The sequence below is a fragment of the Salmo salar genome, chromosome 10, assembly GCF_965601325.2.
Source record: "Salmo salar chromosome 10, fSalSal1, whole genome shotgun sequence".
NCBI lineage: Eukaryota > Metazoa > Chordata > Actinopteri > Salmoniformes > Salmonidae > Salmo > Salmo salar.
In genome coordinates, this window is record NC_138300.1 from 113,235,844 (window position 1) to 113,307,932 (window position 72,089).

Sequence of the window (72,089 nt, forward strand, 5' to 3'; positions counted from 1 at the left end):
TATACAGAAACCCTGCCTAAAACCCCAATCAGCAAGCAATGCTGATGTAGAAGCACGGTGGCTAGGAAAAACTCCCTAGAAAAGCAGGAACCTAGGAAGAAACATAGAGAGGAACCAGGCTCTGAACCAGGCTATGAACCAGGCTCTGAGAGGTGGCCAGTCCCTTCTGGCTGTACATGGCCATTAAGGCCAGATTGTTCTTCAAGATGTTCAAATGTTCATAGTTGACCAGCAGGGTCAAATAATAATCACAATGGTTTTTGAGTGGGCCACAGGTCAGTACCTTAGGAGTAAATGTCAGTTGGCTTTTCATAGCCAACCATTCAGAGGTCGAGACAGCAGGTGTGGTAGAGAGAGAGAGAAAGAGTCGAAACAGCAGGTCCGGGACAAGTAAGCACGTCTGGGTTTACAGGTCAGGGTTCCATAGCTGCAGGCAGAACAGTTGCAACTGGAGCAGCAGCATGACCTGGTGGACTGGGGACAGCCAGGAGTCATCAGGCCAGGTAGTCCTGAGTCATGGTCCGATAGCCCCAGACAGGGCCAACCAGGCAGGACCAGGCAGTATAAAACCCCACCCACTTTGCCAAAGCAAAGGGATATCAACAGACCACCAACTTACTACCCTGAGACAAGGCTGAGTATAGCCCACAAAGATCTCCTCCACCGCACAAGCCTGAGGGGATGCAAAACCGGACAGGAAGACCATGTCAGTGACTCATACCACTCAAGTGACGCACCCCTCCTAGGGACGTTATGGAAGAGCACTAGTAAGCCAGTGACTCAGCCCCCGTAATAGGGTCAGAGGCAGAGAATCCCAGTAGAGAGAGGGGAGCCGGCCAGGCAGAGACAGTAGCCTATGTACTTTATTACTGAATGTTAGCAAAGTACTACTATAGTTTACATATTAATACACAGAGTAAAATTGTGTATTATCTAGTGTCAAATGTTTTAATTCCCCCAGTTGGCTTTGAGCGTGAGAAATCCTTTCTAATGTCTTTGATGTGTTTCAAACCTCCATGAAACTATTATGTTAGAGTGATTTCCCAACCATAATTATTGCATAATCAAAACAAGCTTCAACCCTGATTACGGGTAGAGCAAGTATGTGTTTCTGTCTATTAAAATGCCAAGGAGAGGGATTCATGCATTGCAGACCGTTTTTATTTAAAAACTTCAGACGGAAAAGTCTTGTGCTGAAACCACTGTGGTTTGTAATAAGCTTTGTAGCCTACTTTCACTTCATGACCAGCAACAGTTGTTCTCTATGCAATCAGGTTTCTTAGAGCCCCTTACAAACACAGGCTACACAGCAATGTCAACACTGGCACCACACCGGTGCAACGTCAAACACTTGGCATCAACTTTTACTAATAAAATCAAATCAATATGCTGTGCGGTAACACATTGTGCAATACACAAGGCCAACAAGCATGTCACATGAATACCATGGATGTCTTAACCTGGGGTTTTAGTGATAAAATTGACAAAGACATCTTACTATAGTAGTGACTCATTTACTTTTGCCATAAGCATCAGAAGTTGAGGCGTGACACTCTCTTCCTTATAAACAATATATTAATTACTGTAAATCCAAAGTTAAAAACATTGTGTGACGTTAAGCAGACAACAACAATTATACTTTATTCGATGATAAATGTTGTACTAAATGTATTTTTAATACTCTCCATCAATCAATGCGATATATAAAGTTACATGTCCCTCAGTGCCCAAGGCTCACTACTTTGCCATTATGGAGAATGACAATCTATCAACGATAATGTCAAATGGGTGGTTTGGTGAATCACGCTTGTGTGATGACTAATAGTGCCTAAGACCTGAAGACTTGCGGTAGTTCTCAGAGCTAATGCCAAGGCTAATGCCTTAGTGCCTCAGCTGCAAGACTGCAACGTAATGTTTTCCATAACCTGCAACATAATGTTTTCCAGAAACTGCAACATAATGTTTTCCAGAATCTGCAACACAATGTTTTCAAGAGCTGTCCCTCTATGAGGAAGGGAGTCTATACAGCCCTCAGATGTATCAATGTATTTTCTGTCTCCTATATAACTGAGTCGTACACTCTGCAATACTCAATCTCCTCCACTTGATGGGGTGGATTTCATTAGAAAAGAGGCAATATGCAGTTGCTACAATCATTGTTTTACTTATAAATGAATGATATATACTAATTCATTCTTGAAGAATATAACTTAGAAATGTCTCATGAGCTTAGTTCAACTGTCAAACCCCATCAAAACCCAAAACATTTGCTTGTTTTACTCCAGTGTTTGTAAATATTGTAAATATAAACAAACATTGTAGAGCCTCAAAATATGCTTAAAATTACAATTGTTATATATTGGATGGTCAGTCCTTGCATCTATAGCTGTCTATGAATTTGAGAGTGGTTACATTTCTCCAGGCCCATCCCTCAGTTTTTTACCAAAACATTTACATGTTAGTCATTTAGTAGACACTTCTATCCAGAGTGACTTACAGTTATGTCTTAAGATAGCTAGGTGGGACAGTCACATATCTCAGTCATTGTAAGTATATTTTTCCTCAGTAAAGTAGCTATCAGCCAAGTCAGTGCCAGTAGTGGGGGGAAAGTCAAGTGCGAGTTTATTTGGATAGTCCATCTGTAGATGCTCTACAGACTATGGGATTGTTTAAGATACTCTTTGAAGAGGTAGGGTTTCAGATGTTTTCGGGAGATTACATTACATTTTAGTCATTTAGCAGACGCTCTTATCCAGAGCGCCTTACAGTAGTGAATGCATACATTTCATACATTTTTTTTCTGTGCTGGCCCCCCGTGGGAATCGAACCCACAACCCTGGCGTTGCAAACACCATGCTCTACCAACTGAGCTACAGGGAGATGGTAAAGGAATTTGCTGGCCTAGCTTCAGGGGGAAGCTGGTTCCACTATTGGGGTGCCAGGACAGAGAAGAGCTTTGACTTGGCTGACCAGGAGCTGCCGTAGGCCAAGATACCAGAGGTGTGCCGAACGGAGTACTCTGGTTTGGTTGTAGAGTTTGAGCGTAGCCTGAAGGTAGGGAGGGGCAGTTCCTATATCTGCTCCGTAGGCAAGTACCATGGTCTTGTAGTGGATGCGAGCTTTGACTGGAAACCAGTGGAGTGTGCAGAGGAGTGGGGTGACATAGCTGAACTTGGAAAGATTGAACACCAGGCGAGCTGCGGGGGTTTGATGGCACAAGCAGGGAGCCCAGCCAACAGCGAGTTGCAGTAGTCCAGACGGGCAATGACAAGTGCCTGGATTAGGAGCTGTGCAACTTGCTGTGTGAGGTAGGGTTGTACTTTGTGGATGTTGTAGAGCATAAACCTGCAGGGACAAGTCAGTGCTTTGATGTTTGCAGAGAATGACAGGGTGTTGTCCAGGGTCACGCCAAGGATCTTTGCACTCTGGGAGTTATCAATCTAGATGGAAAGGTCTTGGAGCAGGCAGGACGTCCCCGGTAGGAAGAGCAGCTCTGTCTTGTCGAGGTTGAACGTGTTGTGGTGGCCGACATCCAAGCTGAGATATCTGCCAGGCATGCAGATATGCGTGTCGCCCCCTGGGTGTCAGAAGAGGGGAAGGATAAAAGTAGTTGAGTGTCATCCGCATAGCAATGATAGGAGAGACCATGTGAGGATATGACGGAGCCGAGTGACTTGGTGTATAGAGAGAAGCGGAGAGAGCCTAGAACCGAGCCCTGGGGGACAGTGAGAGTATGTGGTGCAGACACAGATCCTCTCCACGTCACCTGGTAGGAGTGGCCTGCCAGATAGGATGCAATCCAAGAGTGTGCAGAGCCTGAGACGCCCAGCCCTGAGAGTGTGGAGAGGAGGATTTGATGGTTCAAGGTGTTCGAAGGCAGCGGATAGATCTAGGAGGATGAGAACAGAGGAGAGAGAGTCAGCTTTGGCAGTGCAAAGCGCCTCCATGACACAGAGAAGAGCAGTCTCGGTTGAGTGACCCATCTTGAAGCCTGACTGGTTATGGACAAGAAGATAGTTCTGAGAGAGATAGCGAGAGAGTTGGTCAGAGAAAGCACGCTCAATTGTTTTGGAAAGAGAAGAAAAAGGGATACCGGACTGTAGTTTTTGACATCAGAGGGGTCAGGTGTTAGTTTCTTGAGGAGGGGAGTGACTCTGGCCATTTGGAAGTAAGAGATAACACTGCCAGTGGTCAGGGATGAGTTGATGAGGGAAGTGAGGAATGGGAGGAGGTCTCTAGAGACGGTCTGGAGAAGGGAGGAGGAGATAGGGTCAAGTGGGCAGGTTGTCGAGCGGCTGGACATCCCTAGTGGCAAGATTTAATCTGGAGAGATAAGCGAGAAAGAGGTCAAGACGTAGGGCATGTCTGTGGGAGTGGGACCATTGTACTCAATAGGCTGAGTGAATGAGAAGAGGATGAAGTCAACCTTATTTTCAAAGTGGTTGACAAAGTCATCCACAGAGAGGGAGGAGGGAGGGGGTGGAAGATTAAGGAGGCAGGAGAAGGTGACAGAAGGGTGATAGAAAGTGGCTTTAGCAGTGCGTACAGAGGCAGAAAAAAGGTAGAGATGAGGGAGTAAAAGGATGATAGGTCCTCCTGAAGTTTTCCTCCAGAAAAGGAAACAAAGTAGTGATCAGAGACCTGAAGGAAGGTTGCAGTGAGATTAGTAGGTGAACAGTCTCTAGTAAAGATGAGGTCAAGCGTATTGCCTGCCTTGTAAGTAGGAGGTGACTGGGAAAGGGTGAGGTCAAAAGAGGAAAGGAGTGGAAAGAAAGAAAGAGGTGGAAGACAACAATGTTAAGCTTGAGTGGACAAGTGACAGTAACAGTATGGAATTCAAATGAAGAGGTGGACAAGTGATTGAGGGAGAAAAGAGAAAATCTCCAGTTAGGAGAAATTAGTATCCCTGTGCCACCAATGCGACGACCAGATTCTCCCGGACTATGAGAAAACACATAGTCAGATGAAGAGAGAGCAGCTGGAGTATCAGTGTTCTTTGGGATTATCCATGTCTCGGTCAGCACCAGAACAAAGGCACGGTGCCGTTTTGTTGTGGTTTCAACTAAGGATTACCACTTTAACTCATCATTAAATTTGATGTGAATCAGGTGTGTAGCGCTTAGGCGAAAACAAAAATGTGCACCCCTTTGTTTCTTAATTGCAATTCAGGATTAACAAACACTGCTCCATGCAATTACCTTACATTCTGCAGTTCTTTGGCACCTCTATAAACTGGTGTTCTATGCATCTGGTCTACATTCTCATCCAATGAAAGACCCCTAGCAACAATTAACATCAGTTGGGAGTATTTAAATTGGCAGCTAAATTGCAGACATTTGGTTGTATGGAACTAGTCGGAGCGAACGCTAAGCGCTGCTTAGTGGAAACCAGTCATCTGTTCTATATCTATGGCGGCAATCCCATTTCTGACACTAGTGCAGAAAATTTGGGTGGTATAGCCCGACCAGGACTCAGACTTGGGTTGCTGTGACTACCAGTCCAACAGCTTAGCCATTGCTCCAAGTGATCTGAACCTCTCAGAGGTCACAAGGTGTAGTAAAGTCGCTACAATATTGACAAAGCTTTCAAAGGATATTGTTGCAATAAAACAGTTATGATTAAATGAATCTTATGGTGGCAATAAGTGAAGTGTGCTAGGAGTCACATATAACCTACTGAAGTTTTGTAAGAAATGTGCATTGTTTTTCAAATTAACATTTTCTAAACTGAATGATTTTTCAAATGAGGCTCATGTGAGCCATAATATTTTCCAAATGAGGCTCATGTGAGCCATAAGATTACTTTGCCAAGGTGGGTAATATGAGAAAAAAATATATATATTATATAACTCTTGATATGGTCATACCTATAAATTGTGATGGGTCAGAACCCCCTTCTCACCGGCTATATGACCATAACTTGCTCAATCACTGCATTTCCTATTGACTTTTATTATACATTTGGACTTTGACTTTACGACTTTAACTCCTCTACAATAAATCGATATGCTTCCATGCCTGACATTCAAAGTGAAAACCCTTATGTGCCAGCATCTCGAATGTCGGTCTGTCAAGTTCTAACGATAAATTACATAGCGATGTGCCAACGGGCAGTCTAACATGAGGCGTGGACAGGTATTTTCAGACAAATGGAAGTTATCATAATAAGGCTACTGTAGGCATATATGTATATGTTACATATAGTAATATTGGTTTCATTCACAACGTAAAGCGAAGTTTATCTCAATATTTTCATCGGGGCCGTCGAGGAGGACTGTATGATGGACGTTGGAGCTCAGCAGACTGACCGGAACGGTTCTTGTGGGCGGTACTTGAAGCAACTATAAAAATGGGTTTCCCTGTAAAAAAAAGCCACCAACTCACTATGATCTCGCAGGACCCATTAATGCGCTCCCTGTGATGTGTATATTTGGATACCATATCTATCCTCAACAGAGCTCATTGTAGAAGTTTTATAAGGTTTAAGATTATTTTCCCTGCTTGGATACTAGGCTACTGACTAGGGCATTGGATATGTGCACACGGGATGATGAAAACCCCTTTCCTCCCCGCAGAAGTAAGATAAAATAGGGTTTCGCTTACATTGGATTTACTCCTCTCATTCCATATGAAGAAGCCAAAAGTAAGTTATCATCGGAATTGCATATTTTCTTACTCACTTTCTTGTTATAGGCTGTCTTTTATTTGCATGTCTTTCTTGGATAAACGCCTAATACGCCTGGCGTGGTGTGCGTATTCCAGTGGCAAGTCAGAAGAAAACGAATGGTGTGAATCTGCTTATTTCTGTCCGCAGATTTTTTGAAAAGTATGCATACATTAGGAAAGTCATTCACTACTTACATTCCCCCTCTTTTAATGCCAAACACCATGATGGATGTCCGACCGTAGGGTACATTACATTCAATATCATTCACATGATGCCGAAGCAATATCCTTTACCGCTCAGCTTCTTTAGAAACGCTTGTCAAGTTACGCACCTTCCTCACCATTTTCCAATACGGCCAAACAGAATATGCCAACCAACGGGAATTGTGTGTGGGTGTCATCCTGTGTTTTCTGACATACTGTATCAGAATTATTAAGACACGATGGACATTTTGTGGCTGTTGTATTTGCCCGTGTTGACTTTAATGACAGTACGTCCCAATTATGTCCAATAATACAAAATCTTCTCGCGCCTAATCGTTTTCTTTTCGTCATGAAAAGTGCTTTGACATGGTTAATTAAATCATAAACAGTGATAAACATAGGATGATGTTAGTACATGCATTTTGATGTGTATGCCTATTGGTATACGGGGTATTGGATACTGAAAAATGAAAGGGGAAATAGGTTTTGGAAGCAAATTATGGGGAAAATCTTAAAGCTTCAGTAGTACACAGCCTCTTAAGATGTCATTTTGAATAGCATGTTCAGTTCGTTTATTTGTGTAGGCTAGGCCTATGTATAACGTGTAATGTGCAAGTTATGTATTATACTGAGTGTGCAATGTACATGTGTACATTTTGTATATAGCAGTACTGTGTGTCTAAGACACTTTTCCCCTTGGGGACATTAAAGTTGATCCTATCCCATCATATCTTATCCCATCCTATCTTATCCCATCTTATATTATCCCATCTTATATTATCTTATCCCATCCTATCTTATCCTGTCTTATATTATCCCATCTTATATTATCTTATCCTATCCTATCTTATCTTATCCTATCCTATTTTCTTTTTATTCAGACTTCAGAAATAAGCCTAACTGAAATCAGGTGTTTCTCACTTTTTTTTATTATTATTATTTTTATTTAACCTTTATTTAACTCGGCAAGTCAGTTATGAACAAATTCGGTCTATGGGACTCCCAATCACGGCCGGATGTGATACAACCATGGATTTGAACCAGGGACTGTAGTGGCACCTATTGTGCCGTAAACCACTGCGCAACTCGGGAGCCCCATAGCCTACACCAGTGGAGGCTCCTCAGAAAAGGAAGGGGAGGACCATCCTCCTCAGTTAATTTCCTTTCTTTTTTTATTGTGAAACATTAAAAAAGTTATAATATTTAGATAAAACAATACTAAATATATTCAAGTCACCAGATAATTGATTAAAGACACTGTTTTGCAATGAAGATCTACAGTAGCCTCAACAGCACTCTGTAAGGTAGCACCATGGTGTAGCCGGAGGACAGCTAGTTTCTGTCCTCCTCTGAGTACATTGACTTCAAAACCTAGGAGGCTCATGGTTCTTACCCCCTTCAATAGACGTACACCGTTATTATGACAACTTCCAGAGGTCGTCCTCCTACCTTTAGAGCTCTTGCAGCATGAACTGACATGTTGTCCACCCAATCAAAGGATCAGAGAATTAATCATGTACTGAAAGCATAAACTACAGCTAGCTAGCACTGCAGTGCATACAATGTGGTGGGTAGTTGACTCAAAGAGAGAGAAAGACAATAGTTGAACAGTTTCGCACAAATTAATTTCTAAGAAAATGAAGGAGAACCAAGAGAGAGATAGAGTGCTGGCTATATTTTGTTGTGTTTTTTTCACTTTCACTTACTTAGCTAGTGAAGGCAGCTAGCTAGTTTAGCCTACTCAAACACCCGGCTCAAACAGAAAGGGATGCTATGTTAGCTAGCTGGCTATGGCTATCCAACACTGGAACTCTTCCATGTCAAGGTAAGCTTTTGGTTTTATTAATTTATTGCCACCAGGGCCCACCGGTGTAACTGCTAAACTACTTGCTCTAACTGTACACTGTACTGGATGATTGTAGTTGGTTTACTAACCCGTTAGTTCTAGTAGCTATGTTGACTATGACGTTATTATGGTGACAACGATGTAGGCTGTGTGAAGCGGTTAACGGTTATGATATGAAGGTTTGGCTTGGAACCTTTTTTTTTCCTGGTCACAGACAGCTGATGTGTTGTGTACTGAAGTCCACAAGCACAGGGAAAAGATGAGAGGAGGAGAGTGCTTAGATGCGAGAAGGAATTATACAATGATCAAAGGGATCATGCTGTTTGTACATGGCTGCTATGAAAGTGAAGTGTGTTTGTGAGGGGTGTATTCATTCCTCCAATTCTGTTGAACAACGTTTCTTAAACGGATGCAAACGGAACGAAATGGGGATAAGCATACCTGAATTTGTCCAATAGAAACTCTTGTTTGGAACTGTTGAACTAATGATTACACCCTAGGTTAGCTAGATGCAGGCAAGAGTCTGCAAGGCGAAATTGAATGTGTCAATATCTGTCACCTGGAAGGCCAGGACTAAAAACAAACAAAATAGAACTATTGTAAAATAGATTGTGTCCGTAAAATGTAAATAGTATGTATAAGCTGGAAGTAGAAGCCCAAGAGTTGTTGTCCATTAGTTTACTCCAATTAGGGGAAGGGTGGTAGGGTTTGCGAGAAATAATAAAGGAAAATATATTTTTAAAAGATATGTATGTATGTATGAATATATATATATATATATATATATATATATATATATCTTTTTTTCGTAATTACCTCGCCACTATGGACTATTTTATTGCCTTACCTCCCTTATCTTACCTCATTTGCACACACTGTATATAGTCTTTTTCTACTGTATTATTGACTGTATGTTTGTTTTACTCCATGTGTAACTCTGTGTTGTCGTATGTGTCGAACTGCTTTGCTTTATCTTGGCCAGGTCGCAGTTGTAAATGAGAACTTGTTCTCAACTGGCCTACCTGGTTAAATAAAGGTGAAATAAAATAAAAATAAATATATGTACAGACGCCTCACAAGTCCTCAACTGGCAGCTTCATTAAATAGTTCCTGCAAAACACCAGTCTCAACGTCAACAGTGAAGAGGCGACTCCGAGATGCTGGCCTTCTAAGCAGAGTTGCAAAGAAAAAGCCATATCTCAGACTGGCCAATAGAAAGAAAAGATCAAGATGGGAAAAAGAACACAGACACTGGACAGAGGAACTCTGCCTAGAAGGCCAGCATCCCGGAGTCGCCTCTTCACTGTTGACGTTGAGACTGATGTTTTGCGGGTAATATTTAATGAAGCTGCCAGTTGAGGACTGTGAGGAATCTGTTTCTCAAACTAGACACTCGAATGTACTTGTCCTCTTGCTCAGTTATGCACCTGGGGCCTCCCACTCCTCTTTCTATTCTGGTTAGATCCAGTTTGCGCTGTTCTGTGAAGGGAGTAGAACACAGCATTGTATGAGATCTTCAGTTTCTGGGCAATTTCTCACTTGGAATAGCCTTCATTTCTCAGAACAAGAATAGACTGATGAGTTTCAGGAGAAAGTTCTTTGTTTTGAGCCTGTAATCAAACCCACAAATACTGATGCTCCAGATACTCAACTAGTCTAAAGAAGACCAGTTTTATTGCTTCTTTAATCAGGACAACAGTCTTCAGCTGTGCTAACATAATTGCATAAGGGTTTTCTAATGATCAACTAGCCTATTAAAATGATAAACTTGGATTAGCTAACGCAACGTGCCATTGGAACACAAGAGTGATGGTTGCTGATAATGGGCCTCTGTACGCCTATGTAGATATTCCATAAATAATCGGCAGTTTCTAGCTACAATAGTCATTTACAACATTAACAATGTTTACACTGTATTTCTGATCAATTTGATGTTATTTTAATGGACAAAAACATGTGCTTTTCTTTCAAAAACAAGGCCATTTCTAAGTGACCCCAAACTTTTGAACATTAGCTTATGTGTATATGTATGCATGTTTATATGTATATGTGTATGTATGTATATATATATATATATATATATATATATATATATATATATATATATATATATATATATATATATTTATATATATTTATATATATTTATCCCAAAAATATATGGGTGATTGGAAATGACGCAGATAATTACATTGATGGAAACTACGATCTGTCTGCAATATTAAAGCTGATCTACCCCCTGTCACCTTGATTACTCAAATTTCTCTCGACTTGTGCACGTTGTAAACTTTCATTCATAGAAAGCAACCTCATGATTGGTATAGGAAAATTTGAGTATCATGTAGTGGCCTAAACCTATTGATGTTACATTGAACTGGGTGAATGGAATATGAATGACTGTCACCCAATATGATTTAAAAGAAATAAGGCCATGCTCATAAAATAAATAATTGTCCTCCCTCATCTTAAACGGCACCAATCACCACTGGCCTACAATGTGGACTTAGTGTGGACTTAACTATAGCCTAATCTTTCTTTGAGCCAGTACAACTTTTCCCTAACCCAGTTAGTATAATTGAACTTCTTACATCTAGACTGGCCTACCTGTTTCTGCACACAGAAACTTCTGCTCAGCAACTGACAAATACATTGTGCATACTATCTGTGAAAATGTGCACCCTTTGGTATGCCTGTGATATACAGCCTACAGTATCCAGTGTTTCTCAATAACTTGCATGGTTAAATTAAATAATTAAACAAATCCTGGTAATATATTGTAACAAAGCTTTATTGACTCCAATCAGTCACTCATAGTTTTGGCAGATGTATGGTACCTGACAGAAAACAGGAACCATTCCACTCTTTCATTTCCTTCTTCCTTGTTTTTTATCACGTCAACTAATAATCACTTGTTTAAAAAAAATCATATTGCGCAATAGTCTGCAGCTGCTGCAATAGAAACATTAAACATAGCTATAAAAGGATAATAAGATGCAGGATCTGTGCAATGTGCATATTATTCTGTTTGGCTGTCAAGAAAAGAATGTGGTGTGAGGTAAGGTGCGTAATTTTGAGCGTTTCCCAAGATAAAAAGCACCATTGACATTCGACAGATACTGTATAGGCTACACATACATCCTAGGTTGTTTTTACGTGTGCTATGAAACCTCTTCAAAGGTCCCCAATGCCTCAGCAGTCAAGGTTTCCCAGACCACAAAAAGGCTGGGTATATCAGTTTACTTTCTTTCGTGCTCCTAACCCCCAGATCCATACCCATTCTCCCAGCTTACACGCTTCCTTAGAAGTTGTTGCCCTGGGGGCCTGTGGAGACACTGGGGCTGCATAGAGAGGTCACATGCTGACAGTCCGTTCACATCTCTGCTTTACGATGCGCCCCCTGAAGGGAGCCGGGTGGGCACATTCAGGAAGAGTTAGTAGTCCAGCGAGAGAGTTAACGAGGCAATGAATTGAGTGAGATATGTCAAAAGTAGTGCACTATTAAAGGGAGCAGGGTGCCATTTCGGACGCAATCAACGTCTCCTGAGCTCTAGACTCCACATGCCTGAGAATGCTAGTCAAATAGGTTAGATTGGATGATCTGTAAGCAGCTCAGGTATGCTAATTCAACCTGTGGCCCTGCTGAGACTAATAGCATTATTGTCATGACTTTTGACCATACTTTAAACCTATATAGACTGGTGTTAGAGAGGCTTATTGTGCTAAAGTAACTCTTGGACCAGACTTGAAGTACGTATGAAGCACTGGCACTAAGTTAAATATTAGTTGTTTCTTAAGGCAAAACAAAAACTTGACTGACCAAGCAGCACGTTTGTAGGAGCCTGTAGTGCTCTGCCAAAACCAGGGGGATAGCCTCTAAGAATCTCCTATTGTGTTAGTGCTACATCAGAGGAGGCTGGTGGGAGGAGCTATAGAAGGACAGGCTCATTGTAAATACTGGAATGGAATTAATGGAACGGTATGGAACAGATGAAACATATGGAAACCACGTTTGACTCACATGTTCCATTTATTATATTCCAGCCATTACAATGAGCCCGTCCGCCTATAGCTACTCTCACCACCCCCCTCAGTGCTATACATAGGTCCTACCTGTGTAGAATACAGTAGGTTTGCTTGGTTTAGTTATTTCCTACATCCTCTCACCAGTAGCGCTCTGATCACCGTGAACTTATTTTGGCGTTGTTTATAGCACTAAGTCCATACTCAGACAACCTCGTTGGCTGTTGGCAGTAAATGCAGTAGCTCAGACTAAAGGCTAAAGCGCTTATCAGAGTCCAAAATTGGTACGCGTCCACACAGCAGTGTTCTAGAATATTGGACCATTGGCTTTCATACTTTAAGAATTTGCAGCACAACTCAAGCAATTTCTCCAACTGTCACCACATTCAAATGAATGGAGCGGCGTTGGGGTGTACGGTGGTCTCAGAGCTGTGTATCGCGGCTCCGCGGCTTTGGACTCTGAATTATGCGTAATATTGTACCATGAGAGGACTAGACCCTATGGTTATCAAAGTTTTTATAAGCTTCTTGATAGTAGTTTGTTTATTGCTGCAGCTACAGATATCTTACGCAAGGGTTACTTAAGAGCAATAGAGTAGTGCTCTGCCTCATTGAGTTTTGAGTTTGTCCAATATATTTCAGATCCATATCTCTTACAATGTCTTAGCTCTGGGTTGGGCTGTCTCTGTTTTCTGGAAGGGAAAACAACATTGTCAGTCACAGCGAAAGTCTCGTTATGAGGAACGCAACAGGGGAAGACGATTACCGTCACACCATTTTAGAACCAGACTGATAGTTCAAACAACACAAATTTAACACCATAGTCCCCTTCAAACTCGTCATAAAGCTCGAGACCCTGGGCCTCGACCCCGCCCTGTGTAACTGGGGTCCTGGACTTTCTGACGTGACGCCCCCAGGTGGTGAGGGTAGGAAACAACATCTCCACCCCGCTGATCCTCAACACTGGGGACCCACAAGGGTGCGTTCTCAGCCCTCTCCTGTACTCCCTGTTCACCCATGACTGTTTGGCCATGCACGCCTCCAACTCAATCATCAAGTTTGCAGACGACACTACAGTGGTAAGCTTGATTACCAACAACGACGAGACGGCCTACAGGGAGGAGGTGAGGGCCCTCGGAGTGTGGTGTCAGGAAAATAACCTCACACTCAACGTCAACAAAACAAAGGAGCTGATCGTGGACTTCAGGAAACAGCAGAGTGAGCACCCCCCTATCCACATCGACGGGACAGTAGTGGAGAAGGTGGACAGTTTTAAGTTCCTCGGCATACACATCACGGACAAGCTGAAATGGTCCACCCACACAGACAGCGTGGTGAAGAAGGTGCAACAGCGCCTCTTCAACCTCAGGAGGCTGAAGAAATTTGGCTTGTCGCCAAAAACACTCACAAAATTTTACAGATGCACAATCGAGAGCATCCTATCGGGCTGTATCACCACCTAGTACGACAACTGCTCCGTCCTCAACCGCAAGGCTCTCCAGAGGGTAGTGAGTTCTGCACAACGCATCACCGGGAGCAAACTACCTGCCCTCCAGGACACCTACACCACCCGATGTCACAGAGAGGCCAAAAAGATCATCAAGGACAACATCCACCCGAGCCACTACCTGTTCACCCCACTATCATCCAGAAGGCGAGGTCAGTACAGGTGCATCAAAGCTGGGACCGAGAGACTGAAAAACAGCTTCTATCTCAAGACCATCAGACTGTTAAACAGCCATCACTAACATTGAGTGGCTGCTGCCAACATACAGACTCAATCTCTAGCCACTTTAATAATTAAAAATTGGATGTAATAAATGTATCACAAGTCACTTTAAACAATGCCACTTTATATAATGTTTACATACCCTACATTACTCATCTCATATGTCTATACTGTACTCTATACCATCTACTGCATCTTGCCTATGCCGTTTGGCCATCGCTCATCCATATATTTATATGTACATATTCTTATTCATTCCTTTACATTTGTGTGTATAAGGTAGTTGTTGTGAAATTGTTAGATTACTTGTTAGATATTATTGCATGGTCGGAACTAGAAGCACAAGCATTTTGCTACACACGGCCTAAGTATGGGTAACTGCAGCCCAATATGGCGACAGGAGTATGTCTGAGTGGGTGTGTCGAAAGTTGTGGGTGTATGGAAACTAATCAGCTAATTGGGCAAAACTGTTTTGGCTGATTGGGCTGCAGGACAAGTCAATAAGCCGGCGACTATTATTTTATTTCAAGCATGATAGCAGCCTAAACAAGAAATAACCAATATTGGTAACCATCTAGATGTCACCTTGATGCATACAATACAATACATACAGTCTACTACTCAATGAGGAGGGCATGAAAGGCAACAACACTGGGACACAGTACACTTTGCTCTAGCTTGCCAAGCACCCCACTGGGCACAGACATCAATTCCACATTGGTTCAATGTAATTTCATTGAAATTACGTGGAAACAACATTGATACAATCAGTGTGTGCCCAGTGGGACTACTGTCCGGCAACGGCATGGGAAGTATCAGGGTGACAGTCACAGTAAGCACTCGTATATAACGCAAGAAGCAAGAGTACACCCATCATCAGTACTTTTAAATAAAAATAAACAATAGTTTTATAACTGAAAATATACAATTATTTGGGTAAAACTAACAGTAAAATACGACTGACTTCTCCTCTGGCTTAAAAACAGAAGTAGTTCCGTGGTAAGAAATGGAAGAAAAAAACCACAGCTCAATCCAAAATGTCTAACCTATAGCAGAGCACTTGACACACCCACTTCTTTCCACATGCCCACTACTTTCCTTTCCACACACCCACTTCTTTCCACATGCCCACTACTTTCCTTTCGACACACCCACTCCTTTCCACACGCCCACTACTTTCCTTTCCACATGCCCACTACTTTCCTTTCCACATGCCCACTACTTTCCTTTCGACACCCACTCCTTTCCACATGCCCACTACTTTCCTTTCCACATGCCCACTACTTTCCTTTCGACACACCCACTCCTTTCCACACGCCCACTACTTTCCTTTCCACATGCCCACTACTTTCCTTTCCACATGCCCACTACTTTCCTTTCGACACCCACTCCTTTCCACATGCCCACTACTTTCCTTTCCACATGCCCACTACTTTCCTTTCCACACACCCACTTCTTTCCACATGCCCACTACTTTCCTTTCGACACACCCACTCCTTTCCACATGCCCACTATTTTCCTTTCGACACACCCACTCCTTTCCATATACCCACTACTTTCCTTTCGACATGCCCACTACTTTCCTTTCGACATGCCCATTACTTTCCTTTCCACATGCCCACTACTTTCCTTTCGACACACCCACTCCTTTCCACATGCCCACTACTTTCCTTTCCACATGCCCACTACTTTCCTTTCCACATGCCCACTACTTTCCTTTCCACACACCCACTTCTTTCCACATGCCCACTACTTTCCTTTCCACACACCCACTCCTTTCCACATGCCCACTACTTTCCTTTCGACACACCCACTTCTTTCCACATGCCCACTACTTTCCTTTCGACACACCCACTCCTTTCCACACGCCCACTACTTTCCTTTCGACATGCCCACTATTTTCCTTTCGACACACCCACTTCTTTCCATATACCCACTACTTTCCTTTGGACATGCCCACTACTTTTCTTTCCACATGCCCACTACTTTCCTTTCCACATGCCCACTACTTTCCTTTACACAATGTTAGCACTTATTATTTTAATTGTAATTTTATTTTACCTTTATTTAACTAGGCAAGTCAGTTAAGAAAAAGGCCTCCTGCGGGGATGGGGGCTGGGATTAGAAATGTACAAAATACACATCACGACAAGAGAGCCACCACAACACTACATAAAGTTAGAGCTACCTTCTAATCTGCTGTTGTGAAGTGACAACTGCGAAAGGTATCTGTCCTGACTCACTGACTGGTTTATAAAGGCTAAAATGAACTGCTTTCACCTGGAAGTGGAATTTAGAAGGCAGTGCCCAGAGACATATAGTTACAGTATACTGCATTTACAGGGTTATTAAGTAGAGCAGTAAATTAAGTGTTTAACCAATGGGATTCAGCTCCTACTGTGGATGGACAGACATGTCAGTGAGTCTGCCGAGTGTAAGCTATCTAAATAAGTGAAGGCTGGTAGGCATGTTGAGAGGTACTTACAGTAGCACAGATACGAAGTTTGCATACCCAAACAAAACTATAGCTTCAATGCATGAGTGGTGCTTAAACATATATTTACTCGTCATGTATAGTTGGCCTACTGTATTTAATTTACATTTTGTTATCTGCATTAAAGATACACTATGCAAAAATCGCTCTGCCATTTCCTGGTCGCTAACATTCTAATAGTTCGCCTAATTACCGTTTATGTGACAAAACAAGCAAGTATAGTGTAGCGAATCATTGTACCATTTAAACCACTGTGAAATACCTTTTCCATAACAAACAAATATTGTCTTTTCAGCTGTTTGAAGCAGTGGTGGAAAGTACCCAATTCTCATACTTGAGTAAAAGTGAAGATACCTTAATAGAAAATGACTCAAGTTAAAGTGAAAGTCACCCAGTAAAATACTACTTGAGTAAAAGTCTAAAAGTATTTGGTTTTAAATATACTTAAGTACCAAAAGTATAAATAATTTAAATCCCTTATATTAAGCAATCCAGATGGCACCATTTTCTTGTTATTTTAATGTACGGATAGCCAGTGGCACACTCCAACACTCAGACATAATTTACAAACGAAGCATGTGTGTTTAGTGAGTCTGCCAGATCAGAGGCAGTAGGATGACCAGGGATGTTTACTTGATAAGTGCGTAAAAATGACAATTTTCCTGTCCTGCTAAGCATTCAAAATGTAACAAGTACTTTTGGGTGTCAGGGAAAATGTATTGAGTAAAAAGTACATTATTTTCTTCAGGAATGTAGTGAAGTAAAAGTAAAAGTTGTCAAAAATATAAATAATAAAGTTCAGATACCCAAAAAACTAAGTAGCACTTTCAATTATTTTTACTTAACTTAACACCACTGGTTTGAAGCTGATGTACAAAACCAAAAGTAAAAGACGCAAAAAATAAACGTAAAGATGCAATACGCTGAAATTGCTCCGCCATTTTCTGGTTGGTAAAATTCTAATAGTTCTCCTCATTTCAGTTTGAGACAAAACAGTCAGTCATTTTGTAGAAAATCATTGTACCATCTAAAACGCTGTGAAATATATTTTCCATAACCAAAAATATTGTATTTTCATCTGTTTCAAGCTGGTGTACAAAACCGAAAGCAAAGGACGCAAAAACGAAGTCCACCACTGTCCACCACACAGCTAATTCGTGAATTTAGATTTTCAAGGAAATGTGTTGGATTTCATATGTTGGATTTTCTGAGGATGAGTCAGAACTGAAGACACCAAGGGGCATAAAACAGTTAGATGGGAACACAAATGGTGCAAATAAACAGTTGACAGACTTCAAGTCTATAGAGTAAAGGTGAAACCTGGCCAATGTGATAATAAGCCACAACACAGCAATAGGCTTTTTTATCTTTAGCTATAAGCAGTTTCACAACTAATTTGTATTACTCAGAGGTACCCTCTTAGTACATAGATGCTTTTGGGAATTTATATTCCGATTAACTGAAAATACTGCATTTCTTTGCCATTCATAATAATGTGTTGCAGAAGTTCTTACAACGATACACATTTTTTAGTACATTTTGGTCACTGTTTTGGGTACAACTGATGTTGTGAATGGAGCCTTGTGATATTTATAGTTAGTTAGTATTATTAAGACTTTGGAGAAGACTGGGCCTCACAAGCAATTTTTGTTAGGGAGAGAGAGCCAGAACCCCCCCAAAAAAGATTCCTCCAGAACCATGTCCAACGTATCTGTCCTTGGCAGTGTTCAACACGGATACAGCTGAATTGGCTTAGTGATCAGATTTGTGCAAAACCATATTTTAACTGTTCACTTGTCCAAAATTACAGCTCATTTTTGAACAACTCACAACATGTGCTATCATATCATAACATTGAGACTGTTGAGAAGATATGAGTGCAATGATCAGACTACCCCTGTCCCCCACACACAAACAGACCTGTTTTAACCCCTCACACACTTAGTCACAGACATGTGTATGGTTTGTCATCGAACGCAAGTGAGATACTGATATTTTTACATGTTAAATGAAGCGTTTTTAGTATGCTCCCTTGTTTCTTTAACACCATTTGCAACACTGACATGCACATTTCTCTCACAAGCTTCAAAAGACTTTGCAACCCTGATATGTTATTCAATCTTTCACCATCTCAATGCTTTCTATTATCTTTAACTGAACTGGTTGATCTCTAGAGTGAATGTGATGCAGAGGGAAAACACATGTTTTTATTGGCCAGTAGCATGTTGGGTCAATCGTGGATGTACATGACCTCATACTGTTAATATCACAAGTCTCTTCCATGTTCACCCAATTTGGATTCCTTAAAGATTGGTGCACTTCCAGTTATTTTTTTATTTTATGTCTTGAAGGGATGATATGGGAATAATTAAGGAATGTTCTTCTCCAAGTAAAACAAATGTCTGCTGATACATTTTCAACCAGTTTCGAAAAATCTGCTAATCTGCCAAGGCTGACCTCGTTACTCTCGAGTAACTTCTGGTATTACCTGGCCCTCAAATTTGCTCCAAAACATTACAACAAACTTTACAATAGCTTTTCAAGTTTTGTGTTACACTCATGCTAACATCAAACCATAGGGCAAAGCTAACAACGTTCATTATCCTGTCTAAGTGATATAGAACTATAAAGATAACATGAATCACCATGCACCCTCATCAGGACAGATCGATGGAGTCTTGAGGTCATCAATGATTGACTGATTTGAAGTAGTCTCTCCATGTCAACACCGTAGTAGTAATTGTAGTAGTAATAGAATAAGTACTTTATTGATCCCAAGATGTACTACTCAATGTAGTTATCAAGCAATATTTTTTCCGGCACTCAATCTATGTGCTCTTCTGTTGACCACATGATATTGAATGAGCCTCTATATCTTTATAATCCCCATGGTATTTGTTTCGGTGTTTACTTGGTTAACATGGGCCTCTGTAAGTGCACTTGAGTGGACAGAGGAAGGCAGAATGTAATTTGTAGATGCAAATTAAATTCATACATGTTTTGAGTGGTCGCTGGTGCGTTTTCTGAATCACTCCGGGAATAGATCAATCGCATTTCCTGTTTTTCCTTTTCCTGATGCTTTCACTTTTACCCACTCTCAGGTGTAGGCCTGTGTTCTATTTTGGGTTATCGTCAGATATGATGAAACTATTATTTTAAACAAATGTTCTAAATTCTATGTTTACACTGCCATTCTTGGATCAAAAGTGTTTTGGATTTCCATTACATATGATTTCAGCAATACCTGGGAAAACTGCCCAGAATGTTTTTGTTTGTTTATCAGACAGGTTACTATACCCAGTAGAAGCCAGAAGCCTACAAAGATCAAGTCATTGTTGTTCCTTTCCAGCCAGTAAACAATGCACTAGTCTCTACAGCCTTGGTCATAGACCTTAAGTCCACTGGAAAACAATAGTAATTTCTTCCATCTAATATGAGACAGCAATTAGGCTTTGAAAACAGATTTGATCTGCAATCCAGTCTATTTTTTATTCCTTCATAATGGAACCGTGTTTATTAAAACAGAAAGCGCACTGGCAGAGATGATGCATTGTCATTAGACCAAAATCATTTTGATGAGATTAGGAACAGGGTCTTGCCTGTGCAAAACTGATGGCCTAAAAGATGCCATGTGGCACTAATGTTATGCATGGCGCTGTGTTTTTGTACAATGAGATTACTGTATGTGCTGAAGGCGGCTAGAGAGGAGGGCACTGGTCTGGTTTTCTAGAGGGCCTGTTGGGTCTGATTGGTTAATGATACGTCAGGATCAAAGAAGCTGTAGAGGATGAGGACATGGGTAATCATCATTTTCAGGCAGTGCAGTGTGACCAACACAACATACCTCAAGAGCAGTAATGCATCCAACAAAGAGGGAACACAGGCCTAGTAAGTTATTTGTTCTTTTTCCATGAAAATGTGCTATGATTTACTGAGAGAAACCAGGAAGCACTGCCTTGAGTTCTTTATGAAAATTGGTGTTTGATTAGATTTTAATGTAATACAAATTAAAATGTAATTGAATCTCTAATTACTATTACTTCCCTCTTTTCCTTGCTTTACTTTTGATCAAAGGAAAGGCCTGTTAAAAGTGGCATTGAACTGATCAAAATGTACAATACTATATAAATGTCTTTACTTTTAGCAATGTCTATAGTGACTGCTTGCCAATGTTCTGTCCTAAAATTATTATAGCTTTTATGTTACTAAGTGGGGGGAGACAGAACCTTGAGACCAGATTCAGTGGCAGAGCTCAACCAGCTGGGGCAATAATATTACTTACTTCCTGGCACAATTTTGGTTTCTTGCTGTATAATTATTGTAAATTTATTTATGCAACGAATAGGCCTACTTTAGTATTGTTCTTGGATGCCAGCTAGGTCATAATATACAGGAGTGCTGAGAGATTTGCAACCAAAACTGGTTAATGCCATCACTCAAAACAACCTTGCTTAGCTATGGCAGATGTATTGGCTGGTTGACAAGCTGGCATTGGTCATAAACTTGATGTGTTATACATAATATGCAAATGTACTCAGGAAAAACAAATTGTCCAATTATTTTGCATAAATGATTTTCATTTTAACAGCTCGCTGTCTCATTGATTTAATATCCTAAACAGGATATACTGTACCTCTATTACCTAAATATACCTGTTATATCTCTCCAACTGTTTCTGCATTTTACAAGAGTTTGATTTTATTTTTATTTGTTCTAGTATGAAAAATGCATGGATATCGTGGACTTTTAAGGTCAGCTTGATGTTTCAAACATGTGGGTAATCTCTTGTGGACAGACTACGAGCAAATTACGTGAGATTTTAGTATTGGGTTAACCGAGACTAACATGTGGGTAATAATGAACAAAAACCTTGACATTATCCGTGAAAAGATCTATGGATATCCATCCATGTTAGAGCACATTGTATCTTATTTTCATAATGGAACCGCACTCTTTCCAGTTCAAATACATAGATAGGTCAGGAAAATGCCTCTGGTACTGCTGTGTTTTGTCTCCTTTACTGTGGACAGAGCTACACTGCTATTTTCCAGACTCCCATGGCAATTGGTAACTATCCCAGCCGTGACATCACCAGGGGAACAGTCTCAGTGAACTGATCTGGCTTTAGTCTGCTACTGTACTGTCGGTCTGACAGCATGATAACATCCACTTCTAACCATAGTTGTTAATAACAAGTTATTTCTAAGTTGTTATAGATTGGACATACAGTACCATATACAGGTATTTTTTATAACTAATGTTCTCTGAGTGCATATTGATGAACAAACACAGTAAACATAGCCAACATATGGCACGCACTGTAACATTTCTAAATGTATGTCATAGGTGGTAGCGCACTGCAATAATTTATATTATTATCAGATAGAATTTGATCATAACATGAATAACCGATATGTTAGATACAACTGGAGCATATTCATGTATTGTTTTCCCTTTTTCTCGTATTTATTGAAGAAGATATGACCTGAGTTTGACTGGCATTTGGCCAGACATACTGTAGCCGCTCTCCAACCGCCTCTTTGATTTCAGGGGTCATGATTCTGTCTCATAAAGAGCTAGGAAGCACAGCTTCTTTCCATGGTTGCACATTAGTGTCTCCTCACCTGCCGTGCTTATTACTTTGCCAGTTTGACCATGTTAAATTTCAAGGCAGTGCTTTGTTTATGTGTGTGTGTGTGTGTGTGTGTGTGTGTGTGTGTGTGTGTGTGTGTGTGTGTGTGTGTGTGTGTGTGTGTGTGTGTGTGTGTGTGTGTGTGTGTTTGTCTGTGTGAAATGCACACTTCATGTAAATTGAGCTCCTTTATCTTTGATACATTTTATAATGTAACGTTAATGTTTTATAGATACATTACATAGGAAGAATCATATCAAATCAGAATTGAATTTAGACAGTATTTATGTGGACTTGATGCTCACTCTAAGTTGAGGGAATAAGAATAGTTCTAAAAGTGATTAAACAAGAATGTAAGTTAAAAAGGAAATTCAAAAGGAGTTTAATTGAATCTGAAATTAGTAAATTATTTAAAATAATCGGATCCCATTTTATGTAGGGAGTGAGGTGAAGTATGTTTTACCATATTTTTGCAGTACTTTCCATTGCACACAAATTAGTCAAAAATGTCATAGAGGTGTTTGCAGAATTGAATGTGAGGTGTCATTACAAACTCATTAAAGAAATGGTAAATGTAGTCAAATGTGGTACTCCTACACTGTAATTATACTACACCTGTCTATGTTGCTAAGTGCATAGTTTGAAGCTTTCATTTTGGACCCAACCCTGGGGGGAGTGTGTGTGTGTGTTTGTGCTCCCATTGTGGCTAGTCAGATGCACAGTCATACAGACACTTTAATGTCTGTAAACTACTGATATATCTTGTCTAAGAATGTCATCCAGAAAATGCTAATTTGGGCTCCGATCACCTAAGGCCACTTCAACCCAACAGTTACCGGAAACAAATTAAGATCATAAATCTGTAGCCCTCATAACATTCCTTGCAAGACCCTGACATAATTATGTTCTCGGTTTAACCAAAGACAGATTCCAAAGACAGATGTCAAAGCCATGAACCCGTTTCCAAATGTTTAAATTGTTTACCAGTGACGGTTTACCACTGTCCAAACGTACCGCTGTGAGTAGTCCCCAGGGATGGCTGGTCCACCAGGACCTGGCATTTATATCTGCCTCACACTGCATGTTTTAAAACCAAGTAGGACACCAACGTGACCCATTTGAACTTTTGCTGAATTGTGATCTAGCTAGTAATTTTCTTAATTTATTTAAAGCATAGCAGTGCAGCCCAGTCAAAGTGTACTATTTTGTCATTGGCTGAATTGACTTTCATTTGTCAAATTTTGACAATTGGAGGTCTTATGGTGGCTCAAGCCCCTGCCAGACAAACCTTTTGAGTGTATCCGACAAAAACGGTAAAATGGTTTTTCGACTGTGTCACAATCGTTGTAATAATTGGACCAAGGCGCAGCGTGATGAGTAGCGTTCCACATCTTTATTATAATGTGAAACTCAGCAAAATACAAAAACAATAAATGAACAAACGAAACGTGAAGACAGTGAAGTGCAAATAGGCACCTACACAAAAACAAGATCCCACAAACACAGGTGGGGAAAATAACTACTTAAATATGATCGCCAATTAGAGACAACGAGTACCAGCTGCCTCTAATTGGGAATCATACAAATCACCAACATAGAAATAATAGCCTAGAACCCCACATAGAAATAATAAACTAGAATACCCCCCAGTCACACCCTGACCTACTCCACCATAGAGAAACAATGGCTCTCTATGGTCAGGGCGTGACAGACTGAGCGTAATTTGTTAGGTACATGCATCAATAGTTGAAATAAGTTAAATGTTTGACAGTTACACAGATGTGTAATGCATTCTTCATGCATTTTATCTGTCTCTGTATGGCCGGGGCAACCTGATTTGCCACTGTTCATATCATGCCATTTTAGCCACACCGTGACCGTATCAGACAATTACCTGCATGGCCATTTTGGACTCTGATGACCTCCAAGGGAGGAAACTTGACATTCTAAATTCAATACCATCTTCCATGGACCTATTATCTATCACCTCCTTCCATCCCTCCCTATCTCCCTCCTCACTCCCTCCCCTGTAACCTCCATCTGACTTCAGTCTTGTGTCCGTCACGGACATCTCCCCTCATATAAAGATGATTTTGTTTAGATTAATTAAACAGAGTTATGTGGAATTGAATTAGGCTCCGTCCGCTCTTTAATATAGGTTATCTTCATTTTCCCCCTTGTCTCATTGGTTGTTCTTTGTATTCTGTACCTCTTCCAGCTGTCGTAGAGGATATTATCTATGGCTGAGTCCAGAATGGCACCCTCTTACATAGTGCATTTCTTTTGACCAGAGCCCTATGTGTCCAGGTCAAAGGTATAGTGCACTATATAGACAATAGGGTGAATTTGGGATGCAGCCAATGTGTTGTTGAGCTCCTTTACACAGCACTCATGGTTAACAGAGTGTCTGAATTGCCCCCAGCTCTCAGTGGCTGCCAGTCAGTAAGCTCTTCTCTAATATTTTTTTTTTTCATCTTCCTAGCTTCATTTCAATCTTTGACATAAACCTCCTTGCAAACTTTTGTGTGGAATCCACTTTTGTTCCTGTTCCTAATCTGGGCTAAGAGGGAGGGAAGTTTGGGGGAAGGTGTGGGTCGGGTCGGACTGTTGCATAACATGCTCAGACTGGCATGGGGATGGGGGTGGAGGGGGTGACAGGGGCGAGGGAATGGCTGCAGAGGGGCAGGCAGACATTAGTCCCACAGGCCTCCCTGAAACACTACAGGCATTAGTCATTAGACCATGAAAGGCCTGGTCTTGATACCAAGGCTGCAATTCAGCTGATTGAAGTAGCCAATTAAATGATAACAAAAGAGAAGCTACCCAGTTGATTGATGACCACCACGTCCTCCCAGACTGTGTCTAGAAAGGACTGGAGCACTAAGGGTCTATTTTACGGACCCTAGTGTTTGAAGACATACTTTTTCTAAGGGAACAGTGTCATCACCATGGTGAAAATAAAGTTGTCTGGATATGTGCTCTAGGATGCTATTCAAGTGTCAGGTTGCTACCTTTGATCAACCAAGATAGGCCTAAGGGGTCAACTTTAAGGGATTATGTATAATTGTAGGCTACAGATAGTTACTCTAATGGAATATTAATCTATAGAAATTTCTCATCGTTTTGTGTGTTTGTCTTTCTTGGTTTTCAGATTTGGATACGCGTCTGTGTCCATTTATTGCTGTGCATCACACTTGGAGTCCAGTCAAGTGAATTTGGAAATACTGTAACAGATGACATCACAAGCATTTCACTATTGGTAAAGTCCTTGGAAGTACTTATTTCTTCAAGCCACCAAAACTGCAAATCAAAGCTCTTTGGCAAATGCTCTTACTGTATTTAACTGTCTCAATCCAGTTACTACCAGCATGGTGTTTCATTCTTATCCAGTTCTTAGAAAGGTGGATTGCACAATCCAATCCAATTCATTGTAATCCTCTCATAATCAACCATTATGCTTATGCGGAACATTGTTGCAATGCCAGTTGCAAACAATTACATTTGTAGACTTAAAAGTATACTTTGATACATTGATCCATCTAGAATCAGTCATTGTTTTCTAATACCATTGACGGGGATTGTCATGAGAGTCTCACACAGTAGGACATCCTGCATTACCATTAGTGTAAACCAGTAGCTTAATCTCTGAGATTTGTTCTGGTAACAAACTCAAATGTTCCCAAAACATTTCTGCTAACATGTAATGATATTGTCTGTTTTTTAACAGAAACAAAATATACCTAAAGATTACAAGATTCCTGTGACATACGTTCCAAAAGAAGTGGTGAGAAGATGTTTTCCTCTTCTCATAATTACACTATTATTATAACTTAATATGTTTGTGTTCCTTACAAAATATTATTGAATGTCTGTGTGACCTGACTTTTTTAGAGGGTGGAATATAATTTTTCTGTTGTGGTAAATTTCAAAACGGTATACACTACGATTCTAAAGTTTGGGGTCACTTAGAAATGTCCTTGTTTTAGAACGAAAAGCACATTTTTTGTCCATTAAAATAACATCAAATTGATCAGAAATACAGTGTAGACATTGTTAATATTGAAAATGACTATTGTAACGTGAAACAACAGATTTTTTTATGGAACATTTACATTGGCGTACAGAGGCCCATTATCAGCAACCATCACTCCTGTGTTCCAATTGCACGTTGTGTTAGCTAATCCAAGTTTATCATTTTAAAAGGCTAATTGATCATTAGAAAACCCTCTTGCAATTATGTTAGCACAGCTGAAAACTGTTGTTCTGATTAAGGAAGCAATACAACAGGGCCTTTTTTAGACTAGTTGGGTGTCTGGAGCATCAGCATTTGTGGTTTTGATTACAGGCTCAAAATGACCAGAAACAAAGATCTCTCTTCTGAAACTCGTCAGTCTATTCTTGTTACAAGAAATGAAGGCTATTCCAAGCAAGAAATTGCAAAGAAACTAAAGATCTCGTACAACGCTGTGTACTACTCCCTTCACAGAACAGCTCAAACTGGCTCTAACCAGAATAAAAAGAGCAGTGGGAGTCCTCGGTGCACAACTTATCAAGAGGACAAGTACGTTAGAGTGTCTAGTTTGAGAAACAGACACCTCACAAGTCCTCAAGGCATCTGTTTCACAAACTAGACACTCTAATGTACTTGTCCTCTTGCTCAGTTGTGTGCCGGGGCCTCCCACTCCTCTTTCTATTTTGGTTAGAGCCAGTTTGCGCTGTTCTGTGAAGGAGTAGTACACAGCGTTGTACGAGATCTTCAGTTTCTTAGCAATTTCTCACATGGAATAGCCTTCATTTCTCAGAACAAGAATAGACTGACGAGTTTCACAAGAAAGTTCTTTGTTTCTGGCCATTAGTTCCAGATACTCAACTAGTCTAAAGAAGGCCAGTTTTATTGCTTTTAATCAGAACAACAGTTTTCAGCTGTGCTAACATAATTGCTTTTGGCTTTTCTAATGATCAATTTGCCTTTGAAAATGATAAACTTGGATTAGCTAACACAACGTGCCATTGGAACACAGGAGTGATGGTTTTTGATAATGGTCCTCTGTATGCCTACGTACATATTCCATTGAAAATCATCCGTTTCCAGCTACATAAGTCATTTTCAACATTAACAGTGTCTACACTGTAATTCTGATCAATTTGATGTTATTTTAATGGACAAAAAAATTTGCTTTTCTTTCCAAGCAAGAAATTGCAAAGAAACTAAAGATCTCGTACAACGCTGTGTACTACTCCCTTCACAGAACAGCTCAAACTGGCTCTAACCAAAATAGAAAGAGGAGTGGGAGGCCCCGGCACACAACTGAGCAAGAGGACAAGTACATTAGAGTGTCTAGTTTGTGAAACAGATGCCTTGAGGACTTGTGAGGTGTCTGTTTCTCAAACTAGACACTCTAACGTACTTGTCCTCTTGATAAGTTGTGCACCGAGGACTCCCACTGCTCTTTTTATTCTGGTTAGAGCCAGTTTGAGCTGTTCTGTGAAGGGAGTAGTACACAGCGTTGTACGAGATCTTTAGTTTCTTTGCAATTTCTTGCTTGGAATAGCCTTCATTTCTTGTAACAAGAATAGACTGACGAGTTTCAGAAGAGAGATCTTTGTTTCTGGTCATTTTGAGCCTGTAATCAAAACCACAAATGCTGATGCTCCAGACACCCAACTAGTCTAAAAAAGGCCCTGTTGTATTGCTTCCTTAATCAGAACAACAGTTTTCAGCTGTGCTAACATAATTGCAAGAGGGTTTTCTAATGATCAATTAGCCTTTTAAAATGATAAACTTGGATTAGCTAACACAGGAGTGATGGTTGCTGATAATGGGCCTCTGTACGCCAATGTAAATGTTCCATAAAAAAATCTGTTGTTTCACGTTACAATAGTCATTTTCAATATTAACAATGTCTACACTGTATTTCTGATCAATTTGATGTTATTTTAATGGACAAAAAATGTGCTTTTCGTTCTAAAACAAGAACATTTCTAAGTGACCCCAAACTTTAGAACCGTAGTGTATATCATAACTGTCCAGTACCCATGATTGTTATTTCCTGATTTATTTTCTTTTTCAGGGTGGAATGTGTTGGGTAGCGCTAAACGTTTTCCACTTGGAACTCAGTTTACGAGGATTAGCAGACAAGTTTGGAAGCATTTCGTCCAACAAATATAATATCAGCATATTGATCGAAATGCTGAAAGAGACAAGATATCACATGAAGAACTTGGTACGTTTGCACCTTTGGTTCTAATACTAATATTGTAACTGTGATAGCTCTTATGACAGGTTTCTTTTGATGAGGACACATGTTAAAAAATAAATAAAATGCTCCTTTGAAATGCATTACTGTTCATAGAATATTTATCATATGGGGCCTCCCGAGTGGCGCAGTGGTCTAAGGCACTGCATCGCAGGGCTAGAGGCGTCACAACAGACCCGGGTTCGATCTCGGGTTGTATCACAACCGGCTGTGACCGGGAGTCCAATAGGGCGGCGCACAATTGGCCCAGCGTCGTCCTGGTAAGGGGAGGGTTTAGCTGGGGTGGCTTGACTTGGCTCATTGTGCTCTAGTGACTCCTTATGGCGGGACGGGTGCCTGCAGGCTGATCTCGGTCGGCAGTTGGACGGTATTTCCTACAACACATTGGTGCAGCTGGCTTCCGGGTTAAGAGGGCGTGTGTTAAAAAGCGCAGTTTGACGGGTCATGTTTCAGAGGATGCATGACTCAACCTTCGCCTCCAGAGCCCGTTGGGGAGTTGCAGTGATGAGACAAGATCGAAAAAGGGGGTGAAATACAAAAACAAACAAAAATATTATCATACCAATATGTCATTACAAATTACAATTATGACAATAAGAATACCACCCACAGTGCAACATGGCAGCTAAAGGCCTCAACTGCTTCAAAACATTGAAGGCTGAATTGGCAAAAGTCTTGTTGGATAGAGTCTTTGATTGGGAGTACTACCTAGCTGCCTCTGGTGGAGGTGGTCAATAACACATCCATTCGTGCAATCCTTTCTGGCCCAATCACATGAAATAGAATAAAACAAGATACTATAATAAAATAATAAACATGGTACACAAGTCCTGAGCACAAATAGACCAGTGACCGCATCATTTCACATCTGAGTTGTCTGCAATGATGTCTTGTGATGACTGGATCATCTATCAGGTAGATCAGGTATTCACAAAGTGACCTCTCGTAGTCTCATGAGAGTGAAAAAGTACAGTGCCTTGCAAAAGTATCCATCCCCCTTGGCGTTTTTCCTATTTTGTTGCATTACAGCCTGTAATTTAATTTATCTTTATTTGGATGTCATGTAATGGACATACACAAAATAGTCCAAATTGGTGAAGTGAAATGAAAATACATTAAAAAAATTCAACAACAAAAAAAACAGAAAAGTGGTGCATGCATATGAGGTCCCCCTTTTATTCTATTTCATGTGATTGGGCCAGAAAGGATTGCACGAATGCATGTGTTATTGACCACCTCCACCAGAGGCAGCTAGGTAGTACTCCCAATCAAAGACTCTATCCAACAAGACCTTTTCCAATTCAGCCTTCAATGTTTTGAAGCAGTTGAGGCCTTTAACTGCCATGTTGCACTGTGGGTGGTATTCTTATTGTCATAATTGTAATTTGTAATGACATATTGGTATGATAATATTATTATAATTTTTTGTATTTTACCCCCTTTTTCAATCTTGGCCTTCCCTGTGGCTCAGTTGGTAGAGCATGGTGTTTGCAATGCCAGCATGGTGTGTGCAACGCCAGGGTTGTGGGTTCGATTCCCACGGGGGCCAGTACAAAAAATGCATGAAATGAAATGTATGCATTCACTACTGTAAGTCGCTCTGGATAAGAGCGTCTGCTAAATGACTAAAATGTAAATGTAATGCATATGTATTCACCCCCTTTGCTATGAAGCCCCTAAATAAGATCTGGTGCAACCAATTACCTTCAGAAGTCACATAATAAGTTAAATAAAGCCCACCTGTGTGCAATCTAAGTGTCACATGATCTGTCACATGATCTCAGTATATATACACATGTTCTGAAAGGCCCCAGAGTCTGCAACACCACGAAGCAAGGGGCACCACCAAGCAAGCGGCACCATGAAGACCAAAGAGCTCTCCAAACAGGTCAGGGACAAAGTTGTGGAGAAGTACAGATCAGGGTTGGGTTATAAAAAAATATTCGAAACTTTGAACATCCCACGGAGCACCATTAAATCTATTATTAAGAATATGGCACCACAATAAACCTGCCAAGAGAGTGCCACCCACCAAAACTCACGGACCAGGCAAGGAGGGCATTAATCAGAGCGGCAACAAAGAGACCAAAGATAACCCTGAAAGAGCTGCAAAGCTCCACAGCGGAGATTGGAGTATCTGTCCATAGGACCACTAAGCTGTACACTCCACAGAGCTGGGCTTTACAGAAGAGTGGCCAGAAAAAAGCCATTGCTTAAAGAAAAAAATAAGCAAACACGTTTGGTGTTCGCCAAAAGGCATGTGGGAGATTCCCCAAACATATGGAAGAAGGTACTCTGGTCAGATGAGACTAAAATTGAGCTTTTTGGCCGTCAAGGAAAACTCTATGTCTGGCGCAAACCCAACACCTCTTATCACCCCAAGAACCCCATCCCCACAGTGAAGCGTGATGGTGGAAGAATTGAACGAATGATGGATGACGCTAAACACAGGGAAATTCTTGAGGGAAACCTGTTTCAGTCTTCCAAAGATTTGAGACTGGGACGGAGGTTCACCTTCCAGCAGGACAGCAAACTGTTAAAGCAACCCTCAAGTGGTTTAAGGGGAAACATTTAAATGTCTTGGAATGGCTTAGTCAAAGCCCAGACCTCAATCCAATAGAGAATCTGTGGTATGACTTAAATATTGCTGTACACCAGCGGAATCATCCAACTTGAAGGAGCTGGAGCAGTTTTGCCTTAAAGAATGGGCAAAAATCCCAGTGGCTAGATGTGCCAAGCTTATAGAGACATACCACAATAGACTTGCAGTGTTAATTGCTGCAAAAGGTGGCTCTACAAAGTATTGACTTTGTGGGGGTGAATAGTTATGCCCGCTCAAGTTTTCTGTTTTATTTCTTGTTTGTTTCACAATAAAAAAGATTTTGCATCTTCAAAGTGGTAGGCATGTTGTGTAAATCAAATGATACAAACCCCCCAAAAAATTAATTTTAATTCCAGGTTGTAAGGCAACAAAATAGAAAAAACGCCAAAGGGGGTGAATACTTTCGCAACCCACTGTACATTCATAACTTCTTAAAGCATATTACTTGTATTATTCTGGCTAACTTTTCTGAATCCACCCGGGTTAATGAGGTCCCCCTTGTCCTGAATAAAGAGACAAGACTGAAGTTACTACATATAATGTCTTAAATCTGGGCTCAAACATATCTGTCCAGCTGTGTTCTTTGAACTATTTGCTGCATGGCTAAAGCCATGGGGGTATAAAAGCTAAAGCTAACGTTAAATGGTCTATCAACAGCTATAAACCATTATCATTTATGTTTTGAATTTCACATCATTGAGATAATTATTCCCCTTTTGTCTCCGCAGGAGGCGATTACGTATGATTTTGAGTGCCACTACAGAAATGAGCAATGGCAGACAGGACACTATTTTCATTTTGTCGAAGATTTTTTAAAAACGGCCCGTTTGAATAGAGATTTTCCAGAAGAATGTGATCCACCTCCCTGTCCCACAGCAACAATGGCTACAACAATAACAACACAATACCCCACATCAGGTAAATGTTGAGGTGTTTTTTTAAAAGTGTAAATGTTATATATTTGTATTTATTTTTTATTTAACCTTTATTTAACTAGGCAAGTCAGTTAAGAACAAATTCTTATTTACAATGACCGCCTACCCCTGCCAAACCCAGACGACGCTGGATGTGATATAGCCTATCTAACGTCATTGTTGCATTCGCTCATATTCAAATGCAAGATGGCGCCAACAGAGATGGTCGCCTCGCTTCGAGTCCTTAGGAAACTATGCAGTATTTCGTTTTTAATGTATTATTTCTTACATTGTTAGCCCAGAAAATCTTAAGTGTTATTACATACAGCCAGGAAGAACTATTGGATATAAGAGTGATGTCAACTTGCCAACATTACGACCAGAATACGACTTTCCAGAAGCGGATCCTTTGTTCGGACCACCACCCAGAACAGTGGATCTAATCCCAAAAGCTGACCCAAAACAATGTTGCCCCATAAGAGGCAGATGGAGCGGCCTCCTGGTCAGGATCCGTAGGCATGCACACAGCCCACCGCTTCTGAGTATATTACTCGCCAATGTCCAGTCTCTTGACAACAAGGTAGACGAAATTAGAGCAAGGGTTGCCTTCCAGAGAGACATCAGAGATTGTAACATTCTCTGTTTCACAGAAACATGGCTCTCTCAGGATACGTTGTCGGAGTTGGTTCAGCCACCGGGCTTCTTCATGCGTCGCACTGACAGAGATAAACACCTCTCTGGGAAGAAGGAGGGCGGGGGTGTATGCTTCATGATTAACGACTCATGGTGTAATCATAACAACATACAGGAACTCAAGTCCTTCTGCTCACCCGACCTAGAATTCCTTACAATCAAATGACGGCCATATTATCTCCCAAGAGTATTCTCGTCAGTTATCGTCACAGATGTGTATATACCCCTTCAAGCAGACACCCCGATGGCCCTCAAGGAACTTCACTGGACTTTGTAAACTGGAAACCATATATCCTGAGGCTGCATTTATTGTAGCTGGGGATTTTAACACAACAAATTTGAGAACAAGGCTACCCAAATGCTATCAGCATATTGATTGCAGTACTCGCATGTGCAATACACTCGATCATTGCTACTCTAACTTCCGCGATGCAAACAAGGCCTTCCCTAGCCCTCCCTCCGGCAAATCCGACCACGACTCCATCTTGCGCCTACCGTTTTATAGGCAGAAACTCAAACAGGATGTACCCGTGACTAGAACCATTCAACACTGGTCTAACCAATCGGAATCCATGCATCAAGATTGTTTTGATCATGCGGACTGCGAAATGTCCTGGGCAGCCTCAGAGAATAACATCGAGCTATATGCTGACTCGGTGAATGAGTTTATAAGGAAGTGCATTGGAGATGTTGTACCCACTGTGACTATTAAAACCTACCCTAACCAGAAACCATGACTAAAACGCAAAACTAAAAGCGCGAACGACCGCATTTGACCTTTGAAAGAGGACTGAGAATATGGCCGAATATAAACAGTGTAGTTATTCCCTCTGCAAGGCAATAAAACAAGCGAAATGTCGTTATAGGGACACAGTAGAGTCGCAATTCAACGGCTTAGACACGAGACGCATGTGGCAGGGTCTACAGGAAATCACGGACTACAAAAAGAAAACCAGCCACGTCACGCTTCCAGACAAACTAAACACCTTCTTTGCCCTCTTTGAGGACAGTACAGTGCCACCGTCGTGGCACACTAACAAGGACTGCTCCTCCCCTCTCATTCTCCGTGGCTGACGTGAGTAAGACATTTAAACGTGTTAACCCTCGCAAGGCTGCTTGCCCAGATGGCATTACTAGCCGCGTCCTCAGAGCATACGCAGACCAGCTGGCTGGTGTGTTTATGAACATATTCAATCGCTCCCTATCCCAGTCTGCTATCACCACATGCTTCAAGATGGCCACCATTGTTCCTGTACCCAAGAAGGAAAAGATAACGGAACTAAATGACTACCGCCCCGTTGCACTCACTTCTGTTATCATGAAGTGCTTTGAGAGACTAGTCAAGGATCATATCACCTCCACCTTACCTGCCACCCTAGACCCACTTCAGTTTGCTTACCGCCCCAACTGGTCCACAGACGATGCAATCTCCATCACACTGCACACTGCCCTATACCATATGGACAAGAGGAATACCTATGTAAGAATGCTGTTTATTGACTACAGCTCAGCATTCAACACCATAGTACCCTCCAAGCTCATCATTAAGCTGGAGGCCTTGGGTCTCGACCCCGCCCTTTGCAACTGGGTCCTGGACTTTCTGACGGGCCGCCCCCAAGTGGTGAAGGTAGGAAACAACATCTCCACTTCGCTGACCCTCAACATTGGGGCCCCACAAGGGTGCGTGCTCAGCCCCCTCCTGTACTCCCTGTTCACCCATGACTATGTGGCCATGCACGCCTCCAACTCAATCATCAAGTTTGCAAACGACACAACAGTAGTGGGCTTGATTACCAACAACGACGAGACAGCCTACAGGGAGGAAGTGAGGGCCCTAGGAGTGTGGTGTCAGGAAAATAACCTCTCACTCAACCTCAAGCTGAAAAACAGCTTCTATCTCAATGCCGTCAGACTGCTAAACAGCAATCACTAACTCAGAGAGGCTGCTGCCAACATTGAGACTCAAATGACTGGCCACTTTAATAAATGGATCACTAGTCACTTTAAACAATGCCACTTTAATAATGTTAACATATCTTACATTACTCTTCTCATATGTATATACTGTACCTTATACCATCTATTGCACCTTGCCTACGCCGCTCGGCCATCGCTTATCCATATATTTATATGTACATATTCTTATTCCATCCCTTTAGATCTGTGTGTATTAGGTAGCTGTTGGGGAATTGTTGGATGACTTGTTAGATATTACTGCACTGTCCGAACTAGAAGCACAAGCATTTCGCTACACTTGCATTAACATAAGCTAACCAATAACATTTAGATTTAATTTGATAGTGGTCAATTCTGATGCACCATAGGAGTCGTCGCTCAGTTTAAACCTTGTTAGCTACTGTGGAATATCCTGTGGTGCTCATATGCTACGCCCAGTATAAAACTATTATCTGTCTCGTTTGGTGTATGGGTACCGGTACCTCTCCATTAAACTATTCCTCTTGTGAACAGTCTTTTTTTTTATAGATCAGATCTTGTGTCGGTTTCGGTTGCGTGTCTTTTTATCTCTGTCCTACACAGAATCTTCTATAAATTTCTTTGTTCAAAGAACTTCACATGACAAAACATGGAATGTACCAGGTGTTTGGAAGGTCCATTGTGACATTAGTGATGCAGCTGAGTCACAGAACCAAAGAAAGATGTCCCCTGATGGACCCCATGAAAGGAAGAAAAGGACTGAAACCCCAATTGTGGAAGTGTTGATTACAGAGCAATCTTCAGATCTTCCCAAGCGCTTGGCCATTCTTTCCTGATGCAGACAGATCTGATCTTTTGTCCGAAGGAAAGAAAAGGTTGCTGTGATGTGACTTTATAGGCGTCAACAATGAACTGTTTTCATCATTGGGCATTAACTCTCTCTCTCTATCTCTATCCAGTCAACTATCCTGCCATAGGAACAGAATTCAACATGTCAGCACCAGACTCCGAAACCTGTAAGTAAAAAAAAAGAAACTGTGGCACAGATTTAGTTGCTGAAAGTGTCCAAATAGTAGCAATGTAATGCAACCAGTCAAAATGGTGTAGGCCTACTAGCTGCATGGCTACTATTCTTGACTGTTGCTCAACTGCAGAATAGCCTGGAGAGAGAGCATTCCCTTAAGGCCACCACAGGCTGAAATTACATTTGGTCCATTCATTTTAGTATTTTCAAAAAGGAAACAAAAATCTCAATGACATTTTTTGTTTTTTTGTTTATCATACTACCGTCATCAACATTTCATGAATGATTTAAAAGCCCCTTGGACTATATGTAGTAACATACTTTGAAGAGATGGTGATTGGGTGTAAATAGATGTTTGGTAGTCTAAATTCAGTGTACTTGTCTTAACTGCCAATTCTGGAAAGTCAGACTCTTCCCACAAGCCAACTAATTTTCCTCAGCTTCAGAATCATCAAAATTCACCAAATGTTGTGTGGTTATCCTTAGATATATTATTGAGACTTGCCATGAGGGAATTGTTGATATGTTGTACATTTTATATTCTATATAACATTTTCTTTAGAAAAATGGTCCAAAGTATTTTTTGTATTTTACAGATAGAAAGGTGAAAAATAATATTTATCCACAATCTGCTCTGAGCAAGTCCGGTCCTGGAGTGTCTTAACTAAATGAAACCAAAATATTTAGGATGACTTAATTAAGTGTCCCGAAAAATGTATTTGTGGGATATGCAAATATGCACATATTTAATGAGTTATCACCTCATTTGCATATTTTTATACAATATTTCCACCTTATGTTATTTTTTGTTATATTGATTACTGCATTGTTGGGTTTGGAGCTTGCAAGAAAGGTATTTGACTATACTTGTGCACGTGACATTACATTTAAGAAAATGTGTAATGCAAAAAAGTATTATATTTGTATCTACTTTTAACAGGCAAAAGTTGATTGTGAAATTATTAAGAGAAAAACAATATCTATACGGGTGTGGTGCCTGGCCTTAATTTGCTAATTAGTTAAAAGCCTTTGTCACTTGATTTATGAAGAGGCTGCAGGGCAAATTGCATTCCTCCACATGACAGTTTGGGTTTAAACTCATGTCTTGTTGTTCTACCAGAGCTGTTATGTGTCTCCCTAATCACTGACCAACACGATCTACTGTATCCAATCATTTTCCATGCATCAATCATAGCTACAGTATGAGACATGCGATGGATAGGAGACATGTTTTGATATTGAGATAAGAACGTCTACATTGAATCAATGCAGCCGTTTTTATCTCAATATCAAATCATTTCTGGGTAACAATGAAGTACCTTGCTGTGATTGTGTTAAATTAAAATGGTAAAAAAAGAAACAAAAATAGCTTCTAAGCGAAGAGCAATTTCTCAAACAAGAATTTTGCTAAGACTGTCTGGAAGTGGTCTGAGTGAGGAGGGGAAAACTTAAACCTAGCTGTTATTGGCAGGGATGTTTGGAACCCTCTTTCTTATTGGTCTATTAACTAATTTACCGCCTGGTGTTGTCACCAGCCAGGCCAAAACTCCATCTCACTAAAACAGGCTGATATTTCAGGCAGTATTTTCAAGCAGCTCTTACACTAACAGGGCATTATCATCATTTGCATGGTTTCATTCCATATAAAACACAAGAAAATCATGTTTATATTTTCCTTTAACATGTGGGAAAAAAACATCCCAGTCAGGCAAATATCTATGACATAAATGTTTAGTTCAGGGCAAAGTCCCAGACTGAGTCAGTAAAAAGTAGAGAGGGTTATATTATAATTATTAGCCAGCGTTGAAATACAACAACAAAAAAGTTGTTATACAAACCATTTGAATTATCTGATTACATATGATTTCTTTGTATGCACCATTTCAATATTGGGTGCGTTTGCAAATTCGCTCCGGGTATCTACTCCAATTTCAGAGCACTCTCGTCTGAGTGTGCCAGAGCAAAATAAGTGATGAATTTACGAACCCTCAACAACCGTTGAATATGGCCAGTGTCAGTTAACGTCACCAACATTCGGAAAGAAATTGTTGCCAGCAGCACAGTTACAGTCATCAACGCACTGGATAACATGAAAACAGCCTAACCAGCTCTGCTAGGGTGAGTAAAATGGTCAGATTGAGGTGTTCTCTGATTTGTGTCTGAAAGTAGCTAGCCAACGTTAACCAATTGGCTTGGGTGCTTGACTGCCGTTGAGGCCAGAACGCTCGGATCAACCCTACTCCTCGGCCAGAGCGTCCAGGGTGCGCTCTGAACGCTCTGAGAGCAAAACGCTCTGAATTTACGAACTGACAATCTGACAACGCTCTGAATTTACAAACGCCCAGAGGGCACTCTGAGTGCACTCTGGCACTTCAGATTGAATTTACGAACACACCCATTATTCTTACTGACTAGAAACTTGTCTGTCCACACAGGGAATGAGCCTCTGAGATTCCTGCCAGAAGTAGTGGAGAGAAGCCTCCTGTCACTACTTGTCATTCCTATTGCAGCCGTTGTGTTTCTGTTTGCGTGGAAGGTGAGCTGTCCTTTGACCCAATCTACAACCTAAAAGGGTTCTTCGGCTGTCCCCATAGGAGAATCCTTTGAAGAACCCTTTTTGGTTCCAAGTAGAACCCTTTTGGAACCCATTTTTCGAAGAGTGTAAGGATCTGCATCTTAAAACGTGAATGGTGCCACTCTGTCTATAGATTGTTGTTTTGTCTGTGGACATTGTACTGTCTATGTTCATTGTTAATCTCTTTGATTGTAAGTCATTGTATATTTTTTTTTTTGTCTTTGATGGTTGTTTTGTCTTTGACCGTCTGGGTGTTTCTTTACCAGTATCTTCTACTTTGTTGTTTTGTATTTTTGTTAGAGAATTTTACTTTGTTTGTACTTGTGGGTTGACATGGGTTCCCTTGGTGTTTAACAGTGTTACTCTCGGATCTTCCAGGTGAAATCAAGGAGGAATCAACATCAGTCAGATGAACGGAACTCAGTGGAAGGAGGCCTTTTCACAGGACCAGAAGGGACTTTGGCACCTCCACTAGAGGAACCATCTGAAAAGTAAAGACATTCACTCATATTTCATTTAATTGAATCTATCAATTCCTCCATATGAATATTATAAAATCATTCATCTTAATATCAGACACAAAAATGTATCAAAGGTTTGTGTGTCTGAAAATAATCAACTAGTTTTAAGGTGAGGTGAATTTGTATACATTTTTTTAATAGGTTTTTAATTATAATGGTTTTGTACATTACAGGAACAGATTGAACATCATAGAGACAGTGTAATTCTTCAAATCCTTGGAAATTGGTGAGATTTATGTTTTTCTTCATATAATTTGTGACCTCGGACAGAGACAGAGGACCATCTTAGCCAACTCCTAATATTTATGGTTTGACAATGAAGAGTATGGAACTAGGACACATTGTTTTAGCTACCTGTATGTAAAGCATAACAAAAATGTACTTCTTCTTTCTTTGTCTCTTTTAGGTGTACAGAGGAATCGTCTGAGAAAGAGAAAGGAAACAAGCAAACATAAAACTGCATTTCTTATGGATTTTTGAGGTGAAAGACTCGCTTCTTTCCTGTCTAGAAACTGCCAGTCCTCACATACTGGAACCAGAGAATGACATTGCATAGAAAAGCTTTGTTTTTCTTATAAGAATATTAACCCGTCGTCTACTATCAAATTTTGTCAGAAGAAGCTGAAAAGGAGACCGGATTGTCATGGAAACATCTAGAGGCGCCAATAACAGTCAAAATATGACTCAAATCACCCATAACTGCTGAAAACACTAAACTTTACGGGACAAAGTTGTTTTTACAAGCACTCCCATTTGCACTTTGTGTGGGTTTGGCTGGAGTGTAGATACCAGATCTACTCAAGAATGGGCCAGAAAACAAACCCCTACAAATGGCTTTCTTTTTTTCGAAGAACCCTTTTTGATTCCAGGTAGAACTCTTTTGGGTTCCATGTAGAACCCTTTCCACATAGGACTGAAAAAGAAATGACTACCTCTAGTCGCCCTCACTTTCCTCATCTTCTTCTCAGCAGCATTCTACTCCATTTCCATCTTCATCTGGGTCTCCATTGGACATTCCCTGAGAACAAATGTTGAAATGAGTTAGCTAGAAATATTCTCAGATCTAAGCATTTGTTTTGTTTCATGTTTTTGGCCGTGTATGTACCGAATGGATGAGGTTGCGTGATATATTTATTTATTTACTCAGAATGCTGACAGCACCGTGTTGCTTTGGTTGAAAAAAAAAAACAGACAATGATTCAGCTTATCTATAAAAATAGTAAATGAGCAGGAAAAGGTCTACAAGGGCGCATTATAACCCATTCTTCTGCCATGCATTAAGCCCTCATAAGCAGCACATAAGCATGTATGAACACGTGCATTATCTATATTATTAAGACAGCCATAGAGGGATGTACATATGTATGTATGATGGTGTTGTTAATTGCTTATGAATGGGTTGTACAAAAGGCTTTGGTTGGAGGTGTAAATGTACAAAACATTGCTGCTTTGACTAACTTACATTTTACCCATTATATACATTAAGAATTCTCCCTATAGCAATCAATGGTCAAGCAAGGGTAGATACTACATATCCATATTGATTTAGATAAAAAAGTTTAAGGGGTCTGATAACTCTAGGTGTTTCTATGCTCTCAATGCACAAGAAAGAGGTGGACTAGCATTAAGTAAACCAGCACGGTATCAGATTCTGGAGACTGAGATTAACCACATGTATCATCAATTACAGTATAACTCGGCTCTGGTATATTGCAGCTTAACTACCCATAAGGTATATTCTGTATGTTGCATGTAAACAACTGTATTACAGTTCAACAACACGTTAAGGTGGCTCAAAGCTATGAATTCAAGGTGAGTTAAAACATTTTCTTTTTACTTTTCACTCCAAATCAAATCTTATTTTATTCGTCACATGCTTCGTAAACAACAGGTGTAGACAATCAGTGAAATGCTTACCGCTCGGCTTACAGCTACAAAAATATAGAGCACCCTATTGAATTGTGTTTCAAATAGCTGTCAGTAGCCTATACAGCAAGTGAACTAAGAGATTCATTTCTCAAACACGTCTGAATACAAATCCCCTTAATATAACAACGTTTTTAGAGAGGACCAGCATCTAAAATGTACCATGATTTAGAAAAGTGATATGATCTGTGAGGAGAGTGTCTAGCAATTAATCCAGAGAGGCTGCATTCGATGATTCAGAGATGTATCACTGTAACTATTATATAAATTAGAAGAGTACGTAGGAAAATATTGACATTTTTGCACAATTCAGTTGCCATCTTAGGCATGATGAAAATTGCCCAATCCATGACATTATGCAATTGCATAAATGCAAGCTCTCAAATAAGCATGGACTGCTATTGTTGACATACGTTGGCAAAGAGAGAGAACTTAAACCTTATGTATTAAGTTAGCCAATGCAAGCTTAACCGTACTTGTACCAATACATGCATTCCCTCACTTTCGCCATTTGGCGTTCTTACCCCTTGTACCTTGTACAATCCTGGTTTTGTGCCTTGTTTGGATTTATGTTGTTGACTCCATCATGAATACAGGTGATACATTAAAGTATATCATTATGCTGTTTGATCCAAGAGCAGTTGGATCATTGTTTTATGCACAGTATTTGTGTATGACATTTCACAAACTCACCAGGAGACAACAAAGTAATGGCGACAAACCACTGACTAAAAAACCAACATGGAGGACAAGAGACCATGTCATCAATAGGTGTTGGTTGTCTCTCAGTGACCATGAACCAATGGGATAGATAGACCAGTCTGCTAAAAAGTGTTGTAGACAAAACCTAGAGAAGAGTGTTGCATCATTGCCCAACTGGTTATAATGATCTCCCACCAATGGAAATGACCTGGCACTCATATTGTCTTTGTGGCACCTCTATGTTAACCCATTACCCTTATTCCAATACATAATTATCACTCTAATTCAAACAAATGGACCCTAAGCCTAAGTGAAAGCCATTTTAAATATCAGGACACACATTAGTTAGAGCAATAACCCTTTTCATTTGAACACTAATACTCCACAACACTAAACTCTTATAAATCAATTATACACTAAGTAACATGTGACAGAAGAATACATTCAAACTCCAAATTGCAATCCTGTCTGCATGTAATGTTTTAGGAGTTGTACTTTGTATAGAAAACGGTTCCACTGGTAAAACCTGTTTATTTCATCAAGTGTATTTGGGGAATTTGCCTATTGGACTTTTCTCTTAGAAGAGTATTTATAGTGCGAAATGGAGTGAATGTAAAAAACAATACCACATTGGTGTTCATATAGTTTTGAGCAAAAGTGTCAATTTCAGCATGAGTAGCTGAAAACACTTGGTGTGATTAACTGTTGTTTTGTTGTATTAAAGCTTTAAGATAATTATTTTATCCCCAAAATAAATGACTTTGTATTAGGGCTGTCAGAGTTAATCACTTGACTTGAGTAAAAAAATAAAAATGCACAATTTGTTTTTAAATCATGATTAATCGCATTGTCAGTAATTATTCAGAATACAATGAAAACGTCCAAAATACATAATATATACAGCCAAAAGTGAGACAATGCAATGTCAAAACAAGTTGACCATGAGGTTAAAGAAATTGTGCTTTATCAAGTTATTTGATTTTGCTAACCGTTATTTTGGACAAAATCAAGACGACAATGCTTTTTGTATAACAATTGAGCAAATTATGAATTTATGATTTATCACAGCAAATCCAGCGATTAACTTGATTTTTTATTTTTATCGTTTGACAGCCCTACTTTGTAATAAGCATTGTGATACATTGAAAAATGAAACATTTTTTATTGCCACAACAAAAACAGTATGTAAGCTTCTAAAGAGTCAACTTTAGAAGTTTTGCGGGTGTTTTACATATTGTATGAATGTTGTGATGAGTTGAAACATGGTTTAAGCTGTGAACAGAAATGTGGTGGCATCCCCCATTTTCCTGTCTGTCTTAGAGCCTATGAACACAAAGAGATAGTCATTGTCCCAAATGGCACCCCATTACCCTATATAATTCACTACTTTTGACCAGGGCCCATAGGGCTCTGGCCCAGAGTAGTGAACTATATATGGAATAATAGGGTGCTACCATGTTGAAAAGAGCAAGAGCCCTGAAGCACTGTTCTGGTATCAGTTATATGTTGTTTTACTTATTTTGGTTGAAATTAGTTGATCCCTGAACAGTGGTTTTGGTCTCTAGCTTAGTGTCCCACTATAAAAATAGAATTCCATATTTCTAATTATAGAATTGGAATTCTGTGTTCCACTCTTATAGGGGAAACAAACAGGCGTGTAGGCAGGAAGTTAATCTGGGTGCCAAAAGAAAACATCATTCCGACCCAGGCAAAAGCTGGGCAACACTACTGTATTTTTGTATAAATGTAAACAAATGTATATGATGAGATATGAATAAAGTACACATATCCAAATATGCAGCGTGCCAGAGCTGTGTTTTGTGATAATTATACAAAAGTTGATGGAAACAAATACATCACACCAACGACACAGAAAATTATTCAAAAAAGGATCTGACTTCCCTTCCTCTAAAAAGGTATTTGATTTAAACAACTGTTCATTTGAGGGGTGATGCCATCATCTAAATTAAAGCATCTAATCTCATACCATTGTTTTCATCATGAGTAAATAGAGCCAACAAACATGTCAGTATGAATACACTATTGTGCTGCTGTGAACAGCAATATAGAACTGTACCTTTTCTGACAAAGACTATCGAAGAAAGGATTGACCTAAGTGACCTCAGCTAAGGTCAACACTCTTAGAAAAAAATGTTATTTGGCTGTCCCCATAGGAGAACCCTTTTTTGGTTCTAAATAGAATGCTCTGTGGTAAGGGTTATACATGGAACTCAAAATAGTTATACCTGGAACCAAAAAGGGATCTCCTATCAGGACAACGGAAGACATTTTAGATACACTCTTAGAAAAAACAGTTCTATGGTCAGGTGGCTGACTGACTAAATTTCTCCCTCCACCAAGACCAGAGGTTGGGGTGTAGGGTTTGGGCATAGCCTGAAGGTTGGGAGGGGCAGTTCCTCTTGCTGCTCTGTAGGCAAGCACTATGGTCTTGCAGTGGATGCGAGTTTCAAGTGGAAGCCAGTGGAGTGTGCAGAGGAGCAGTGTGACATGAGAGAACTTGGGAAGGTTGAAAACCTGGCATGCTGCAGTGTTCTGGATAAGTTACAGGGGTTTGAAGGCACAAGCGGGAAGCCCAGCCAACAGCGAGTTGTAGTAGTCCAGACCGGAGATGACAAGTGCCTGGATTAGGACCTGCGGCGCTTCGTGTGTGAGGAAGGGTCGTACTCTAGGGATGTTGTAAAGCATGAACCTGCAGGAACTGTAAGGGGTGTGTACTGGCGGCAAAGAAGTCAGACGCAGGAGAGCAAAAACTGTGTTTCCAACGGCGCAGTTTAATAATAAAACCCACCGGAAAACAGAACAATTAATAAATGGGTACTTAACCCGACGCACACCAGACATAACGTGCACAAGCACTTACAATAAACAATACCGGACAAGGGCATGGGTTAAACAGAGGGTTAAATACACAACATGTAATTGATGGAATTGAAACCAGGTGTGTGGGAAGACAAGACAAAACAAATGGAAAATGAAAGGTGGATCGGCGATGGCTAGAAGACCGGTGACGTTGACCGCCGAACGTTGCCCAAACAAGGAGAAGGACCGACTTCGGAGGAAGTCGTGACAGGAACCAGTCATAGATTTGATGTCTGCAGAGAATGACAGTGTGTTGTCCAGGGTCACGCCAAGGTACTTTGCACTCCGGGAGGGCAACACTGGAGTTGTCAACCGTGATGGAGAGCTGAGCGGGCAGGCCTTCCCTGGGAGGAAGAGCAGCTTCGTCTTGTTTGCCAAGTGACTTGGTGTATGGAGAAAAGAGGGCCTAGAATCGAGCCCTGGGGGACACCAGAAGTGTCCCCCAGGGCTCGCCGTGGTGCAGACACTCCACGGCGCCTGGTAGGAGCGACCTGTCAGGTAGAATACAATCCAAGAGTGTGCAGAGCCTGAGGCGCCCAGCCCTGAGAGGGTGGACAGGAGGATCTGAGGGTTCACAGTGTCAAAGGCAGCAGATAGATCTAGGAGGATGAGAACAGAGGAGTGTCAGCTTTGATAGTGCAGAGAGCCTCCATGCACAGAAGAGCAGTCTCGGTTGAGTGACAGTCTTGAAGCCTGACTGGTTAGGGTTAAGATAGTTCTGAGAGAAATAAGAGAGTTGAGAGACGGCACGCTCAAGTGTTTTGGAAAGAAGAGAGGGGGATACAGGTCCATAGTTTGACGTTAGAATAGTCTAATGTTTGTTAATTGAGGAGTGAAGCAACTTGGGACATTTTTAAGTCTGAGGGGATGCAGCCAGGGGTCAGGGATGAGTTGATGAGGGAAGTGAGAAGTTCTCCAGAGATGGTCTGGAGAAGGGAGGAGGGTCTGGGGTCAAGCGGGCAGGTTGTCGGGCGGAAATACCTCAATAGTCGCAGGATTTCATCTGGAGAGAGAGGGAAGAGAGAGGTCAAGGCATATGGTAGTTCTGTGTGTTGAATTGAGTTTATTTTGGGTAACAGACATATACAACAAAATGTACAATGTGGACCCAGAGGATATCACTTGAAAGTATTAATTAAAATGCTTGTTTCCAAAGTGGTCCTCAAGGGTAAAAATAATAACACATAATGATTAAAAACAAGACAAAATTACAAACAACCATAAATTTATATTGACATCCTAAAAAGTGGCACTATTCACTGCACTTTTCCCTAACCTTAAATCAACCATTGATTTGTGAGTGGGACCAGTGGGCTCAATACGCTGAGTGAATGAGGAGCAGATGCCGTAAACCTTTTAAAAGTGGTTGACAAAGTCATCTGTAGAGAGGGAGAAGGGGGGGGCGGCATTAAGGAGGGAGGAAAAGGTGGGAAAGAGTTTAGGTTTAGGGTGATAGAAAGTGGCTTTAACAGCAGATACAGAGGAAGCCCTGTTCTGTAAGCTTGTAATGAGTCACTCAGCCACGGAGCAGGAGGGGAGGGCAGAGCCGGCTGGGAGAAAAGGGGACAGTGCGAGTCATAGGATGCAGAAAGGGAGGGGAGTAGGGTCGAAGAGGTAGAATCAGGAGACAGGAGGAAGAAGGATTTAGCAGAAGGGAGAGATAGGATTTAAGAGGAAAGAGAAGTGGAAGAAAGCGATAAATTGTGACGGCGCATGACCATCTGGGTAGGGGCTGAGTGGCTAGGGTTGGAGGAGAGGGAGACAGAAAAGGAAACAAAGTGATCAGAAACCTGGAGGGGGTTGCAGTGAGATGAGTAGGTGAACAGCCTCTGCCTTGTGAGTTGGAAGAGATTGGGAAAGGGTGCGGTCGAAAGATGCAAGGAGGGGAAGAGAGTTGAAAATATATGATTGAAGGCAGACATAGGGAGGTTGAAGTTGCCAAGTACGAAGAGCGGTGAGCCATCATCAGGAAATTAGCTTATCAAGGTGTCAAGCACATTGAGGAACTCTCCAAGGGCACCTGGTGGGTGATAGATGACTGCAATGTTAAGCTTTAATGGACAAGTGACAGCATGGAATTCAAATGAAATGGACAGGTGTTGAGTGAGAAATTAGAAAATCTCCAGTTAGGAAAAATGTGTAGCCCTGTACCACCACCGCGACAACCAAATGCTCTCGGACTATGAGAGAAAACATAGTCAGATGACGAGAGAGCAGCTGGAGTAGCAGTGGTTTCTGGGGTGATTCATGTCTCCATCAGGGCCAAAAAGTCAAGGGACTGAAGGGCAGTATAGGCTGAGATGAATGCTGCGTTCTTGACTGCAGATCGGCAGATACAAACACTGCCAGAGACCCAGAATTCCATATATACCATATATACACTAAATTAGAAAGGTTGCAGCCAAGGGGTGGGGAGCATTTGTAAAGCCTAAAGGGAGAGGTGCAAACAGGTATAGAAAACACACAGTTACCAAAGCTACAAAAGAGCAAAATGAGATCATCAGAAAATAACTATATAAGAAACTCAAGTGAGAGAGTGGTGTGAAGCCTACCTCTCTTTCCTCCCTCCAACAACTCGGCAGAACCATCTTTGTTTTGGAGACGGTTTTGGTTTTGCAGACACGACCGGCGCGGACACAGCCACTGCTGAGAAACCAGGGGAGACTGAAGAACTAACACTAATTGCTAACTGCCTAGCAAAGGTGAAGATGACACTATTCTGTACAAATTGCCGATCGCCTAGGAGAGGAGAAACCACTCCTCCTCCAATACAGCCACTGATTACCAAAACAAGTCACAAATTGCACTGTCCCTAAATCATAGTTGATGTGTCAACAATCATCTGCATGTTATGAGCAGTCAGCAGTTCACATACCAAGTAGGCTACTGGGAAGACAGGCAGCACTTAAAGTAGATGGCCCTAGCTAGCAAAAAGACAGTACTAGACCACAACAGATTAGGACCAAAAAAGATATACTTATCACTCCTGGAGATATCAGGAGTCCTCTAGCTATAGAATATGACAAGGACTGAAAAGGATTTGCCAGTAGATTGTCGACGTGAGTCATGATGACTGCTTATTTAGCTTGCTAGCTAAGATTTAGAAAATATGACGCTGACATGATCAGTCCAATCAAAGTTATGGGGGATATAACGTGACTTAACATCATTTTATCTGTGGCCAATGACCTTGAGCCTTCTTGGATGGGCACTTCTACTGTAAATCTATGGTAGCACCTCAGGGGGGCTTGAACTTCTATACAGAAATGGAATGTGAGTAGACTGCTACAGTAGACTAGCTTGTGTCTGGGATCTTCAATAGGATCTGACCGTAGCCCAGTCACCCTGGTGAATGCGAGGGCCAGGTCAGTTCTGTACAGGATATGAGTTGACCCAGCAGAAGCTCCCAGACAGGGGATCATACCTCCATAAATACCCTGGGAGGAAGTAGACTCCCCCTGGGTTCAGTAAACATGACTGGAGGATCCTATTCGACCTATAGGGCTCTGTGCAGTATTACACTACACAGTCAGGGTTGGAGCTGCTGCTTTCCCACCCTCTATGCACACGGACATACATGGACGCGCACGGACGCACAAGCACGCACAAACACACAGATGGAACAAACACACACACAGACAGACAGACACCAGCTGCACAAATCGCCGCAGGAAGGAACCATGTATTTTCTACTGTTTTTATTAAGGCTGGTTAGGAGAACGTAGGGATGGATGGTTCACTCTTTATGGAGTAACATGTAGTGTACTGTATGAACCTGATTGCAGATGAAGAAATCAATACAAAATGCACAATAATACGAGCTCAAAACTTACTAAATTCTAGCGTATAGTCTGTAGGGGCTGAAACACAGCAGTAATCTGTTAACAACCTCTCCCTCAACTTCAGTAAGACCAACAAGCTGATCGTGGACTACAGGAAACAGGAAACAGGATTGGGGGGGCTGCAGTGGAGCGGGTCGAGAGCTTCAAGTTCCTCCATGTGCAAATCACTATAAATGGTCCACAAACATGCGCAGTCGTGAAGAAGGCGCTACAGTGCCACATCCCCCTCAGGATGTTGAAAAGGTTTGGTATGGGACCTCAAATCCTGAAAATGTTCTACAGCTGCACCATTGAGAGCATCTTGACTGGCTGCATCGCTGCTTGGTATAGAAACAGCACCGCCCTTGATCACATGGCGCTACAGAGGGTGGTGCGGACAGCCTAGTAAATCACTGGAGCGAACTCCCTGCCATCCAGGACCTCTATATCAGGCGGTGTAAAAGGAAGACCAGGAAAACCGTTAAAGACTCCAGTCAACCAAGCCATAGACTGTTCTCTCTGCTTCCGCACATCAAGCGGTACAGGTGCATCAAATCTAACACCAATAGGCTCCTGACCAGCTTCTATCCCCAAGCCATAAGACTGCTAAATAGCTTACATTTGTTTCATGGACTATCTGAGTTGGCCCGTTGTATTTTATTTTTGCACTGCCTCTACGCACGCTCACAGGACTCTACACACTCATGCAGACTGACACTCCAACACACACTTAACATGCACTATCCACCTATCCCTCCAGTATTCCTGCACATTGTAAATATGGTATTGGAACTGACCCTGTATATAGCTTACTTACTTCTCGTGTTCTTATTTCTTATTTCTTGCATGTTTTTACATTTACATACATTTAAGTCATTTAGCAGACGCTCTTATCCAGAGCGACTTACAAATTGGTGGATTCACCTTATGATATCCAGTGGAACAACCACTTTACAATAGTGCATCTAAATCTTTTAAGGGGGGGGGGGTTAGAAGGATTACTTTATCCTATCCCAGGTATTCCTTAAAGAGGTGGGGTTTCAGGTGTCTCCGGAAGGTGGTTATTGACTCCGCTGTCCTGGCGTCGTGAGGGAGCTTGTTCCACCATTGGGGTGCCAGAGCAGCGAACAGTTTTGACTGGGCTGAGCGGGAACTGTGCTTCCTCAGAGGTAGGGGGGCCAGCAGGCCAGAGGTGGATGAACGCAGTGCCCTTCTTTGGGTGTTCTACCTTATGTTATTTTACTATATTGATATTGATTACTGCATTGTTGGGTTTAGAGCTTGCAAGAAAGGCCTTTCACTGTACTTGAGAAAATGACATTAAAACATATGGAGACAGGCAGCACGCGCAAATGAAGTATAACTTTCATTTATTCTTCAATTCTTAATGTCCATTGTAACTGCTGAGAATTGATGGATAATTCACTTGAGGGACTCGTCTCAAACTGCTCCAATAATGGCTGAAAATTGTAAAGTCATTCCCTAAATGATGTCTGCTCTAATGGCTAATTCGAATATAGTGTGAACTCCAGCTGACAAGTTCAACCTTTTCAAAATGCTTACAGACTTGCTTAAGATTGTTATGCTGCCAGCTTTTCATGTCTCAGAGAAAGACTGTTGGATGTGAGCCAGATTTGATGCCGCAAAAATCAAACATTAGATAAGGTCACAAATAAAAGTTCAACCACAGGAGGCTGAAGAAATTTGGCTTGTCATCTAAAACACACAAACTTTTACAGATGCACAATCGAGAGCATCCTGTCGGGGTGTATCACCGCCTGGTACGGCAATTGCACCGCCCACAACCGCAAGGCTCTCCAGAGGGTAGTGAGGTCTGCACAACGCATCACCGGGAGCAAACTACCTGCCCTCCAGGACACCTACTGCACCCGATGTCACAGGAAAGCCAAAAAGATCATCAAGGACAACAACCACCCGAGCCACTGCCTGTTCACCTCGCTATCATCCAGAAGGTGAGGTCAGTACAGGTGCATCAAACCTGGGACCGAGAGACTGAAAAACAGCTTCTATCTCAAGGCCTCAGACTGTTAAACAGCCATCACTAACATAGAGAGGCTGCTGCCAACATACAGACTCAAATCTCTGGCCACTTAAATAAATGGACTTAATAAAGGTATCACTAGTCACTTTAAATAACACCACTTTAATAATGTGTACATATCCTACATTACTCATCTCATATGTATATACTGTTTTCTATACAATCTACTGCATCTTGCCTATGCCGCACGGCCATCGCTCATCAATATATTTGTATGTACATATTCTATTCATCCCTTTACATTTGTGTGTATAAGGTAGTTGTTATGAATTTCTTCAATTACTTGTTAGATATTACTGCATAGTCTGATCTAGATGCACAAGCATTTCACTACACTCACATTAACATCTGCTAACCATGTGTATGTGACTGTCATGGTTGTCGAAAGGAGTAGAGGACCAAAGTGCAGCGTGTGTGTAGTTCCACATTTTTATTTAATCTGTGAAACTTTGCAATACATAAATAAACTGAATTGACAAAACAACAAACCGTGACACAGAGGAGAAACAAACACTACTCAAAATTAATCACACACAACACCAAGGAAGAAAAACCCCTACTTAAATATGATCTCCAATTAGAGACAACGAGGACCAGCTGCCTCCAATTGGAGATCATCCCAAACAAGCCAACATAGAAATACAAAAACTAGAACCTAAGAACATAGAAATAGAAAACATAGAAAAACACAAAACACCCCCTGTCACGCCCTGACTTACTCTACCATAGAAAATAACATCTTACTATGGTCAGGACGTGACAGTGACCAAGAAAATTTGACTTGGATTTGATTTGATTTTACTTTAACCCACATAAAACATGTAAGTGAGTGTATTCATGCCCTAGTCCAGCTTTTTATATGGACCCCCAGGAACATAAACGACTCGACTATGTCCACCTTAACACCCTGGGTGTACATGGTGTTGGAGGTAGAAGCCGTAGAGATACACACAACTAGAACAACACGCACACAAAGGGTGTGGCATAACCTGCATAGTGTGATGGTGCCATATCATGGAGAAGAAGGCCCTTTGGCAGGTTGGGTGAGACATTTTCATAAGAGAAGACAGGTCACATGTTCCACTGAATCAATAGTGGGATAAAACAGAGGAGAAAGAAGAGAGTTAGTGAAAGAACAACTATAACAACACACACATCTCAAAGTCAAAGCAGTGCGATTGGGCCCATGTTCAACACTATGGCATGTTCATGAGACAATTTCTTTTGATATTTCTAATTTATTGACTATTAATTACACTTTTCGGATTGCACAAGCCCTGGGCATAAGCGACATAAGCTGTCGTTTAGGGCCCCCAGCCTTTAGGGGGCCCCCAACCCAAAAATGATCATGTATTTTTAGGAAGTCATGTATTGTTTAAAACTGTCTAAAATGTCTAAAAATGAACCAAATCTAAAAGGGCATGTTTTGAGATATTTACATTTATATTTGTTATTATCCATAAATGAATGTACGGAAATTTTATCTTCATTCTAAGCACTATTCATATTTCAGAGCACACGGTAAGGTTTCAAATGAGAAGACTGACTTTATAGCGTCTACATTGTTGTATTGTCTTAAAGAAATCCTGCGTAAGGCCAGAATGTCACAAAATTCCAAACTTGAATTACAGTAGGTATTTCTCAATAATAATTTTGAATACAGATTTCAAAGGTATGCCAAACATCCTTCCCCCAAAGGATCATTCTATAGATTCCATTTCAGGAAGATCCAAAACATTCATGTCTTTAGGCCAATCTCATATGGAATTGCCCAGGGGAGAAATCAATCTTACCACTGATTGGTGATGATAGGAAGTACTTATGTGAGAGCAGTCAGAGTGGAAGAGGCAAAGCGAGAGGGGTTACTCCACCCAAAATCTGACCATGAACATTTTGTATGAAGGTCAGTGAGAGTGTTGAATTTGGTCAACAAAAAATGCAATTGTTAATTTGCTAAGTGAGGCTTATTTGATCTAATATAAGTTTCGTAATGTTTAGGTTGTTACGAATGCACTGATATAATTAGACGCATGTGGCATTTCGGCAACTTTGAAAAAAATGTTATAATGGACTTGTGCCTGTTTTTCACACGTGTATCTGCCCTCTCATTGGCTAGAATGGTCCTGCCTGATCTCGACTCCTCCCGCCTGGCTTCCATCTTAGAGGACATGTATTTTGTTTGTTAGAGCGGTCACTCGACTGTCTTGTCAATATAATATATCATAATAACAGATCCATTAATTCCCCCACCAAAGCCATTTTGCTCTCCACATACTTAAAGTGACAGGTATGATTTGGACCAATCACTAGAATTTCAAACAAGTGGCATCACAATAGGTTGGTGGCACCTTAATTGGGGAGGACGGGCTCATGGTAATAGCTGGAGTGGAAAAGCTGGAATGGTATCAAATACATCAAACACGGGGTTTCCGTGTGTTTGATGCCATTCCATTTACTCCGTTCCAGCCATTATTATGAGCCGTCCTCACCTCAGCAACCTCCACAGAGTGGCATATAAATATTTTATATTTTTTCCCTAGGAAGACATGCTTTAACCTTCATTGTTTCATTTCATTTCCCATTTAATGTGGAGACGTTACAACGTTATATTCATTCCAATTCAAAACTAGTATTATAGTAGTAAGGCTGTTCATTTCGGAGAGTAGATCATTTACTCTCACAGCCTGGAATGTACTGTATGGAGATGGTTCTTGCACAAGCGTGTGAAACTCTCACTCTTACAAGTCCTTGTACCCACTCAACTGATTCATTGAGCCAGTTATGTGGCCGTGTGTTTGGCGGGGGTGTGGAGTTGTGTGTGGGTGTGTCGGCAGCCGAGGAGTCAGTGGAGGCAGCAAGAGGGAGTAAAAGAGAGTCCTGAAAGCCAGGTTTTGAATACTCCGCTCCCTCGCTCCAATGACAGCACATACATTAACAAAACAGGCATTATCCGCTCTCTGAATGTGTGACAAAGGTCTTTATAAATGTAAACTGTTTTTATCCCTCCGCCCCCTCTCTCCTCTGTTTGTGTGGGAATCAGTACAGGTCCTTAGTCACAGGTCAGCTGGTTTAAGGTTACTAATAGCCTGCACCAATAGACTTGTGTTCCACATCTTGCCCTTTATGGAGCCCTTCCCCGCGGCCAGGAGAGAATGCGTTGGCCCCCAGGTGGGGAGCGGGGTCCTGGCCAGCCCCGTCCCGAGAGGTTGTAACCAGAGGCTTATCAGAGCGCCAGGCTGTGCTGTAATACTCCTGTGAAAGACCTTTCAGACCGCCTCCCAATATTTATTTTTGTGGGCAGGAGGCTGAAATGGAGACTACGGCGGCCCCCCTCGGAAGTGCTGGGAAGGGAGGAGACAGGTAGAGGGTGGGGGAGGGATGGAAGGGAGGGAGGGTAACGGTAGAGTCTGGGGAGTGGAAAACTGACCCATTGTGAAAAGGATGAGAAGAAGTGAAAGAAGAAGGGATAGACTACAGAGAAAGTGTGTGTGTGACTGAGATGGATTGCTCTAGAAAGAGAAGACCTTGTGTGGAGAGGAGAGGCATGGATGGCCCTGGCTGCGTTGGCGTGATGAGAACAGAGAGGGGAAGGGAAGGGAGGGGAGGTGGGATGACATGACAAGCAAGCCGTCAGTACTCTGGCCCAGAGTTAAGCATCATGTCGCTAAGCTGTAAGTCTGAGGGGAACATGGCGATCTCTCTCGCCCCAGTCATCTGATCCCTCCACGGTCAGCCCTATTGTCTCTGACAGCCTGGCTTTCGTGTGACTAAACGCCATCTGAATACATGACTCAATACAGTTCAGTCTCATTCCAACATGAATCATTGAACTTTCACCTCCTATTATTGCTGATGTGGGTTACATACTCCCAGTGGCCTCGTTCCTGTACTGAGAAACAGTGGTCCACACACCACACCTTGTCTTGACCCGTCTTCAGCAGCGTGATTGTAATGTAGTGATACGTTTTACTAGACTTCAGCACCTTAACAATCAGGTGCTTTGATCTCACCATCAATTGGAGCACTGAAATAAGGTGGAACTGGCTAAACGTACTAACATGAATTTGCTTAGTGACGATTGCTAGATCTCTCTAGAGGTACTTAATTCAAAAAAAGTATAAACAAAAGTAACTTGATGGGTGTTGTCATATTGTCTAGCCTCGTAGAAAACACTTATTCTCTAGGTAAGCTACCTTTTGAGTGTTTTCACAGGGATAACTTGTGACTGAATGCCAGCTGATGATAAAAATAGAGGAAACAAAAGGTGCCTTCGTCTTTAGTACTAGCAGCTGAGATGACATGAAAGACATCCGATCATCTGCAGATATGATTTAACATGAGTATCGTACAATGATAAAGCAATCTGGTGGCAAAATATTTACTACAACTAGATAACACCTTATCAAACACTAGAGTAGCATGTAATGCAAATGTGTCATTGTTGTGTGAGGTCTTACATGTTGTTACTCACGTTTGTTACTCATGTTTGCTAGGCTACGTTAGTAGACCTATCTGGAGAGTTAACAATATAATCTTCTAATTTTTCAACCTTGTACAGATGTGCAGCGCTTTTTTGATTGAGCACACCGACAGAAATGACCACTAGAAATTAAGAAAATTTGGTTTCACAACCGGATGTTGGGCATTGAGCAGTATTATGAGTCATGAGGTTGGTAACTATTGATATCTTTTTTTATCCATAGACGTGTGTAATGTCCAGAGTAGGTAGCCTCATTTGCTCTTAAAATGATGATTGGAACCAAAATTATGATTGGAACCATAATCTTACCCAAAACTCACTTGAGATTTCTACATTCCAAATTCATCATTCACTGTTCAAAATGTCAGATGTTCCTTATAATTTCTGTCTAACTAGGCTAACTAAAAACGGGGGGGGGGGGGGATAGATAGATAGATGAGATAGATAGATAGATAGATAGATAGATAGATAGATAGATAGATAGATAGATAGATAGATAGATAGATAGATAGATAGATAGATAGATAGATAGATAGATAGATAGATAGATAGATAGATAGATAGATAGATAGATAGATAGATAGATAGATAGATAGATAGATAGATAGATAGATAGATAGATAGATAGATAGAATATTGATGACTTAATTTTGTCCAAAATAACAGTTAGCAAAATCAGGTTTATTGATAAAGCACACTTTCTTTAACCTCAATGAAAATATGTTTTAGCATCACATTGTTGTTTTTAGCTGTAAAGTTTGTGTAAAAGTATCTGTTTATATTCTTCCCAATAGCAAACACATTCACACATTTTCAAATACACAAAATCGCTTTTAGGCCTGTGTATTAAATATAACAAAAGCCAATTGACAGCTATAATTACAGAAGCCAAAAAATAGGTAGCAAGGACGAAATGGAAGGCAAGCTATCACCTATCACTAAGCTAGCTAGCGGTTAGCAATTAGCATTTCTAATTAGGATTGTCTTTAGGGAACATAACAGCGTGGTTCATATGTATGTACATCATCTGTGGATCTATTGGGGTGGTATGCAAATCGAAGTGGGTCAAGGGTATCAGGTAAGGTGGAGGTGATATGATTCTTAATAACTAGCCTCTCAAAGCACTTCATGATGACAGAAGTGAGTGCTACGGGGCAATAGTCATTTAGCTCAGTTACCTTTGCTTTCTTGGGTACAGGAAACAATGGTGGACATCTTGAAGCAAACTGAGCTAGGGAGAGATGTAATATGTCCATTAACACTCCAGCCGGCTGGTCTGCGCATGCTGGTCTGCGCATTGCTCTGAGGACGCGCTTAAATGTCTTACTCAAGTCGGCCATGGAGAACGAGAGCCCAAAGTCCTCGGGAGCAGGCCACGTTGGTGGCACTTTGTTATCCTCAAAGCGGGCGAAGAAGGTGTTTAGGGCCTTGTAGCCATCCCGGAAGGGAGAGTAACAATGGTTGAGAGTTTTTGAAGAGCGAGTACTACAGGCAATGTGTTGATAGAACTTCCATAGCATTTTCCTCAAATTTGCTTTGTTAACTTGTTGGGGCTAGGGGGCAGTATTTTCACGGCTGGATAAAAAAACGTACCCGATTTAATCTGGTTACTAATCCTACCCAGTAACTAGAATATGCATATACTTATTATATATGGATAGAAAACACCCTAAAGTTTCTAGAACTGTTTGAATGGTGTCTGTGAGTATAACAGAACTCATTTGGCAGGCAAAACCCTGAGACAGATTTTGACAGGAAGTGGATACCTGATGTGTTGAATTACCTTTAAGCCTATGCCATTGAAACACACAGGATCTTATTAATGTTTTGGCACTTCCTATTGCTTCCACTAGATGTCACCAGCCTTTACAAAGTGTTTTGAGTCTTCTACTGTGAGATCTGACCGAACAAGAGCCTTGGAACGGTGATGGCCGATTAGACTCTGGCGCGCGAGTTCATGTTGGGTACCCTCGTTCCAATACGTTTTAAAAGAGAATGCATTCGTCCACCTTGAATATTATTCATGTTCTGGTTAAAAAAGGCACTAATGATTTATGCTATACAACGTTTGACATGTTTGAACGAACGTAAATATATTTTTTTCCCCTCGTTCATGACGAGAAGTCCGGCTGGCTTAGATCATGTGCTAACAACACGGAGCTTTTTGGACATAAATTATGAGCTTTTTTGAACAAAACTACATTCGTTATGGACCTGGGATTCCTGGAAGTGACATCTGATGAAGAGAATCAAAGGTAATGGATTATTTACATAGTATTTTCGATTTTAGATCTCTCCAACATGGCCGTTTGTCTGTATAGCAAAGCGTATTTTTCTGGGCGCAGTGCTCAGATTATTGCAAAGTGTGATTTCCCAGTAAGGTTATTTTTAAATCTGGCAAGTTGATTGTGTTCAAGAGATGTAAATCTATAATTCTTTAAATGACAATATAATATTTTACCAATGTTTTCTAATTTTAATTATTTAATTTGTGGTGCTGACTTGACTGCCGGTTATTGGAGGGAAACGATTTCCTGAACATCAACGCCATAGTAAACTGCTGTTTTTGGATATAAATATGAACTTGATAGAACTAAAAATGCATGTATTGTCTAACATAATGTCCTAGGAGTGTCATCTGATGGAGATTGTTAAAGGTTAGTGCATAATTTTAGCTGGTTTTATGGTTTTGGTGACGCCTGTCTTTGAATTGACAAAACATTACACACAGCTATTGTCAATGTACTCTCCTAACATAATCTAACTTTATGCTTTCGCCGTAAAACCTTTTTGAAATCGGACAACGTGGTTAGATTAAGGAGATGTTTATCTTTCAAAGGGTGTAAGATAGTTGTATGTTTGAAAAATTTGAATTTTGACATTTATTTGGTTTCAAATTTGCTGCTCTTGAAATGCACCTGCTGTTGATAGGGTGCACCACGGGTGGCACGCTAGCGTCCCACATAGCCCCAAGAGGTTAAAGTCCTCAGCTACAATAAATGCAGCCTCAGGATATGTGGTTTCAAGTTTGCACAAAGTTCATTGAGGGCCGTCGTGGTATTGGCTTGAGGGGGAATATACAAGGCTGTGACTATAACCGAAGATAATTATCTTGGGAGGTAATACGGTCGGCATTTGATTGTGAGGTATTCTAGATCAGGTGAACAAATGGACTTCCTGTACATTATCACAATCACAATCAGTTAATCATGAAACATACACCTCCACCTTTCTTCTTCCCAGAGAGTTCTTTATTCCTGTCTGTGCGATACACTGATAACCCAGCTGGCTGTATGGATGGGGACAGTATATCTATTCATCTTTTTATTTTTATTTTATCCCCCTTTTTTCTCACTAATTTCCAATCTTCTCTCATCGCTACAACTCCCCAACGGGCTCGGGAGAGGCGAAGGTGGAGTCATGCATCCTCCGAAACATGACCCGCCTAACAGCGCTCCTTAACATACGCCAGCTGCACCAACGTGTCGGAGGAAACACCGTTCAACTGGCGACTGGGGTCAGCCAGCAGGCTCGGGAGGTGCCACTTGAGAGAGTCATGGTTCCGTGAAACAGAGTATGTTGCCGTCCCTGCTGTCTTTCTGGAAGGAGATCCTCGCCTTGAGCTTGTCTACTTTATTGTCCAGAGACTGAACATTAGAAAGTATTTTTTATTTAATTTTTTATTTTACCTTTATTTAACCAGGTAGGCTAGTTGAGAACAAGTTCTCATTTGCAACTGCGACCTGGCCAAGATAAAGCATAGCAATTCGACACATACAACAACACAGAGTTACACATGGAATAAACAAAACATTAAGTCAATAATAGAGTAGAACAAAAGAAAACAAAAAGTCTATATACAGTGAGTGCAAATGAGGTAAGTTAAGGCAATAAATAGGCCATGGTGGCGAAGTAATTACAATATAGCAATTAAACACTGGGATGGTAGATGTGCAGAAGATAAATGTGCAAGTAGAGATACTAGGGTGCAAAGGAGCAAGATAAATAAATAAATAAATAAATACAGTATGGGGATAAGGTAGGTAGATAGATGGGCTGTTTACAGATGGGCTATGTACAGGTGCAGTGATCTGTGAGCTGCTCTGACAGCTGGTGCTTAAAGCTAGTGGATAGATGGGCTGTTTACAGATGGGCTATGTACAGGTGCAGTGATCTGTGAGCTGCTCTGACAGCTGGTGCTCAAAACTATAGTTTTGGCAATTTGGTTAGGACACCTACTTTGTGCATGACACAAGTAATTTTTCCAACAATTGTTGACTGTGCCTTTAAACAGCTTGGAAAATTCCAGAAAATGATGTCATGGCTTTAGAAGCTTCTGATATGCTAATTGACATCATATGAGTCAATTGGAGGTGTACCTGTGGATGTATTTCAAGGCCTACCTTCCAACTAAGTGCCTCTTTGCTTGACATCATGGAAAAATCAAAAGAAATCAGCCAAGACCTCAGAAAAATAATTGTAGACCTCCACGAGTATGGTTCATCCTTGGGAGCAATTTCCAAATGCCTGAAGGTATCCCGTTCATCTGTACAAACAATAGTATGCAAGTATAAACACCATGGGACCACGCAGCCGTCATATCGCTCAGGAAGGAGACGCGTTCTGTCTCCTAGAGATGACTGTACTTTTGTGTGAAAAGTGCAAATCAATCCCAGAACAACAGCAAAGGACCTTGTGAAGATGCCAGAGAAAACAGGTACGAAAGTATCTATATCCACAGTAAAATGAGTCATATATCGACATAACCTGAAAGGCCACTCAGCAAGGAAGAAGCCACTGCTCCAAAACCGCCATAGAAAAGCCAGACTACGGTTTGCAATTGCACATGGGGACAAAGATTGTACTTTTTGGAGAAATTTCCTCTGGTCTCATGAAACAAAAATATAACTTTTTAGCCATAATGAACATTGTTATGTTTGGAGAAAAAAGGGGGAGGCTTGCAAGCCGAAGAACACCATCCCAACCGTGAAGAACGGAGGTGGCAGCATCATGTTGTGGGGGTGCTTTTCTGCAGGGGGGACAAAATAGATGGCATCATGGGATGGAAAATGATGTGGATATATTGAAGCAACATCTCAAGACATCAGTCAGGAAGTTAAAGCTTGGTCGCAAATGGGACTTCCAATTGGACAATGACCAAAAGCATACTTCCAAAGTTGTGGAAAAATGGCTTAAGGACAACAAAGTCAAGGTATTGGAGTGGTCATCACAAAGCCCTGACCTCAAACCCATAGAATATTTGTGGGCAGAAGTGAAAAAGCGTATGCGAGCAAGGAGGCCTACAAACCTGACTCAGTTACACCAGCTCTGTCAGGAGGAATGGGCCAAATTCACCCAACTTATTGTGGGAAGCTTGTGGAAGGCTACCCGAAACGTTTGACCCAAGTTAAACAATTTAAAGGCAATGCTACCAAATACTAATTGAGTGTATGTAAACTTCTGACCCATTGGAAATGTGATGAAAGAAATAAAAGCTGAAATAAATCATTCTCTCTACTATTATTCTGACATTTCACATTCTTAAAATAAAGTGGTGATCCTAACTGACCTAAAACAGGGAATTTTTATTAGGATTAAATGTCAGGAATTGTGAAAAACTGAGTTTAAATGTATTTGGCTAAGGTGTATGTAAACTTCCGACTTCGACTGTAGGGTACATACCATTTTGCGATTATAATTAGAATAAATCAATACAATAGAATGGCGAGAAGGAGAAGGAGGGGCAATGGGGGGTGACTATTAAAGAAATGACACGCCCTCCTAAAACTGGTTGTAACTCAAGTTCTGTTTGTGATATTAAGATTCTAACAACGACAGTGCATTATATAGACTTATTTAGGAAAAGTCAAGGATGGAAGGGGACATGACTTTAAAAGAGCAGAGTAATAAAACAATTAAACTCATGAGCAGTCCAAATGACTGCTTTAGTGGTTCTAGTGTTAACTGTGTTAGAGCACTTTTCATACAACGTAGCTATTACTCTTTACAAAGTCAAGACAGAACTCAATTTATTTTGTATTTATTTTTATTTAACCTTTATTTACTAGGCAAGTCGGTTAGGAATAAATTATTATTTTACAATGACGGCCTACCCCGGACAAACTCTCCCCTAACCCGGATGATACTGGGCCAATTGTGCGCCGCCCTATTGATAAGACAGAGAGCAGAATTTGCCATCCATTGAGTACGACTCAACCATTACTTCCATGGTAGTCGTCCCAGTTGTTTACTGGTCGACATGCTACGCGGTAATGATCAATTGGCTGATATAGCAACTATTGAATCTGAAACAAGGGAATTACTATCAGAACCCAATTAATCAATCCAATATTATCCCGCTTCTAGAAAAAACTGTACACCTCTGATTGTAAATCCACACCAAGCCATACTAAGTCCATTCTAAAAACAGAGGAAGCCACCTCACTGGGAGCCCAAATCTCTCTCAATTATCTAAAAAGGGCATTGGATAGCATGAATAAAGATAAATCACCTGGATGGGACGGTATTCCTTCTGAGGTTAGTAAACATTTTGGAATCAATTAGGTCCACTATCGCTCCAAATTATTAATACAGACGTTCAAAAAGGTTCATTTGGGAGAGATGTGAATACAGGACAAATTTTCGCTTTTATAAAATAAAAGGAGAGGACGTCAACCAGTGTTGTCACTGTTGTCCCATCTCGAGACTTACCTAAATTTGTCCACACGGACCAAAGAGGGTTTGTTAAAAAGCATATTTCCTCGGATAACCTCCGACAACTATTACATATGAGAAACAACAGCTCCTTGGGCTGTATTATCTCTCAACGCAGAAAACTTTTTGATATACTAGAATGTTCATATCTCAGGTCTGACTTGGAAGATATGGGAATTGGCTCCAATTTCATTAATATGATTCAAATACTATGTGCCAATCCCTCAGCCATAGTTATAACAGGCAATATCTGCTCCGTTCACAATCACTAGAAGCAGCATACAAGGCAATCCAATGTCACCTTTGCTATTCTTATTATCCATGGAAACCCTGGCCCAGACAATTTTGTCAACTGAAGGAAATAACACCAATTTTCCTCAAATCTATTGATCACATCATTTCATTATATGAAGACGATATTCTAGTACATCTAGACAATGTATCTCAATCACTCCCAAACGCATTGAAGATCATAGAGACATTCAGCTCAAGCTATAAAATGTATCTAACCAAATCAGCCCTACTGCCTCTCAAGACCTCGATGGAGGACTCGATCTCTACTTATGGAAAACAAATAATTTCCCATTTTAAAGATTTGGGAGTAGATATATTTTCTTCCTTAGATAAAACCATTGCCAGAAACATTAACAGAATGCTCAAATCAATTCAAGCCGACCTCAATAGATGGAATAATATCCCAGTTGCTTTAACTGGCAGAATATATATCTATTGTCAAAATGAATATATTGCCATGGCTGAATTTCTGTAGTTCAACGCTCCCCATGGCTCCCCCTTCTAGCTATTGGGATAAAATTCCTAGAGCAGTTTCGAAATGTATATGGCAAGGTTAACGATCCCAGATAAAATTAACACATTTACAAAGAGGGAAACAACTAGGAGGACTATCCCTACCAAACTTTAAATTGTATTTCCAGGGACTAGCATTTTGGACCATCCTATTTTGGTTTAGACCTGATTCTTCTGCCCCCTAGCTGAGTATAGAGAGAAAAATGGTGACTCCTATTGCTCTGGAAAGAGTTGGTGTTCACTGATATATCCTTTAAACAATGTCAACTACGCTTTGGTCCTATAATTCCTCACACAATTTCTATTTGGCACAAAATTGAAAAACAATGTAACTGGGAATCAAAATGGCATGACCATGCTACAATATTTCCCAATAATGCCTTGCGATCTGGAGGGCGGACTTTTGCATCTCCCCAGTGGTCGAAATGTGGAATCTTTACCCTTACAAATATCATGGACAGTAATGGTTTGAGATTCTTCCAAGATTTTAAAGATACAAACACATTACCAGGTAACTCCTTTTTTCTATATTCACAATTTAGGTCAGCTATGCTGGCTATGGAGTCCCTTGAGAAACGCAACTACCGAAACATCCAATAATGGGATTTATAAATTATCTGGGCTCCCCAAAGGACTGATCTCTATAATATATAAACAACTTTTGGAAAACTCATATTCTGAGCTAGCCATTAAAAAAGTATGGTCCACAGATCTAATTTAATATGAACCATGCCTTAACTAGAACATAATATGGGAAAATCTGACCTTGGTATCCAGTAATCCAAACCATCAATTTATACATTTTAAATTTGTTCACAGACTGTATTTAACACCAACTAAACATTTTACAATGAAATTGGCCCCAACTCCCAACTCTTCACTGTGTCCCCTAAATCAGGTAGGCACATTCCTTCATATGACATCGGAGTGCCCTGCAGTTAAATGCTTCTGGGGAAAGTTACAAAAGGAATGTCAACGTGGGTTAGGGTTATCTTTGTATGCCTTTCTTTGATTGTTTTATTTGTACCTGTAATCCCCCCTAAAAAAAAGACAAAACTAAATAGAAAGTTGGACACCAAAAAACTAAAAGTTGATTAAGTTATGTCTTTAGTTTTCAATAAACCGATAAAAACTATTGTAATAAAATATGACTTCATCCAATCTGTTTTACTAACTAATTCATGGCAGTTTGTGTGTGAGACTGGTACTTTCAAGTCAGTCTCTGCATTTCTTTATTGTGAGATATTTAAGAGCTGTTCATGCCAATTGTAAAGCCATTGTGAAGCTCTTACTGTTCTCTCTCTCCTGCTGCATTCATGGTTTGTGGTGGGGATTTGTTTCTCAGGTCATTGGGGAAATGTTCTCCTTTTTTGAATCTGGGGCTCTGTGTGCGAGAACATGTCTCCACACGCTTACCATTTCTGTACTCCTACTGCCTAGTAAGATGATTTGGTGTCACTAGTGTAGTACAGGTCTCAATACTACATTTTGAGTGTCTCAGAACACATGTTTATTTCTTTAATTTAGTCTATTTTCTATTTTCTTTGTTTGTTCTTGTAATTGCTGCAAACAAATTATTTGTTAAAGGAAAATACAAATGTATTGAACTAATCTTAACATTCTTGCATCCTCCACAGGGCCAAGGTGTCATAAAGTTAGCAATGGTGTTGCAGCTCTACAGCCCTTGTCTCAGTACATCAAAGTGGTCATAAAGTTCATTCAGGTGGCTAACTGAAGTTGGCTCAGTCTTTACTCTTTACTCAGCCCATATCATTGTCATATCATAATCATATTATACTGCTGTGCTTTAATCATTTGGGTTTATGAGCATGTCTAGACAAATGTGACCTCAGCTCCCAGAGTGTTCTCCTGGAAGTATGGTATTTTAATATCTTAGTCCTTGACTGTATCATGCACTTCCTTAGATGGGGGTTCACATTTGGTTTGATTGTTTTGGTTTGATTTTAGTTAATGAAAAGTTAAATACAAGAACATTTGAATATCTTTAGAGGTCCTGAATGCTAGTCTGTGGTTGGGGTGAATGGTGACGTACAGTGGAGTGTAGTTTTCTTTCATAACTCAAAAGTTATCCATGGTTAAATAAGTGTACAACTTATTTAAATAAAACGATTTATAGCTATATTGAAAATGATCAAATCCAATAAGTGAATAAGTTTAAAACATATTTGTTGATCCATGGTGGCATTTATTTGATTTATTATTGAGAAACCTACAGTAACAGCCAATTAAATAGTATATAGGCCTATGGAAAACAAATCATTTCCATTATCCCCATTGCATTATCCAAATTAACAAAAGTTTTCTCCCATTACAGGCACAAACCTTCTGTCAGCTATAAAATTGTCACAGATGTCGTAGGGATTTGACCAAAATGCAGCGGGAACGTGTATACTCATCTTCTTTATTATAAAAGAAAGAAAAACAAACAAATCACGTATACAAAAACAAAGAACGACACTAACAGTCCTGTCAGGTGCACAGACACTAAACACAGAAGCAACTACCCACAAACCCCCATTACAAAACACCCCTATACATAGGACCTTCAATCAGAGGCAACGAGGAACAGCTGCCTCCAATTGAAGGCCAATCAACAACCCTAAACACAGAAATAGAAAGACTAGACTAGACCATAGAAATATACTAACAGAACATAAACCAAAAACCCCGGAACACTCTAAACAAACACCCCCCTGCCACGTCCTGACCAAACTACAATAACAAATAACCCCTTACTGGTCAGGACGTGACAAAAATACATACCAGCGCAACTTTTACAACATACTGTAGTTATTCTGTGTCACACCTCCTATGAGGAAATGTATTATATGACGCATGAAAATGGTCCTCATAAAAACATTAATTGAGATCCGAACTGAACAATAAACAGAGAACAAGACCAGATTTTACTGTAGATAGTGGTTTCTTCTTTGCTTAATTATTTCTGTCAGAATTTCTGAAAATGGCAAACCAATGTATTTCTTAGAAAGGGGCAGTTTCTGCAAATTTGTAGTGACACAACAGTAGATTTATTTTAGAACTGAACAGTCCATCATTAAGGGAGTTTACAAAAGTGGATACAAAACACTGCCTATACATTATCCTTGCATCCTGTTTGGAAATGAGCTAATTCACAGATTCTTATATTAGTTCAGTTAACAACAAGATAGAAGTTTAATTTGAAATCTCTTGAAAACTCCCACTCTTCCTTTATTGTATAGGGTGTCTGAAGTGGTGTCCCTTTGCCAAGAATGTGTTTCCCAGCTTCTAAGGAAAACAGGTGGAATAAGTGCATTTTAACCTCAATTGTTGCTCTGCTCAGCAGTACTGTTCCCTTGTGATTAATGTTTTCTAACAGAACGCAAATCGACTGTATCCTAAGATAACGTTATCTGTCACTGTAGTCAACATCTGCTGGGACGGAACTGTAAATGCAAGGAAGTTGCTGATAACATATTGGCTTTAAAATTATGATTATGTGCCTTAGGCCTCTCTAAGGCTATTTACACTTGCAGCCCAATTCAGTTTTGTTTTTTTCTCACTCATTGGTCTTTTGACCAATCAGATAAGCTCTTTTGTGCATAATTGGGCAAACGATCAGAATTGGGCTGCCTGTGTAAACGCAACCTATGGCTCCTACTATGCCTTTCAGCTGGACTTCTGGGGCAAACAGCTTGTGTTTCTTGCGCCTCGGGCACAAGTTTTAATCAAAAAGTTCTGTGAGCTCCATTCAGTCCTAGTGAAGGAGGAGGGCTGAAGGACAACAGCCATGTACCAAATACTATAGATGAAGCAAACAGTCAGTCTAGTTCTTAAAATGTTTTGGGAACTGACGATGGATTGCAAATCATCCCTGTGTTTACTGACGACCAAATGTTATTTTCATTGTCGTCAGATCTGTATTCACAAAGAGCTCTAATTTTGTTTAATTGGTACACAGAACATTTTCCCCGGGATTTAGGCTTGTTTAGGTGGGATTCTGAAAACGTTTATCAGGCTTTCTTCTGTCTGCTTCAGCAGTGGCGTCTTCCTATGTTTACCAATGACCAAATTAAGAATTCAATGAAAAAAACAGCCTCTCTAAAGTCAAAGATGGGGGGTTGCTTTGCTGCCTCTGGTAGTGGGGGCCTTTAACGTGTGCATAGCATCATGAAATCAACAGATTATCGAGTGTTTTTGGAGTCCAATGTTCAACCCAGTGTTCAAAACTTGGGTCTCCATTATAGGTTGTGGGTCTTCCAGCAGGACAACAACCCCAAACACACATCAAAAACACCAAGGAATGATTCAAGAAGAGACTGTTCTGGAGTGGCCAGCAAAGAGTCCAGGTCTGAATCCCATCCCAAACCTATGGTGAGAGCTGAAAACAGTAGTTTGTGGAGGGCACCCCTCAAACATTGAATAATTAGAGCAGTGCAGCAAACTTTTAGTAGAAAGGTGCTGCAAACTCATTGATGGCTACAATAAGCATTTGTCTGCAGTTATCCTGGCCAGTACTAGCTCCAAAGTGCTAATAATTCTGTCCATGCCATCTGTCTTTACCAAACGTGTATTTTTTTCATAGATTTTTATTTTATTTTAGAGGAAATAGGAAATTATTTAAGAGAAGTGCAAGGGTGCCAATATATTTGGACGTAACTGAATGTGTCATTTTCTCATGTCACTCAAACATGTCCAAAGCGTCAAGTGCTAATGACTCAGTAGGTTAAATGCGTTGCTACGATAGTATAGGACACATCTGTTTCCCTGATCATCCTTATTGCATGACAGTTCTCCTCGCATGTTTTGCTATGATCATTTAGATTGGTGCTGCCAGCTGTCCAGTGTTGGTGAGCTAGTGAGCATGATTGAAATTCAAACCAAACCCTCAAATATCCAAGGACATCAGAGACATCATGGATTCCTTAAATCTCACAAATCTCAGTTTTGGAAAATGCTGACCTTATGACCAAATGTATTCTACTTAAAATTTGTTGTCAATTTTTGGACTAGAATTTATGTTTATGACTACTACCGATACCACATATTTCATTTTCAACCAGAGAAGTCGATTTAGTTCCTCTTTCATTTATATTTGTAAATCATTTATGAATGTGTAAAAAAAACATATATTTTGATCTTTGATGCAAGGGCTTGGAAAGTTATTGCGTTGGCGAATTCCACATGCTGCTGACTCCTCACCCACACTCACACTCACACCCAGAATATGCCGATTTGGCTCTCGCCTTCTGTAAGAAGAAGGTGACTCAAATACCACCCCATCGACGGGGGGATTGTGCGATAAATCTCCTGGTAGACGCTGCACTTCCCAGGAGTCACTTGTATCCCCTGTCGTAAGCGGAGACAGTGGCTATGGAGACATATGTCTCCGAATCCCTGCGTCAGGGGTACATTCGGTCCTCCACTTCACCCGCCTCCTTGAGTTTCTTTTTTGTGAAGAAGAAGGATGGAGGTCTGCGCCCGTGCATTGACTATAGAGGTACAGTTATCCGCTACCTCTTATCGCCACGGTGATTGAGTCAATGCACGGGGTGCGCTTTTTCACTAAACTGGATCTCAGGAGTGCGTACAATCTGGTGCATATCCGAGAGGGAGACGAGTGGAAGACAGTGTTTAGTACCACCTCAGGGCATTATGAGTACCTCGTCATGCCGTACGGGTTGATGAATGCTCCATCAGTCTTCCAATCCTTCGTAGACGAGATTTTCAGGGACCTGCACGGGCAGGGTGTAGTGGTGTATATCTATGACATTCTGATATACTCCGCTACACGCGCCGAGCATGTGTCCTTGGTGCCAAGGTACTTGGACGACTGTTGGATAGGTGCTGGGTTCCGGTGGCTGATATATTGGACCCTGAACTGCTGCATGAGTTCCACCGTCGCCAGCCAGATCGCTCTGCGCCTTGCCCTCCGGGTCATCCCGAGGCCAGTGTCGACGCACCGCTGGAGCCGCGCGTTGGGGGGGGGGGGGGGGGGGGGGGGGGGGGGGGGGGGGTACTGTCACGTCTTCCACCAAAGTCAGCTCCTCTCCTTGTTCGGGCGGCGTTCGGCGGTCGACGTCACCAGCTTTCTAGCCATCGCCGCTCCATTTTTCATGTATCCATTTGTTTTGTCTTGTTCCCTGCACACCTGGTTTTCATTCCCCAATCAATCTACATGTATTTATTCCTCTGTTCCCCATCATGTCTTTGTGTAAGATTGTTTGTGTTACGTGTATTGTTGTCTATTGGATATTTTGTTACGTGCCAGACATTTGTCTATGTTCCGTGTTTTGGGTATGTTGTTTGTGCTTTTGATATTTTACCGGAATAAAGTGTGCGCCTGTTCACTTCACTCTGCTCTACTGCACCTGACTTCGCCTCCAGTACACATCCAGTGACAAGCATTGCATTTCTGGGATATTGTCAGGCATTGCATGCATTTGAGCAAAGATGGAAATGTATACTGAACAGAAATATATACGCATCACACAACAATTTCAAATATTGTGCAACATTTGCCCATTATTATTTTCAAAATTATTCAAGCTTTGTCCAATTGATTGTTGATTATTGCTAGACAATCATTTTCAGGTTTTGCCATAGATTTTCAAGTAGATTTAAGTCAAAACTGTAACTCTGCCACTCAGAAACATTCACTGTCTTCTAGGTAAGCAACTCCAGTTTAGATTTGCCTTTGTGTTTTAAGTAATTGTCTTGCTGAAATGTGAATTAATCTCCCAGAGTCTGGTGGAAAGCAGACTGAACCAGGTTTTCCTCTAGGATTTTGTCTGTGCTTAACTTCATTCCATACATTTTCTTTCCTGAAAAACTCCCCAGTCCTTAACGATTACAAGCATACACATAACATGATGCAGCCACCACTACTGTATGCTTGAAAAAAAATGGAGCATGGTACTCAGTAATGTGTTGTATTGGATTTGCCCCTTAAACATAACACTTTGTATTCAGGACAAAAAGTTAATTGCTTTGCCACATATTTTACAGTATTACTTTAGTGCCTTTTTGCAAACAGTTTTGGAATATTTTTATTCTGTAAGGGGTTCCTTATTTTCACTCTGTCAATTAGGTTAGTATTGGGGAGTAATTACAATGTTGTTGATCCACCCTCAGTTTTCTCCTGTCACAGCCATAAAACTCTGAACTGTTTTAAAGTCACCATTGGCCTCATGGTGAAATCCCTGAGCGGTTTCCTTCCAGAGACTGGGTGTATTGATACACCATCCAAAGTGTAATGAATAACTTCACCATGCTGAAAGGGATATTCATTATTTTTACCCATCTACCAATAGTGCCCTTCGTCACAAGGCTTTTGAAAACCTTCCTGGTCTTTGTGGTTGAATCTCTGTTTGAATTGTACTGGTCGACTTAGGTATGTTACAGATAATTGTATGTGGGGTACAGAGATGAGGTAGTCATTCTCAAATCTTGTTAAACACTACTTTCACACACAGAGTCCATGCAATTTATTATGTGACTTGTTAAGCCCATTTTTTATTTATTTATTACAAAATGTTCTCCTTAACTTATTTAGGCTTGCCATAACAAAGGGGTTGGGTTGAATACTTATTGACTCAAGACAATTCAGCTTATATCATGTGTTAATTAGTAGAAATTTTGAAAAACATAATTCCACTTTGACATGTGTAGGTCAGTGACAAAAAATCTCAATTGAATTCATTTCAAATTCAAGCTGTAACACAACAAAATGTGGAAAAAGTCAAGGGCTGTGAATACTTTCTGAAGGCACAGTAGATATTGGGCTGTGAGACCCCTTATAGCTTGGATTCCAACCCAGCCAAATTCTGCTCTGTGTTACATTTGAGTCAGTTCCCACACATTTATACTTTCCATTTATACTTTCCAAAAAAGAGCAGAAACCAAAAATGGTAAATTAATTAATCATCTGGAACTAGACAGAAACATAACTTCTCAACATAGGGTAGCAATGTACTTCCTGTCTGGATAGTGTGCATACTTTACTGTTGTCTTGTGACACATAGTCAATATCGCCCATGGTGGTAATGTAGCAGGACTGTTGCAAGTACTTAAATATGTAGGGCAACTTCTCGCTCCAGGCGTTCCTCTTGATCCAACCCTCATTTACATCCTCAGACAGAAACAACACTAACATAGACATGCTGTTCCCATACTAGAATATACTTGAAGAGGTGAAACAAGTGAAAGTTATTACACAGGCACCTACTCGCACTTACTATAAAATCAGATCATTTTCCTGGCAAAGAAAAACAACTCCAGATGCTAAATTCTTTCATACCCTTTCATAGTATGAGAAGTTTAGTATTTTTCTTTACCTTAAACAAAAGTTTATGATACACTATATATTGTAGTACCCACATTGACAAAAAAAGTGTAGATAGGATAATTTTTCTCATAAAGTCAGCATCTTCCAAACGGAGATTTGCGCGATTTAGGGAGGATTCCTAAATCCTCAGATATTTGAGGTTTGGGTTTTGATTTCAATCATGCCTAGTCATGCCCAATAACACAGGATGGTAACGCCTAGGAAGGCAACATGATATGCACTGATTAGATTGTGCACTGTGTGACCGTTTTAATTACGGCATATTTTGACGTATGTTAGCTGTCAGCTACCTGACGTATGTTAGCTGCCAGCATACTTTATTGAGATGTAAAAAAATATACGCTACATATGCAAAAGTATGTGGACACCCCTTCAAATTATTGGATTCGGCTATTTCAGTCACACCGGTTGCTGACAGGTGTATAAAATTGAGCACACAGACATGCAATCTCAATAGACAAACACTGGCAGTAGAATGGCCTTACTGAAGAGCTCAGTGACTTTAAACGTGGTACCGTAATAGGATGCCACCTTTCCAACAAGTCAGTTCATCAAATTTCTGCCCTGCTAGAGCTGCCCCGGTCAACTGTAAGTGCTGTAATTGTGAAGTGGAAACGTCCAGGCACTTGTCATCTCCCGTCTGGATTACTGCAACTCGCTGTTGGCGGGGCTCCCTGCCTGTGCCATTAAACCCCTACAACTCATCCAGAACACTGCAGCCCGTCTGGTGTTCAACCTTCCCAAGTTCTCTCATGTCACCCCGTTCCTCCGCACACTCCACTGGCTTCCAGTTGGAGCTCGCATCTGCTACAAATCAAAATCAAAATCAAAAATCAAAATCAAATTTATTTTTATATAGCCCTTCGTACATCAGCTGATATTCTCAAAGTGCTGTACAGAAACCCAGCCTAAAACCCCAAACAGCAAGCAAAGCATGTGAAAGAAGCACGGTGGCTAGGAAAAACTCCCTAGGAAAAACTCCCTAGAAAGGCCAAAAACCTAGGAAGAAACCTAGAGAGGAACCAGGCTATGAGGGGTGGCCAGTCCTCTTCTGGCTGTGCAGGGTGGATATTATAACAGAACATGGTCAAAATGTTAAAATGTTAAAATGTTCATAAATGACCAGCATGGTCAAATAATAATAATCATAGTAGTTGTCGAGGGTGCAACAAGCACGTCCGGTGAACAGGTCAGGGTTCCATAGCCGCAGGCAGAACAGTTGAAACTGGAGCAGCAGCA

General features: G+C 40.8%; 1 protein-coding gene across 1 annotated transcript; it reads left to right on the forward strand.

The window, feature by feature from the left end:
- Positions 1-6,150: 6,150 nt before the first annotated feature.
- kitlga (kit ligand a) lies at positions 6,151-43,535 on the forward strand. The gene is made up of 10 exons (XM_014125663.3): positions 6,151-6,642; positions 25,742-25,849; positions 26,318-26,374; positions 28,662-28,814; positions 32,178-32,367; positions 35,951-36,007; positions 38,451-38,551; positions 38,969-39,081; positions 39,285-39,337; positions 39,518-43,535. Exons 1-9 carry the CDS (start codon positions 6,628-6,630, stop codon positions 39,313-39,315), a joined length of 825 nt encoding a protein of 274 aa, XP_013981138.1. The 5' UTR covers positions 6,151-6,627; the 3' UTR covers positions 39,316-39,337; positions 39,518-43,535.
- The last annotated feature ends 28,554 nt before the right edge of the window (positions 43,536-72,089 follow it).

Excerpts from the sequence above, each read along its gene's own strand:
- kitlga (XM_014125663.3), top strand. Across the intron at positions 32,368-35,950 it reads AACACAATACCCCACATCAG|TCAACTATCCTGCCATAGGA; the intron begins GTAAATGTTGAG and ends ATCTCTATCCAG. Across the intron at positions 38,552-38,968 it reads TGTTTCTGTTTGCGTGGAAG|GTGAAATCAAGGAGGAATCA; the intron begins GTGAGCTGTCCT and ends CGGATCTTCCAG.